A 60,948-nucleotide genomic window follows, 5' to 3' on the forward strand; every position below is an offset into this window, starting at 1 on the left:
AAAAAAGTGAAGAAAAATAAAAAATTAATTTTTTAAAAAAGGAGAGCGGTGCCTAGGGAAGGCAATCTAAGAGCTACAGAGAGGGGGTGGGGTTGTCTGGCCTCCAGGTCTCTGAAGCGATTGTGGCCCTTCTCCAGTCTGAACCTCAAGCCCTAAAGAAAATCCTTATTGCAGCTGCCTTGCCCTGCTGGGGGCATAGCCTTGCAACTCTACAGAGAAAAGAACAGTCCACCTGACTGGAGCCGTTGGGGAGGAGTCGCTCAGCAGGAAATGCCAGGCAGAATGGGAAACAATAGCAGGGTTTCTTTGGACCCTGTTTTCTTTGGCCTCTTAGCTGCCACCTGGCCTGAAGTCCCTCCTCCAGGGTCTTGCTTTTCTGCAGGCGCCTCCTTTCACCCTCTGCTGGACATGCGTCTCTTTTCTCTCTCCCGGCTGCACCTTAGGACATAACTGCCCTGGGAGGTTTTTAAGTGGATCATAGCATGAGATGACTTTCCTGAGCCTTGCCCTATGGCTGGCACAATGCAAAGTGCTCAAGCATGAATGGGGAGGGCAGAGGGGGCCCTGAGGTGGGTCCCTGCCCTGTCCCCAAGCCCTGGAAAGCTCTCTGTCCTTCCACACATACCAAACCTGGCGAGGGCTGAGAGCAGCAAAGGAGGTCTGGAAGCCCAGAGGGGAGAGATAAGAGACATGAGGGAGCAGGGAACTAGAAAAATGTGTCACCCAGTCCTAGAATGTGGAAGCACTTGATTGCGGTGGCAGTGGGGACCAGAAAGACAAACTGTATGAGAGTCGGAAAATGAGATAGAGACAGGCAGAAAGAGGGTGACGTAGAAAACAAAAAGGGATAGAAAAAAAGGAAATGGCAAAGAGACTGTGGGAGGTAGCAGAAATGGAGGGAGGGAGGGAGGGAGAGAGAGAGAGAGAGAGAGAGAGAGAGAGAGAGAGAGAGAGAGAGAGAGAGAGAGAGAAACCGAGACTGCCACGTTTGGAAGAAAGACCAACAGGGATTAGAAGCCGACTTGGAGAGAGACCAAAACTAAATGAGGGTTTAAATGGACCTAAAGAGTCTGGCTGAGGAGGAAGAGAGAAGGAAGCGGGGTACTAAAATGAGGGACTTCTGGGTCGGAAACAAGAGAGGCCAAGACCCTTCACTCTGACCCCAGTCTCAGGGCCTCTTCCCTAAGCCCAAATCGCTCACCACCCCAGGGCTCCCAAGGGCTGCCATGGAGAATGTCTCCTAGAGTCTGCTGCCTAGAGCCGACACTGCCACACGTGGCGTCGAGGATTGCCAAGCGCAGGGCAGGCTGGCACTGTGTTCCCTACCCAACGCCCCCGCTCCAGCCGGGCTGGACCGGGGAGAGGCCCACGATCGCCGGACCGCCCCCGCCACGGGCGGATAGGGAGCTAAGAGGCGCTGTCCTCAGAGAGTCGCATCACTCTGGCCCGGCCGTGGGTGAAGCCGGGTCAGGATGCCCTGGTCGTGCGAGGAAAAGGAGGAGCTGGACCAAAAGCCCAAGGAGAAGAAAAGGGAAAGATTGTCAGCCGTCCCGGGCCGCGGGTGAAGGCCGACGAGAGGGACTTCCAGAGCTCTGTGCGACGGGAGGCAGCAGCCCAGGGAGCCCGGGCACGTACGTCGGTCAGGAGGGCGCGGGAGCAGCGCGGAGCGCACGATGCGCGCGACCCAGGCCGCCGGGCCGGTCTACACCGCCGCGTGGGTCACGTGGCCCGGGCGGGTCCGCCGCTGTGCGGGCGGGGGGTCGGGGGCGCGCGGGGCGGGGGGCGGCGAGCGCGCGCCCGCCAGGCTCGCTCCCTGCGCGCTGCGCTGGCCCCTGGGCACGGGAGCCGCCCCCGGCCCCCCCGCGCTCTGCCCGCCGCGGGGCGCGCGCCCTCTATATAGCGCACCCCTGCCCGGCCCGCGCCAGGCCGCCTGCCACGGAGTGGGCGCCGCACCGCGCGCAGAGCCCCGAAGCCAGAGGCCCGCCGCTGCCAGCGCCGCCCCGACGGCCTCCCTGCGACGCTGCCGCTGCCACCGGGCACCCAAGGCCACCATGAAGAAGGAGGTGTGCTCAGTGGCCTTCTTCAAGGCCGTGTTTGCGGAGTTCCTGGCCACCCTCATCTTCGTCTTCTTTGGCCTGGGCTCGGCACTCAAGTGGCCCTCGGCGCTGCCCTCCATTCTGCAGATCTCCATCGCTTTTGGCCTGGCCATAGGTACCCTGGCTCAAGCTCTGGGACCTGTGAGCGGTGGCCACATCAATCCGGCCATTACTCTGGCCCTCTTAGTAGGCAACCAAATCTCGCTGCTTCGTGCTATCTTCTACGTGGCAGCCCAGCTGGTGGGCGCCATTGCTGGGGCAGGCATCCTCTACTGGTTGGCGCCAATCAATGCGCGGGGCAACCTGGCCGTCAATGCGGTGAGTGCCTAGCAGACGGTAGAGGCGTGGGCAGAGACCCTGGGGACATTAAGACCAGATCCTCCATGCTTCTCCATCTTGAGAATGGGTACAACCAAAAGGCTGGCACACAACAACTTTACCAGGAAAAATAGGTTTACCAACCAACCTCCTGGCCAAGCTGTGTCCCCTGTCCCAGCTTCTCCTCACACTCTACTTCATCTGCCCCTCCTCTTACGCTGCTCTGCCTGGCCTTGCTCCCCATGGCTGCCGAAACATCCCCTTGGCTTCTAGGTTCACCTGTGAGCTTTTTCTTGTCATCCCCTTGGCCGTTTACTTTTAATGGAACCTTCAAAGAGAAATGGATCGTAATCGTGGTCTGGGTAGCCCCGATCTTCATGGGCTTCCAATTTATTCATGGAGGTGGGCATAGCACAGCAAGTGTCATGGGTGTTACACTTAGAAGCTATGATGTGACACTTCCCAAATACTGGCTCCCCCTTTTGTAACCCCTGCTCCTGCCCCCTACTGTCTCCCCATTTTTGCAGCCCTAGATTCAGCCCCCTGTCCCATGTGAACTGGGTTCATTAATCAAACACAGAGGAGGATTTTCGCGGCCATTGTCAAGCCGTGAGTCAGCCACACTGGAGAGACGGGTTTGAGGTTGGCACCAGCAGCGGGTCAGGCACGGATAGGAGGCCAGGGGCAGTTTGCAGGAGGCAAACTGGGCAGCTGCCCACAGGAGGGAGGGTAAATGCCAGCTTGTGGGGGCTGGGGATTGGGCAGAGCCATTGACACGATGGTGCTCAGGAAAACTCGCTGACACCCTACCCTCTGGCTACAGGCCTGAGCTTCAAGCCTGTGCACATTGAAGTATAGTTTCTGTAACGAATGGCTTGTCTGGTTCATGCAGAGGGCTTGGCTTCCAAGAACTCAGGTTCTAGGTGTCCTTGAAGGCCAGAACCGTCACAGAACCTGAAGGCAGCAGGGACCTAATCCAGCTTTTCCTTGTAGCTCAGCAACAGCACAACGCCTGGCAAGGCCACAGTGGTGGAGCTGATCTTGACCTTCCAGCTGGCTCTCTGCATCTTCTCCTCCACTGACTCCCGCCGTACCAGCCCAGTGGGCTCCCCAGCTTTGTCCATCGGCCTGTCTGTCACACTGGGCCACCTGGTGGGGGTGAGTAGTGCTGACACAAGCTGGGATGTCATGGAGAGAGGCCACTCAAGATGAATATGGAGCCCTAGAACAGCGACTCCTCCAGAAAGATGAGACCCGGCAGAGGTTAAGGCCTGGTCTTGGGGCTTCTGGACTGTAGTCCTACTGTGCCTTAGGTTTGAACTCCCCCAAAAGCCTCTCTGGACTGAGAAACAGTGCGACTAAGTGGAAGGGATGGTGAGGTCAGAGAATTAGGCCCAAAAGAGGCTGAAAAGGGAAGAGGACATGGTCTGGAGGGCATGGTTTGATGGTCAGGTGGGCTGCGTGAACAGTGTCAGCAACCTAGGAACTGGAAAACCCGACTTTGAGATGTGGGTGGTCCCTACACTGTGACCTGAGAGAACCAGAATTCTGTGGGAGGGGAAGGGACGGTGCCCTCCTCACTGTGACCCCCATCTACCCAGATCTACTTCACCGGCTGTTCCATGAACCCAGCCCGTTCCTTCGGTCCAGCGGTGGTCATGGATCGGTTCAGCCCCTCCCACTGGGTGAGTGTGGGCCTCCCCTGGCTCCCTAACAGGCGCTGGAAACACAGGGAACGGAACTGAAAGTCCAGGAGTGATCGCACTTTCTGGATGTTATGGGCCCAGAACCTGGGGGCTGGAAGGAGACGGGAACACAGAATGGGCTGAAATGAAGCCCGACGGGTGGAGTGAACCAACACTTCTCTAGAAGTGGAATGGGCATCTGTGTGTGTATCTGTCCAAGTGGAGATGTTGGGGGCATGTTTTTCTGGGACTGTCCCTCTGAACAGTGTGTTGTATCCATATGTCAGCCAGGCTTAGAGTGCAGAAAAGGGTGGCAGAGCCTTGCTGGGTCTTCAGCAGGGGACTGCTGGCTCCGCTCTGCTCCTTGGAAGACATCGTGTTGGGAGCTCTGTTTGGCTGCTTGGAAGGTTGCCTTGCCTCTCTTTAGACTGGGATTAGGAAGCCTGTCTGTCCTGGGCTCTGCCTGCCTCCTTGGAGGGTCTGCGTGTCTGTGGTCCATGACTTTGTCATTAAGGACTGGAAACCTGGACGTCCATTTCCTTTCCGGGTCTGTGTGTCTGTGTCCTCATGAGGAAGGCCATGAGTTCGGGGCTCAGCTTCTGCTTTAACCCTGTCTTGCAGGTCTTCTGGGTGGGGCCGATTGTGGGGGCCGTCCTGGCTGCCATCCTCTACTTCTACCTGCTTTTCCCCTCCTCCCTGAGCCTCAGTGATCGTGTGGCCGTCGTCAAAGGCACATACGAGCCGGACGAGGACTGGGAAGACCATCGGGAAGAGCGGAAAAAGACCATAGAGCTGACGGCACACTGACCAGCACAGTCAGGGGCCAGTCCCTCATCCCTGAACTGCTGGCAAAGAAGAAGAAAACTAGACCTCCAAGCATCCTTCCCACCGCCCTCTTGGTGGGGAAGAGGCACTGGACCCACGCTGACGATAGAGATGGAAGCAGAAGCCCACAGCGGGACACTCGGGTGGGGCCAGGGGCTGGAGTCTGACAGGGACAGGGTCTCTTCAGAATGAATGCCACAGGGCAGACCTCAGAGACTGTGACTGCAGTACCGAGCTCACAGACTGCCCAGGACCACAACAGAAAGGGGTGGTAGCAGCCTGCTATGTCGCCCAGCCCAACCTCTCAAGTGCCAAAGCCAGCCCCCATGTGGGCAGAGGGGATATCCCCCAGAACCCCTCAGCAGAAGAACAGATGGTTCATTGAATGCCATCCTATTTATTTTTGGTCAAGGATGGGGGGGTGCTGGTTTTGGGGTTGGGCACTTCCCAGTAAAACCATCAATCTTCATGTCCCGCTGTCATCTCCCTCTAGAAACCTCTTGGGATGATGGCCAGTCATGTCTCCCTTTGTGATACCACACCCACACACATGTTCATCAGAGGGCGCAGAGACTGTCAGACAAGTCCTCCAGACGGAAAAGCTGAGGCTAGGGGAGGCGGGCAGGACCAGAGAGCTGGAGGGTGGCGAGACCACATGTAGAAACAGAAAAATACAGAAACAGCACAAGAGACCAGGGAGGGCCAAGAAGAGGGTCCATAGCCAAGTCACACGCCCGTTCTGCCTATCCCTTCGGCTATGTTAAGTCCCTGCCACTTGAGGAGGGCCTGGTGTGCCAGGTAGGGTGAGGAGGGAACCAACCCAGGCCCTTGAGATTCCAAAGGGGTGAGAGGCTCTCAGCACCAGCCTGGAGCTTCCTTCTCTGGGACTCCAGTGTTTCTGAAAGGCGGCGTCTTGGAGCCTGTGCTCAGAGGTTACCATCTCCCTCATAGGCACACAGCATCTCCCCACCCAGCTCCTCGGGGTTTCTGTCTTCTGCCTTTGGCAGGGTGGGGAGGGGATCCTGTCACCCCCTTACCCCTCCTGTCCTTGCCTGCTTGTCCAGTTGCTGTTGACACTAGGGAAACTCCTGAGCTTCCATTGTTAACCTGTAAAATGTATCCAAACGCTTCCCCACAGGGTTGTGAGGAGTACCAACGGCCTCTCAGTGAGGAGCGGGTAAAGACCCATGAGTAGTCAGCACCCAACCCAGCACCATGGTTAGAATCCAGGGTGGAAACTGGCCACCCACCTCCAAATCTTTTTTTATTTTGTTTTGTTTTTCAAGTTTGTTTTGAGTTCCAGGGCTGTTCTGGAACTGTCTCTGTAGACCAGGCTGCCTCGCCCACCAAGGGCTGAGATTAAAGGCATACACCACCACCACACGGCCCCACATTCAAATCTTGCTACCTCTGGGATGAGGAGCCCATGAATTGGGATCTAATTCCCTGCCCCCTGGGTTGCCATGAGGAGAAGTGAGATCCTGACTGGGAATTAGACCCTAGTAAGGATCGTACCTCTGAGAGAGTAGGGACGTCTGCTCTCCAGATCCTGCTTGAGTCTGCTGCTCCTCAGCTTCGCCTCAGCAGGGTCAGAGGCAGCAGGAATGGGAAGGAGAAGCTGCAGGCCCAGGCTGGGAGGCCAACCCACCCAGGCTACCCCCGAAATAGCCTAGGTCTGAAAGGCAGTGAAAACTGCTGGACCCAAACCTGCCTGCCCCACAGGTTTCCATGGAACACCAGTCAACTGAACACAGAACCTACCCCTACACACCACACACACACACACACACACACACACTCTGCATCTTGCCTTCTCTTTCCCACTTCCTGCAAGTGAGGGTGCTGACTGCAAGTGCCAGCTCTAACCAGCAGGGGGCAGACTCGCCCACCAAATCCACACACATCACTTCCTGGGATTGGACTCTGGATCCAGGCAGAGACGAGGCTGCTCAAGAGCACAAAGAGGGTGTCCCAGGCTTAGGTTTCTGAGGTAACCAGGGAGTAGCCCCTCGCCAGCCCAGTACCTCACTGCCCAGGAGGAGGAGCAGAGGGCAACAGAACACCAGTTCAGCTTTCAGACAACTCTGATTTGCACTTTCCTGTCTAACAGGCCCCAAGGGACCTGTGACAGGGTGAACAGGGGCCTACAAGAGACAGACCCTCAGCGTGGGTGGGGCATCGATGCAGAGGAGTTACTGCTCTGCCTGATCCAGTTAGAGCCGTGGGCAGGCAGGTTTGCCAGCAGGGGGCGCTGTGCATCTGTGTGTGATCGTCCATGAACTGACAAAGAGCCATGCACAAACACATACACTAATCCTATCCATCTCTGGGGCTCCTAGCTGTGGCACTGACCTGCAGCTGTGCTTGGGGAGGCTATATCTTCCCTGTGTGTTCCTCTTCTCTTAGCATGGGTATGCGAGACACAGTCATGGCGCCCCCATCCCCACCCTGGCCACTCGCGCGCTCACAGAGCCAGGCTCCATGTACTGTGTGCAGCCAGCGCACCTGTGGAAGATCCACCCAAGCACACACATGCCCTGTCAGCTCTCTGACAGACTTCTCTGCCTGAAGGTGGCATGGACGGAGAGCCCATACTCTCCAGCTGAAGGCTCTTCCTCTGCGTCTATTCCTCTCTCCGGAAGCTGCCGGTTCCCATCAAGAGTGGATGGACAAGGTGCTGTGATAGATGGAAGAAGATTCGAGCTAAAACTGGACGGTGGTGGGCAGGAGGTGGCAGTTTAGGTGGGTGGGCAGGAGGAAGAATTTGGGGGGAGGATCCGATTGCAGCTCCCCTCAGCTCAGCCCCCTCCTCCGTCAAGAGTGACCTGGCAGCCTGTCAGTCTGGTCAGAGCCAGCGAGGTGACACAGACTGGCTTGAGCCCCTTCCTTGTGATGATGCTTTAGTTCTCTCTTGCTGGCCTCGCCTCCCCCCACACATACACCACTTCCCCCGGCCTAAGCGGGCTTCCGTGGGAGCTTACATCTAGGAGGAGCAGCAGGCAGCCAGGTGTGGGGCTGGGACAAAAGACTTCTGAGCATGAGTGAGCTCAGATTGGCACTAGAGTCTGGGACTGTTTGGGCCCAGGATGGTGCTGGCTGGAGCAGGAAAACCAGGAACTGGGCAATGCCTGCCTGCCCGCAGGGGATGAAAGACCTTGTCCCAGGCTGAGTGGGAGCCAAGGAGGTCTGTCCTGTATGATCTTGGGAAAGAAGCTGTCAGGGCACTTAGTGTCTTTTACCTTCCGCCAGCAGAGCAGGGCTGCAGGTGGTACTTGGCCCTGACCTGCCACGGCAGTCGAAACCCTTCTGTGTCTGCTCTCCAGTGCCGTGCCCCAGAGGTGAGAGACTGGGAGCCAATCGTGTCTCTGACTGGAGGCAGTTTTCTGAGGTGTCTTCAGAAACCTCTCCCAACCCGTGGGGTCATAAGAACAATACCCACTTAAAAGCAAGGTTGTGCCATCACAGAAGCCAAGCAGCTGGTCAGGGCGCAGTTCACGTGGCAATATTCAACACACTTCTGTTTGTGTTACCAAAACTCTCCCCACAGCCACTACTGCTATGGGCACACATCCAGAACCAGGCTAGGTCAGATGTGGCAGTTGGTAAACGGCATCCTTCTACCAGGCACACAGCCCAGGAGAGGGCTGGGAAGCAGGCCTTTGGGGTACACTGAGGGCACCCCTCAGTCTCCCCCATTTGCTCAATCCTACATCTCTCTGTTGCTCACTTAGATTCTGCTAGGGACAAACACCAAGGAAGGCTTCTCAAGGAAACTGCACTTGAGAACCATCTTGAAGAAGAGACAGAAGAAATGCCTCACCAACGTGGAGGGCTCAGAAGGGACACTGTAAATGTTTGGCCCAGCTGTAGTGAAGAGGACAGGCGGGGGTGGGAACTGGGGCAGGAGGAAGCAATCTCTCCTTGCATGTTGGTCATTGAGGTAAAGGGGAGCCGTTGAAGGGTTGATGGGTGATGTGACCACTGTGGCATTTTGGAAGGATCTCTGGCATAAGAGAAAGGCCACCTCTTGTTTAGAGCCATGGGCAGCTGGGTAGGGTGTGGCCATGGTTGAGCCCCCAGCTGGTAGGAAGCGGGCAAGAAGGCTGGAGGCTTAGCTTTCTAGGTAGGATGGGAGGTACAGGTTGAGTTGACCCAAAATTACGGGAAGTCAGATGAAACAAGGAGTTTGTGCAGTGGGAGGAGGTTTGAAGGTGGGCAGGGGGATGGCTCAGTGAGGAGAGACACCTTACCGAACCTGATGACATGATTTCAATCCCTAGGACCCACCTGGGAGAAATGGCTCCAGAAAGTTGTTCTCTGAATACAATCTGTGCATATACTCATATACACACAATAAAATAAAAATAAAGAAAATAAATTTTAAGAATGGGAGAGCGCACCAATCCCAGCATTCAGGAGGCAGAGACAGTAGATCTCTGTGAGTTCGAGGTCAGCCTGGTCTACAGAGCAAGTTCCAGGACAGTCAAGGTTATGCAGAGAAATCCTGTCTTGAAAAAACAAACATAAAAGGGAAAGAGAATCTTCTGGGGCCAGTGAGACAGGATTAGCTGAGCAGAGCTTCCGCTTCCAATGAGGCCAGGGGCACATGGGTGCCTGGCCCCAGCAGGTTGGCCCGGGGTCAAGGGTGTCCAGCCTAAAGGAGACTGGAGCTGACTCCCAGCTGGCATCCCCTATCCCTCCTGATCAGGCATCGTGTCAACAAGAAGCTGGGGAGGGGGCTGGAGAGTCACAGAGGAGGCAGAGACCAGCCATAACGGCTGTGCCCGCACAGCGTCCAGTGCTGCCAGCTGGGCCTGGAAGCTCAGACCAGACAGAGAGGGGATGGAGGCAAGGACGGGGACTAGCAATGGGGCGCTGGCAAGAGCATGCTGCGCCCAGTGAGAAACCAAGGTTCCTCTGAGGAGAGGAAGGGAAAGCCAGGACAGCTGGAAGAACAGAGGAGGCAGGGAAGGGCTTGCCTGGGACTGAGATGGGGGAAGGCTTGGCAGAGCCTGTGGTCCTTTGAAGATGTCAGAGAATTCAGTCCTGTGAGCGGGCAGGAAGACAGCCATAGGAACAGCAGACCAGAATGAAGCCAATGTGACAGCCACCTGCTCATTACTGAGTATCTAGTATAGGCAGTCTCCATGCAAGACACTGTGTACAGCGATGAACTAAATGTGATTCCTTTCCTAAGGGCTTAGCACTTGCTGGGGAGACACATCAACTCTGCAGCAACAGTGTCCTGACTGTGTGGAACTGCCTAGGTGCTGGGACAACACCCAGAGATGTCCTTACCCGGGACAGAAGCAGGTGACACTGGAAGCTGGCCTCGGGGATGGGCTAGGAGTTACCCAGGCAAAGAGAGCGTTGAGGGCTCTCCGAGAAGAGGGAGAGTCTCAGCGACGAGCAGGATGCTCACCCCAGGATGCTGGCCAAAGAGGGTGGTGGAGGCCTAGCAGAGACTTCAGCAGAGCCCGCAGCCGGCTGATCACCGCCTTTGTGAAGCTCAGTTCTGACTGGAGTGTGGAGAGTTGACTAGTTAGTGTCACAGTGAGGACACCAGCTGGCTGAGGGCTGCAGGGCTGCAGGAGGAGGGCACAGCCCGGATGTAAGCAGGATTCGAAACCAGCAGGGCTCGATAGCTTTATGGGGAGAAGGGCCAAGGATACTTCTTAGGTACCACCAAAGTGAACTGGAGAAAAGAAGAGGGAGGAGGGGATAGATGCATTTGGAGACAGACTGGGGAGCTTGAGGAGAGCCAGAGCCGTCTGTGTGTGGCAGGTGCAGCCAGGGGCCAGGGCAGGGCAGGGTGAGGCAGGGTGAGAGTATTGCTTGGTCAGCTCCACAGAGGGAAGACCTTTGTTTAAGAAGGTGCTGGGGGTGGGGGCTGGAGAAATGGCTCGTCAGTTGAGAGCATTGACTGCTCTTCCGGAGGACCCGGGTTCAATTCCCAGCACCCACATGGCAGCTCACAACTGTCTGAAACTCCAGTTCCAAGGGATCTGACGCCTTCACACCAATGCACATAAAGATAAATAAATCATAAAAAAATTTAAAAAAAAGAAGCTGCTGGGGAGAGTTCGAGGCCAGCCTGGTCTACAAGAGCTAGTCCCAAAACAGGAACCAAAAGCTACGGAGAAACCCTGTCTTGAAAAAAAAAAAAAAGAAGAAGAAGCTGCTGGGGAACGAGGGGATACTGTCTAGGCATTGATGACACTTTAGGACCAGCACAGGCGCAAAAGTAGAAAACCATCTGACCTGATAAATCACAGGGTTCAAGGGCTAGAGAGGCAGACAGGCGGGTAAGAGAAGAGAGAGAGGCAGGAAGAGGGGGAAGGGCTGGAGGAAACTCCCCGGTGGACAGTAGAACTGGTCAGGGCCCCATGTGGCAGCTGGCACAGTTTGAGGACTATGTGGTGAATCCGAACTCCATGGCTCCCGCCGCACACCCAGGACCACATATCCTCAGCAAAATTGACTCTGTTCGCATCTGCAACATGGGAGTGAGGCTTTAGGTGGGAATGGTGGAAAGACCTTAATTTAATAGCTAGGTTTATGGGGCACAGGATACACCCCCACCTCTTCAGAGGAAGAGACTAGATGGTTGGACATGGGAAACCCTGAAGCAGGCCTTGAACTTCGGGTTCTCAGTGATCCTGCTGTCTCTGAGCTGCCGCTGGGGACCTGACATCCGTTCTGAATCTCCAGGTCTCAGGCTAGACTTCTCTTAGCAGCCAGTGTTTGGCTGTCCTGGAAGGTTCCAGCTCAATGCCCAGTAGCACCCCCTTATTGGCCTGCTCTCCCCATCAGGTGAGCCCAAGGTGGAGCTAGGCACGTGAGCACACCCCTCTGCACCTCCCACCCCAAGACACGCATAATGCCCTCAGCAGACTCCCCGTCAGCCTGAGCAGCTTGCTCCTGAGAACAGCAGTGTGCAGGCCACTACAGAAAGGGAGACCAGGGGACAAGAGACCTGACGAGACAGGGGAATCAGAGAGGAGCAGGAGCACAGGGTGACAGGACATGGAGCCAAGGCTGTGTTGTAGGGCTTTCTTACTGGCTGGCAGACTCTGGACAGCCATCAGCAAGGCTCTGTTTGCTGAGTTCCTGGCCACGGGGCTGTATGTCTTCTTTGGTGTGGGCTCTGTCCTGCCCTGGCCTGTGGCCCTTCCCTCTGTGCTGCAAATCGCCATCACCTTCAACCTGGCCACGGCCACAGCGGTGCAGATCTCCTGGAAGACCAGCGGGGCCCATGCCAACCCTGCTGTAACGCTGGCCTACCTCGTAGGGTCCCATATCTCCTTGCCTCGGGCTATGGCCTATATTGCCGCCCAGCTGGCAGGGGCCACCGTTGGAGCCGCTCTTCTTTATGGGGTAACTCCAGGAGGTGTCCGAGAGACCCTTGGAGTCAACGTGGTAGGTGCAAAGAATGACGCAGGTGATAGGGCACGGGAGAGAGAGACAGGTGGTAAGGGTGGGAGTTCAGACAGGAGCAAAGCGGGGCGGAGGGGTCGGATAAGGTAGCCATGCACTAATCAGCTGCTCCGAGCAGGTCTCTGGGTTCTAGAGGAATGGACTTGGGCATTCACCTAGGCAGGGCAGGAATGGAACAGGGAGGAGAGGGAGTCAGAAGGACCAGGCATCTAAAGGCCGGCACGGGGTGGGGCTGGGACTGAGGGAGAGAGGGGACCCTGCCCACACTGTTTAACTGGCAATGCTCTGCTGTGTCCTCCCTCTGCCATCTCCCAGGTCCCTGCTTCCCTCCCGCAATCGCTTCCACTACTGCCCACAGGCCTCCTCCATCTGTCCTCAACTTTCTTGTTCCTTACTTCCCTGTCCCCCTGAACCACAGGCCTCCCTCAATGGCAGAGTGGGAGAGGCGCCTTCCACAGGCATCAGGCATCCAGATGTAATAGGAGTTGGCCGCTCAGACCTTAGGTTCTGGGGCTGAGAGAAGACTAGACCTAGGGAGTCTCACTGTCCCGCGGGCGGAGCCCACATCCACTCTGGCACACTCCTTTCCTCTCTGCCCAGGTCCACAATAGCACGTCAACCGGCCAGGCGGTGGCTGTGGAGTTGATCCTGACGCTGCAGCTGGTGCTCTGTGTCTTTGCATCCATGGACAGTCGGCAGACCTTGGGCTCCCCAGCTGCCATGATTGGGATCTCTGTGGCCCTGGGCCACCTCATTGGGGTAAGGAGCAAAAAAGGAACACCCTGCGTGTGCACATACTGGAGTCCTCCCTGGAGAAACTCCAGGACTCCAAAGGCCAGGAAGTATCTTTCCCTGAGCTCCTCATGTCTTGTGGCCTGAGGTAGTGAGTGCCCTGTAACATAGGGCTAGCCGAGGTGGGGGGTGGGGGGAAATGTCCTCCCCTAGGCTGCCTCAGACCTCCTCATACTTTGATCCTGAATGTCTTCCCTAGATCTACTTCACCGGCTGTTCCATGAACCCAGCTCGCTCCTTTGGTCCTGCTGTCATTGTCGGGAAGTTCGCGGTCCACTGGGTGAGCCCTCCACTGTTAGGCGTGGGGTATAGAGGATACAGCTAGTAGGCATTACCATTAGGAAATCCACACGGAGAAAAATCAGCCGCTCTCGTCACCAGGGCATTAAGACTATCCAGGAGTACAGATTTTCCTGCATTTAAAAAGCATAGGTGAGCATCCCAGCTCTTTCAGCTCCAATATCCTGCAGTATCCAGGGACTGGCAAGAAGTGGGCCAGGGCAGGAGCTGCAGCCTTGGCCCAGGCTTTATGTTCTGCTTCCTTCTTCACTTTCTCCAGCTGGACCAATTTTCAAACTTGAATAAAGAAAAGACAAACAGAAATAGACCACACAGAAGCAGAGATAGAAACAGCAATAGTCAGGGCTAAAACAGGAGAGGTGAGAGGGAAGAGGAGCGGTGGGAGAGGATTGGAGCCCCAGCTTTAGCTTTGGCTGCACCCTCCAGGGGAGGAAGGAAGCCCTGGGCGCATAGTTCTCAAGTCATCCTGCGTTACTGATGGCTCCCACCTACTTCTGTCTCCTCAGATCTTCTGGGTAGGACCCCTCACAGGGGCTGTCCTGGCTTCGCTGATCTACAACTTCATCCTGTTCCCTGACACCAAGACTGTGGCCCAGCGACTGGCCATCCTCGTGGGCACCACCAAGGTGGAGGAAGTGGTAGATGCGGAGCCCCAGAAGAAAGAATCCCAAACGAACTCAGAGGACACAGAAGTGAGCGTGTGACACTGCCCAGCCCCTGGCCCCTCGGGCTTCCAGGGCGGCATGCAGGTGGGCGGCTTGCCTTGTATGACCTGGCTTAAGGTGTCCCTGGTGTTGGGGGGATCGGGAGACTGGTCACTTATTCTAAGTAGGTACCAATCCTATCCCTGGCAAAACGGTTGCTTCTTTTTCTTCCCTGCCTTTCTCCCAGGCTGACCTTATATTCAGTCTTCCCCTTTGGCCTATGAAATAGTTGGGACTTGGGCACACCACCATGACTGGCTTCTGCATTAATAGACAGAAAAAAATACAGAAATAAATCCATCCAGTTAATTTAATTCTCCAAGATCTTCCTTGCATTTCCTTCTTCTTTCTTTTGGTGTTTATAATTTTACATACAAAGTAATGTGTTTGATTGTGTCCTTTTCATCCATACTTTGCTTTTGTTGACCCTCTTCCCGGACACCCCCTCTTGGACACTTCCTGCTGGTCCCCTCCTCCCGCTAGGTCCTCCACTTCCCCCCTAGTCCCCAGTCCCCCCACACCTGTAACGCCTTCTCCCTCCTGTGATCCTGGTTCTGGTTCCATTAGGACAAGCGCGAAGGGAGGCAGCAGGACCCCATGGCATCCTGGGCCTCTGGATCCCTATCTTGGAGAAAGGGGAATTGGGACCCATATAGTCTTTCTGCTTGGATTCTGATGAGGGAGCTTTAGGAAGCCCCACATTTTTCCACTGAGGAAAGCCTGACCTTCTCACAGGGTTTCTTTGCTCTCAGAGTGGTTTGGGGATCCATTGGAGTGGGATTTCCTGAGGACAGAAACCGCTTTCCTAAAAGGACTTCATTCCTGCTTTCCAAATGCTCGGGAAGGTCCGCACCCCGCACTGTGGAACCAGCTGAGACACAGGAACCTTATCCTAGGTTAGCAAGGAACAGCATTCCCCTGGGGCCCCTCAGTGTAGACACAGGAAAACCTCTACTCCTGTACTAAAGTCTACATCCCGGGCCAGAAGCCTCTCCAGTCTGATTCTCAGCATCATAGGACCCAAAGAAGCTCTTAAATAAGTCCTCTTAAATGAGACCACAGAATGACCCAGAAAATCGAGATTAGAGGTTTAGCGCCTCAGAAAGATCCTGGGAGTTGAATTGATTTTGGTAGATGTTGAAGGCTGCTCTGCATCTTCTCTGCCTCTAATAAGAGCTTGGTCGTGTGGTGGTGGGGATCCTGTCTGAATTTTAGCTTATACACTGTAAAATGGGCACACTCCTCCTGCAGAGAGCGCTGTGGCAACAGCGAGTTAGAAGATGCTTTGGGGAGTTAAATGCTCGTAGAACAACTCCAATAAATGATGATTATTGTTGCAGTTACTGTAATTATTGGGTTTGAATACAATTGCTGTTGGTAATGGGAAGGAAGAGGGAAGGGGGGATGATGGAGAGGGAGGGAGAGAAAGCAGCTTCTGCTCTCCTTCACTGGGTTGCTTCCCAGGTCCCTGCCCGCCTTCTCTCTGAGGTCTTCTGACCTGGGAGCTTTGTGGGGGCGGGGCTAGGAAGGGACCCTGGCATGAAGAGATAAGCCAATTCAAGTCAGTTCTCATCTCTATGGCACCCATCACCATGGTACCCTAAGATGCAGCAGCCAAATCCATTATAAAAAAAAAAAAGGAAGAAAAAAAAGAAAAGAAAGCGAGATAATTGATAAGCACTTGTCTTCAGCTGAGCTGCAGGAGGGAGGGGCTGCCGAAACATTGCAAGGGCAATGGGTGGACCTGGAACGACTGCAGCCGTGGCCCGTGACCCAGCACCTGCATCCATGGTCTTCTGCATTCTGCGGTAGCGTTGGTACCTAGAACTATCCACCTCTCCAAGCTGATCCTCCTCAGCCATCTCCCTAATCTCGAAGCCCCAGGGTGTCTTATGCCCTTTTATAAATAGGGACAGGTGTGTGTGTGTGTGTGTGTGTGTGTGTGTGTGTGTGTGGTTGTGTCTGTGTTCATCTGTGTACAAGCATGTGAACAGAGGACATGACTGACTTGCCAAAGGTCACTTGACTTTATTGCAAAGATCCCTAAGGTCTCCAGCTCTCAGCTTAGAATTTTTTAAAATAGAGCTCTCTGGGGTCTCAGAGGAGCTGCAGCCACTGGAGGGAAAGAGGCAGGGGCTCAGAGAGGGTTGTGGCAGGGAACTCCTGCAGTAGGCTTTTAAGCCTCTTGACAAATTATCTCTGTGCCCCAGAGCCAAGCACACACTGGGTGCTCAATAAAAGTTTGATGAATGAATGACGGAGGCCGGGCGGCTGGGGAGGGAGAGGAGGCAGTAATTGATCAAGAAGAGGAAAATTCAAAATGTGGAGCTCCAAATGGGCCAAAATGACAGCAGCTGAGAAGCCTGTGCTTCCACGCAGGGGCTGGGAAGAGGGTGAAAGTCAGAGTTAGCGTCTCCACCTACCACTCTGGAGCGGCGGTGGCATCCCAGAATTTAGGTGTGGGAGGCACAGAGGTCCTGGAGCTCACAGATATGCACTGGGGGAACCAGGAGTGTTAAACACACAGGCTTGTTCCTTCAAAGGGAGGGATGCAGAACCTGTTATCTGCCCAGAAAGCTGGGCATGGAAGTGGTTAATAACCTGATGACCGTTGCACTGTCTGTGTAGCCTGCGAGACCACACCAGATCCGCTCCCCACCCCCAAGACCCTTATTGTGAATTTGTCACTCTATAGAACCCATCTTTATGGAAAGTGTCACATGTACTTTACAAAGAATTTCAATGTAGTCATGTCTTAAGCTTTATTGTGCATGCAAGATTGAGCTAATTATCACCAGGAAAAATTTCACCAAATTGTGCTGTGCTTAAAATATGCCAAAAATAAACTACTTGGCATCAGACTCCCAAAGTTTGAACCAACACTGGCTACTTTGTCTGTTTACCCGAACTGCCTTCTCGCCTCCCTCAGATCGTTCCTCTGCTGGCCGTGGTGGTTGAAGAGATTACCGAATTTAGGAACCCAAAAGAGCAAGGGTTCCCTGCTGGAAGCTGGGAACCGTTTTCACTGATAATCCTTTAGCAGCCCTCTGTAGAGAAGGACTAGAGATGGCCTTCCCGAGAAAGGAGGAGTCAGTAATTAGGTTAAAGTCGAAGATCTTGAAGGTCGGAGGGAATAAGTAAGCAAAGGTTAGCCTTTCCTCCAGAGGCTTTTCTAGGACACCAGGCCATCTGTTTAGACGAGGGACGAGGGACGAGTGCCTTGGGCACTCCAGATCTCAGCGGTTCCAGTTGGAGACGCAGGCATCACCGACACAGTCCCTGGGGCTGGTTGGGGACAAGGGGTCTGGGGAGGACAACGACCCACCAGGCAGGCCCTCGTTTGTCAGGGGAAGTTTTTAATTAATGGTGTGTAATCTGATCTGGCCCTTCTTCCCGCTGAGTACCGCTTTCAATCAGGGGAGCCATCTGCAGTGCAATTCATAACTCTCTCCAAAGGGAGGGGGACTCAGGATGGGTGCCTTGGTGATTAATACAATTAGCCTTTTATGTTGATGATTGTCTTAGCAGGGGCAGATGATCTGAGCCCAGAGCCTAGGCAGTTGTTTCCGATTGGCTGGCAGGAAGCCCCCTGCCTCCCCCACCCCCACCCCCACTCCCACCGCCACCCCCACCACAACTGTTGGTCTTTAGCTTGCCACCTCCAGGTATAAAGAGGACAGGCTTCATCTGACACCATACTGTGCAACCAGAAAAGCCCAGAGGGGGCCAGGCTGGGGACACTTTTGGTTCCCAGGTCTAAGGAAAGATGGGGACCAAACCAGAGACCCGCATTCCAAAAGAGCCACTTTGCTTCAGGGATTCTTGTGTGCCGAGGCTGAAAACAAGACAGGGCTAGAAGGTAGTTCAGCTGGCCCAATGCTGGCCTGGCATGCACAAGGCCCTGGGTTTGACCTCCTGCACCAGATAAACGCGGCGTGGTGGCAGACATCTTATCCTAGCACTCAGGAGGTGGGGACAGGAAGGTTAGAAGGTTTGAGACAGGGTCTTACTCTGTAACCCGAGGGACCTCAAACTTGAAACGAAGGCACTGCCTTAACCTCCCAAGGGAATGTAAGCTCTCAGGCTCTGGCATGTGGACTCATTTCCTCATCTGGACAACTCAGCAGTAGAGAGGCCGCGAGGATGGCTATCTGAGACCTGTTCTTACCACATCTAACAGTCAGATGCCATTTCACCCACGTGAGCAAGGCTGCTTCCTGTGTGGTTCCCAGCAAAGCCAGGGCTGTGACGAAAGAAGGTCTTGCCTCCTTTCCATACCCTGGGCTTAGCCGAGCCGTGGAGGGGCATGTGCGTGTGTTTCTGGAAGTGAAGTAGACTCCAAAGGAAAGGTAAAAAGTCACAACAAGAAGAGAAATAAAATGATAATGGACTCAGAGCAGAAAAGTGGACATTGGGGTGATCATAGCTGGGAAGGCGGGCTCGGGGGAGCTTTGAGACAGAAGGGTGCTGGGTGGGATTGTGGTTAAATGAAAAGGTGAGGATTTGGAACTTCCTGCAGCAGAAACAACAGGAGTCAGATGTCGTGGTGCATACCTGTAGTCCCCGTACTCCAGAGACTGAGGCAGGAGGATATTCATGAGCTCCAGGCCTGCCGGAGCTATTCTAACCATGTCTCAGCTACACACACACTCTCATAAAAGAGAGCAGGACACATTGCTCCTGGGCTTGGTGACCTGGAGGAACGGGAGGTAAAATGGGAAGTACTGAACACACAGGGGAGGAGGGCTGGTTATACCATGGGTGCCAAGTCAGCCCAGCCCCCACATATGCCTGCCCTCCAGCGTGCTTAGAGGGGACATCTAGACTTGGGGGCTCTGAAAGCATAGGAGCATTTCCCACCAAAGACTCCAGACCTCTGCACCTACAGGCTTTCCTGAGCTGGCTTACAATCCTAGTTCCTTACAGCCTGTGGGAACCTGAGCCAGTCTCCAGGATAGCCTGCAGTTGGCTGTAGATACACCCAACCTCTGGACCCACATCAACTACAGTTAACGTCAGCTTGGGGCCTCAGAAGAAACTCAAGCTCCTCACTCCAGGGGGCTCTGCCCTGCATCCCCCGGGACAACTAAACACAGCCCTTTTGGATGTGGCTGCTTCTTCCTTCACAGACAGCCCCTCACCCCAGCTAATTCCCACTCCTTACAATGGTCTTGGTCTCCTGGGTTTATAACTCTGCTAGGTGGGAAGTCTGGAGAGATCTGAAGAGTAATTCATAAAACCATTTCCACAAAGCCCTTTCTAGTTCATGTTCTCACAGGACCCCCTCCCAGGAGCCAAGGGCAGGACTGTTGGCGTTAGCGAACAACTGAACAACTCAGGTCAGCTGACTCAACACTGGCTAATGGTGAAGGGAAGGACTATCTCTCCATGATGGCTGGAGGAAGACCCCACAGGCGACAGTATAAGCCATAAGAACTCCTAGCCACTCTAGAGGCTGAGGCAGGAGAATCTGAGTCTGGAGCTGGAGATCTGCCTGGACAACAGAGACTCTCTGTCTCCAACAGAGAGCAACAAAAGCCCACATACACCCAAAGTGATGGGCAACCCTCAGCAGGTCTAATTCATCCATTGTCCTGCTGTATGACCTGACTGTTTTCAGGAGTTATAAGAAGGGACCTTCTGGGCGTCAAGAAGCCCAGCCTCTTCCTGCTGAAGGGTCAGTTGGTAGTTCATCATCTAGGACACTGCCCCTTGCTTCACTTCCTTTTGGTGGTGACTTTAAGAGTGCTGTCTGGGGGTGTTTTCTGTTTAGGAATGCAATCTTTGTTCACAGTATGTGAATGTTTCTTCTTGGTCTTTTCATTGCACTTACACTGGGCTTTTTCCAACATTTTCAATACAACAAACTGTACAGAATTGGATAGTTAGGAATAAAGGAGCAGTGATGAGAGGAGAAACAGAGAGAGCACCAGTTCCAGATCCGAGGTTTGAAGTACAGCACGGAGCAATATCCTTGCCATCAAATGACTACAAGTTGACCAATGTGCTTGCCAGTGACCTTGAACTCCTGATGGGAGACGGAAAAGGCGTAGGGCTGGGCTGCAGCGGTGTCAGAGAAGGCAGGGAGGAAGTTAAGGGCTAATCAAGGCAAGCATCTAGCCACGCTGTGGCCACTCTGGGCAGCTGTGGCAGGGGGTCGGCTTTGCCAGGATCTGCAATCACTTCTCAGGGAGAGCCACACAAGGCACAGTCACGTTCAGCAAAGCTGAGGAGGCCAGGCACTGTTAGTGAAGGGTTTACAGGAGTCTGATGGCACTAATTACTAGACTGCAGTGGACAGAAAAAAAAAAAGACAGAAATGAACAATGGGATCTCAGAGCTCTGATTAGGGCAGATGAAGATGTGGTGACTCTCAGGGAGGGAGAAGTTCAGAGTCACGCAGGGACCCTGACTCCCACCCCAACCTGCAGATGGGCCAGAACTCCGACCAGGGCAATGAGAGCCACAGGCTGAATGTTTCTCCAGCTGGAAACTGAGCCAGCCTCCCAATTTCTCCCCGAGGTGACTGCAGAGACCATCAGCTTCTGGCTCTCCTCCTCTGCTCCCAGACACTCCACCCCAATGCCCTGGCCCTCAACACCTTTCTTCAAGATTATCTGAGTAACTGTCACAGGAAGGCCTTTTAAAACAAAATTACATTTTTAGTCTACTAATTTCAGGACAAGTTTCCCCGGCTTTAGTGTCTTGTCCCATGCTGGAGGCTTCATCCCCCCCCCCCCATTGGTTTCCCAAGTCACAACTTTCCCTTGGTCTTTCTTTCTTGGTCTCATTTAGTGGCAGCATGTAACTATGTGGCCCAGGCAGTTCTCAAACCTGTAAAAATCCTCCTGCCTCAGCCTCTAAAGTGATGACATTACAGACATCGAGTCATCACAGTCTGCTTGGTTCCTTCCTTGGGTATCTGGACTCGGTGAGCAAACTAAACAAGGATCTTAAGAGACACTCATGCCCTGCTCATTTTACGACTATAATCTGTTAACGTCACCGACCTCCGTCCAACAGTGTTTCTCCCTACTTGAGTCTTTGCTCTGCGGATAATGTCTGGGATACATTTTTGGCCCTGAGTTACAGTTGCCTGTCTACTGTTGTGTGGAGAATCTTAGTGTCTCCACTTTCCCTGGAGCAGCTGTGCTCAGACAAGGGATGCCCTGGGGTTTGCTTGTTAGTTGGTGCTAAGGATTGAGCCCCAAGGTTCAATCTCCACGTCTCCACCCTTAGCGTTCACTAGCTTAGTGTGTCTTGGTCACACTTCTGTGAAGGGACAGACAACTTATAAAAGAAAACATTTTATTTGTGGGTTCATGGTTGGGAGCACGGCAGCAGGCAGACAGTCACAGTGCTGGAATGGGAGCTGAGAGCTGCCATGATGAGACATGAACAGGAGGCAGAGGGAGACGGAGCTACTGGGATGGCACAGGCTTCTAAAGTCTTCTAAAGCACACGCCCCTCCCCCCCTCGCAGCACATCTCCTCCAACAAGGCCATGGTCACCAAACAGTCCCACCACCTGGGACCAAGCATTCAAACACACAACCCTATGTGGGGCATCTCATTCAAACCACCACATATTGGAACTGTTTTAACATGTAGCAGGTCACCAACTAACAAAACAGCTTATACTTCTAATCAAACTAACATGGGATATAGGAATATATGTCATTATTTTATGAGCCAACAAGAAAACACAAAGTATTCATTGTAAAAGTCTATTGATTGGGGGCTGGAGAGATGGCTCAGCAGTTAAAAGCACTGACTGCTCTTCCAAAGGTCCTGAGTTCAATTCCCAGCACCCACATGGTAATTCCAATCATTTGTAATGAGATTTGGTGCCCTCTTCTGGCCTGCAGGCAGATATTTAGGCAAAACACTGAATACATAATAAATAAATCTTTAAAAAAAAGTCCATTGATCATAAGATGCCTCGAGTCTCCCAAGGTATTAACAGTTTATTTTTTTTTAAAGATTTATTTTATTATGTATACAGTATTCCCAGTATTCTGTCTGCATGTATGCCTAGAGCCAGAAGACAGCACCTGATCTCACTACAGATGGTTTTGAGCCACTATGTGGTTGTCGGGAATTGAACTCAGGACCTTTAGAAGAGCAGGCAGTGCTCTTAACCACTGAGCCATCTCTCCAGCCCCCTTAACAGTTTATTTATTTATTTTTTTTTTGGTTTTTCGAGACAGGGTTTCTCTGGTTTTGGAGCCTGTCCTGGAACTAGCTCTTGTAGACCAGGCTGGTCTCGAACTCACAGAGATCCGCCTGCCTCTGCCTCCCGAGTGCTGGGATTAAAGGCGTGCGCCACCACCGCCCGGCCAACAGTTTATTTTTGAAGCACATTTTATAATCAATGAAATGATCATTTCTCCTTCAAATCTTGGTTCTTTAAATCAGGATTTAATAGGAACAAAAGGCCAAGTGGGAAGCATCCTGACAGGCCTCAAGTCTTCCTCTGAGTGGGATGGCCACCTCCCACTTCCCATCTATTGCTATGCTAGTGTGGTGGTTTGAAAGAAAATGGCTCCCAAAAGGAATGGCACTATTAGGAGGAAATGTGTCACTATGGGAGTAGGCTTTGAGGTCTTCTATGTTCAAGCTACCCCCAGGGAGACAGATTACTTCCTGTTGCCTGCAAGATGTAGAAATCTGTTATTTCTCCAGTACTACATCTACCCGCATGCCACCATTTCTACCATGATAATGGGCTGAACCTATGAAACTGTAATGTGTTCCTTTATAGGAGTTGCCATGGTCATAGCAATAGAAACCCTAACTAAACGGACAGTTTTCAAGTTATCCAGGCCCTGCCTTGGAATCCTTTTTATAGAGGCAAGACAAACCAATGCAAGCCAGACCCATAATTCTTTTTTATAGCAGAATATTTCCACTTTATTGTCTGACATCCAAAGTGGAAGGGGGCATACAAGTAAACAGACAAGGATAGAGAGGGGCGCCTTTCACACCTGGACCTCTGAGCAGACAGCCACGCCATTGCCTCTGCAGTTGACAGGACCTGAAGTCTGGGGTGGGCAAAGACAGAGGACAGCAAGAGAGGGAAGCTCCAGCCATGTCCTCCTCGTCCTCTCTTCAACCCGATGGCCCATGGCAGTGGAGCTGTAGATCTGTTCAAGGCTGGGTTCGAACAAGCTTAGTGGTAGCCCATCAGCCACCCACCCTCCTAACTCCTGTCTTGCTCTGTAGGCAGCTGTGTGCAGTTTTGGGGATGAGGGAAGAGAGATCTTGATCCCTAGGTCTGGGGAGGAGGGTGAGGACAGAAAAGCAAGGTTTGAGGGACCCCCATCTTACATGGGGGGCTCACTGCAGAGCAGTCTCCAGGTCCTTTCCTCTAGTGCTCCACACCTCAGCTAGAGACACGGCGCTCTGCAGCTGGTGAGCTGTAGGATGCCCTCTCTCATCACCGCAGCCGCTCCTTGTCTGAAATGTGAAGATGGTGAATGCTCCCAAGCTTGGCTTCTTGCCAACAGGCTCGATTTGCCATCCCTGTTCAAATCAGACACCAGTGGGCCTTGCACACGTGACATGCTCTTGAGCATGCTGGCTTCCCTGTAGTCACTGTCCGTGCCATGTCACACTTCTGTCAGTGCTAGAGCTCACTGGAGTTCTCCGTAGCCAACACGCGGCCCAAAGCACAGCAGGCAATGTCCAGCTGGCAGGATTTGCGCCAGCTCCACCATCTCAATTGTCCCGTTCAAGTTCTAGACACAGCTGCGTGACCTCCCTCATCTCCCCCAGTTTTCACTCTTTGGTACGTGCCAGGGCCTCTTCCTGCCTCCTTGGTCTTCTAGCTTCCTACCTTTATCCTCCACAGAGCCATTTGTGCCTGGGCCAGAGTGCTTTAGGTTTTCTGGGAGCTGGGATGTGGTGCAGGTACAGGGACTGCAGCTGCTGTGGCCAGAGATCTCAGGAGGTTCACTACTGCATGGCACGGCTCAGCTCTGGCACTTCCAGGACCGCGATTTTGAGACGATAATAGCCAAGCACTCTGACACCATTATCCAGCCACTTCCCACCCCACCAGGTTATCTTCCCCAGAGCCTCCAAGCAGTATTATGAGAAGATGTAGAGATTAGTTATTTCCTCTAACCCAGCTAAGACAGCTCCCTTAAGCTGCCTGACCGCGGGAGGTTCCGTTAAAGCAGAGCAGCTGGAGAGGACTTAGCCCTTTAATGCCAGCAGCTGTATCTCCAGTGTGGCTGCTTTGCTGAGGGGCTGGATGCCATCCAGCAGCATCAGGCATTTAGCCCTAGTCAGTGCACATTAGCCCAGGAGGGAGAGCAGCCAGCTCCCTGGGAGGAAAGGAGGTACTCCCTTTAAGCATCTTCACCCCCAGGCTTTGCATTCCAAAGGGAGAGAGAAATCCCAGCCCCTTTGCATCTCCTAGCATATTGTCTCACAGGCAGAGTGCGTCCTCTGTGTAGGAACGACCCACCTGAGGACAAAGCCACTTGTTAGTTTTGACAACAGGAAGACCTTGGACCATTAAGCACACTGACTGCTTATGCTTGAAGCTCATTTCCCCATCTCTAAGGTCTAATGAATTCTTCTGATGCCAGGCATTCACACATGTGGACACAACAGACTGAGGACTTTGTGGAAAGCACCAGGCCCCAGGGTTGATGAGGGGGAAAGCTGAGCAACCCTCAGAAAGCCCTGGCACAGCACAGGCTGCTGGAGAGAGCACTCCAAGATGTCTTACTCAAAGCCAGATGGTAAACATGAGTCGGAGTACGAGCTAATGCCACTCAGAGGGAATGCCAAAGAGCTAATCCGCTGGCTGACAGCGTGGCTCACACTTGTCTGGCTTTGGCTTTCAGCTTCATAGCACAGAGGCCACGCACGGGTGGCCTGAGAACAGACAAGCACCAGGACCAACCTCACGTGCGCATACCTGTTCATTCTCCTAGACAGAAAACAGCCCAGGACTACCAAGTTCAAGTCCTCCACTCTGCCGAGCAATACCCCAACCAGTAGGAAATCTGTCCCCATCCTCTGTCCCTACAGTATGAGCTGCCCTTGCTCCTTCCGAGTCACCTCTTGAGAATGCTGAACTATATCCACATACAGTTAGCAGTGTCTTGACTCTAGCTAGATTGGGTGCGACTTACAAAGCATCTCTTTAGGGGGCTGGAGAGATGGCTCAGTGGTTAAGAGCATTGCCTGCTCTTCCAAAGGTCCTGAGTTCAATTCCCAGCAACCACATGGTGGCTCACAACCATCTGTAATGAGGTCTGGTGCCCTCTTCTGGCCTTCAGGCACAACGCAGAAAGAATATTGTATACATGATGAATAAATAAATATTTAAAAAAAAAAAAAAAAAAGCATCTCTTTGGCTCAGGAATGAGACCTAGTTCTTACAATCCTAAGAAAGGAAAATTCTGAAATATAAATGATCGCTGGCCACTTCTCACTACAGCTTTTTGTCTATTTAATGTGCATGGGTGCTTTATTTGCAAGTATGTCTGTGTACTACATGTTCCTGTTGTCCTCGGAGACCCCAGAAACTGAAGTTACAGTTTTAAGCCATTGTGTAGATCCTTGGAATGGATCCTCTGGAAGAGCAGCCAGTTTTGTTTTTTTGTAGTTTGTTTTGGGCAGTTCTGAGGTCTGAACCACTGAGGTCTCACACATGCTAGTCAAGCACTCTTTCACTGAGTTATATACCCCAGTCCTGTTCCTTAATTTTAAATTTTGAGACATGGTCTCACTAAGTTACCTGGGCTGGCTGACCCAGAACTCACAATCTCAGTCAAGCCGTGAAATAGCCAAGTTTCCTACATTGCTAGAATCCTAAACTTATGCCACCAAGCCCTTTGCTCATTTACTATTTGACCATTTGACGATACAAATAATACTGGACCTAAGTAAAGGCAACTTACACTATCAGGTATTAAATACCATTAGCAGGACTCTGTTAATAAGAAGTTTGCAATGGCATCCACAATTGCTGACATGAGACTAAGAGATGGAATTCCCAGGTAAACTATAGTTTGTAGGCATTTGGGCCAAATCATCTCACTGAACTTACCAACTGAAACACACAGCACCCATACCTTCTGCCCTCACACAGCATGCTGAGGTCAAGTCACAGGACACAAACGGGGTAAATCACTATTCTAAGTTTCCTAGAGTCTTGGAGAGAGGGCTCAGCAGTTAAAAGTGCTTGCTGCTATTGCAGAGAACAAGGTTTCATTCCCAGTTCCCACAATCATCTGCAGCCCCATTTGCAGGGGATCTGATGTCCTCTCCTGGCCTCAGCTGGCAGCTGCATGCACTTAGTGCATATACATGCATACAGGTCAACATTCAAAACACAATGCAAATAAACTTAAAGAAAGTACTTCTTAAGTCCTAGAGATCTTAAGGAGACTCTGTCCTTAATTTCAGCAGGAAGATGAGCAGGAATAACCAGCAAGTGCCTCACCCGAAGCCTACATGTCCACTTGTGTCTGAGTCAGGATGGCCAACTGTGTGGGGGAGAGCAGTGCAGGAGAAAAACAAAATAAGGGCTAAGGATTTGGTTCAGTTGACAGAGTGACTGCCTAGCATGTACACACAGGAAACCCCAGGCTTGAGCCCTCATGCCATATAAACTGGTGTGGTGGTACACAGCTGTAATCCCAGCCTTCTGGATACAGAGGCAGGATGATTCCAAGTTCAAGGTCATCCTCAGCTACAGTGCAAGTTTTGAGACCAGCATGAGGTACGCGAGCTACTAACTCACAATCAAAAATAAACAAAACCCAAACAAACAAGTCCCCACTTCCAACCATGAGTCCCCAAAGTGGCCTTCTTTCCCATCCTACATGACCAGAGGGCAAAGCTCTTACACACTACAAGGTTATTACTGGTGACGTTGGCTGTCTTCTACCCGACTTCTTGAATAGAAACCATCAACAAATACAGCTCTGAGAATCAAGGTCTAATGAGTTACATAAGCCAGGGAGCTCCTGGCCTGGCGCCTTCCATTGTTTACAAAACATACCAGTTACAGGAAGCATATTTAAAAACTTTACCAAGTTCTTAGGTTAAGTGGTCATTCTCCAAACTCTGTGTACACTAAAAGCATAATGCTAATAGGCCCAGCTCCACAGGCTTAAGTTTTCTCTGAATCCTAACAATGGCTAAAGCTGAGTCATCACCAAGACCATATTAAAGTTCATTGGTTGAGAACCTACTGTGTGAGTTGAGCTGTGATCACATTCACTTCTCAAACCTGGACTTCCACAATAGCTCTTTCCCATTCGTGTTGTCAGCCCTAGAAAAAATAATGCACCATTAAGAACACCACTGTTTTCCAAACAGAACAATACACCCCAAACAGACACTGTATGTGTAGAATAATGTATGCAGCCACACATATGCATGGGTACAACAGCCCACAGGGGGCACATCGTATATGTAGAATGTATGAGGCTATGCACATATGCATGGGTACAAGAGCCCACACGGGGCACATTGTATATGTAGAATGTATGAGGCTATGCACATATGCATGGGTACAAGAGCCCACACGGGGCACATCGTATATGTAGAATAATGTATGCAGCTACATACATATGCATGGGTACAACAGCCCACACGGGGTACATTGTATATGTAGAATGTATGAGGCTATGCACATATGCATGGGTACAAGAGCCCACACGGGGCACATTGTATATGTAGAATAATGTATGCAGCTACATACATATGCATGGGTACAACAGCCCACACGGGGTACATTGTATATGTAGAATGTATGAGGCTATGCACATATGCATGGGTACAAGAGCTACTCACATTTGTGGCTTCACTTTGTGCAGTTTCAATTCCCTAGTCATCCATGACCCAAAAATATCAAATGGAAGATGCCACAAATAAACAACTTAGAACAGGTTTTAAGCTGTGTCTATTGTGAGTAAGCATGACGGCTTCTTCATGCCAATGCTGCTGTCCTCCCTGGAACATGAACTGCTCTCTGCTCACCTAGACACGTCATATACACTCTCTGCCTGTTAACCACTCAGTGATCAGACGGATCCGTCATGGTATCACAGCGCTTGTGTTCAACTCTTTACTGAATAATGACCTCAAGACACAAGAGTACAGTTCTAACACAACAAAGAGAAGCCATAAAGTGCTTCCTTTAATAGCACAAGACTGCAGCACACGTCTATAATGCCAGCACTTGAGAGCAAGATCTCTGAGTTCCAAGCCAGCTAGAACTACATAGAGACCCTGCCTCCCCATCCCCCACCCAAAAAAAGGAGATAGAGGAGGAGAAAGAAAAAGAGCAAGTCGTTATGCTCCTGCCTGTCATTTGGGGCTGCCTAATAATTTTGGCATGAAGAAATGAAGAACCCTTTCTTTGCATTGGCACATTTTTAGTTTGCTGCCAAAAATGACTTTCTTCTCCAGCAAATCAGCTACTCATCCTAATGGTAATAAAACCCAGTGCTTTCTGTTCATAGAGATGGCAAATTCACCCTTTCCTTTTTTTTAGGCAGGCTTACTATGCAACTCTGGCTGGCCTGGAAATCAGAGACCTACCTGCCTCTGCCTCTTGTCTACCGTAATTAAATATGTAAGTCACACCCAACACAAATTCAACCTTACTGCTTGTTGAGACAGTCTCTCTACAGATCAGGTTGGCCTACCTGCCTCTGCTCCCGAGTGCTGGGATTAAAGGTGTGTGCCACCACCGAGCCCAGATACAAATTCATTCTAAGAAGACATGCTTAAACACCCAGCCATGAACACAAATTGTTGTTGTCAGTCAAACCAGGAGTTGTGCATAAAGTGAGCTTTAAGATTTAAAGGTTCCGTTAGCCGTGGTATGGTGGCGTGTCTATGGAGAAGCGGGGATGCTAGGGCAGCCTGGTCTACACAGAGAGCCCAAGAGATACAGAGTGCGACATTGCCTCCAAAATAACCACAAACAACAATTCACAGTTTTAGCATCAAAGTTGAAGTAACTCTAGGCCAGCCTGGGCCACAGTGAGACCTGGTCTAAAACAAGACGGACAAAGAGGCAGCATGAGAAAGGGTTAGACACAAAAGGGTCCGGCCACGTCAAAGCACTGGATCCTTTAATTAAAAAGGCCCTTACTAGTTGACCTGTTAGACGTGAGGCAGTGCTGAAGCTGAAAGTGGGTGCACTCCCTTTGCTAGAAATCAAAATTATTTTCATGGCCAAGGTCCTCTGGCTTAGCTCAAAACCTGAGCAACTGGCTGCCAACAATTGACACACAAAACCATTTTCTTTTTCATTAACAGGCCATCAATTCCTGTATAGGGTGGTCTTGCCTTCACTACACAATCCATTGCTTCTTCTACATTAGTGACTTCAAGTGTGCCTTGGAGGGATGCTACAGAAGAACAAACGTGCAAAGACAGAAGAAAAAAGGTACCATCTAGGACAAAGTTTTTTTTAAAAAAAAAAAAAAAGCCTAGCAGGCACATGTGAGGAGGGAGTCTGGGAGATGGGACCCATCTTCTGTCAATTTGCTGAGGCAGATGGGCCCTGCTGTGAGAGCTGCCCCCTCCTGGGAAAAAAGCCAGTAGGTTGCCTCCTCTCTCCACTGTTACATATTAAGCCTGGACTGTTTGCGTTCAATCTTGGATACATTCTGTTCAGAGCTTCAGAGTTCTAGGAGCAGGTGCCCTCAGTTAATCAGCCCAGCTCACTCCAGAGTCACTTCCAGCAGGGAAGCAGGCTCCAGGCAGCCAGCCAGCCACAATTTTTTTCTCTAAATCTGCACCATTCTGATCCCTAAAGACTAGTTTTAAAAGTTTATTTATTTATTTTTTTGTCTAAAATGCTTTCTTCAAACAAGAAGATAACAAATCTAGGACTTCAGTTTAGAAAAACAGACTTAATAAAAAAAAAGAGAAACAAAAACCTACAGACAGACATAAGGTTCAGGTGGGAAATAGAGATGAACAAACTCAAAACGCTTTAAGGGAAGATGTTTTCTGAAAGGTGCTGAAGGTTACTTTACCATCCTGCACAAGAAAACCAACATCACATTCATTTCGCAAAACTATTTATTTTTTTCACATCATATTCCAAATACATGTCTTACAGATAAGAGTTAGTATTGAGTCAGAAAACATCCTAGAGAAGGAAGCCATTTAGACACTGGAAAAATGCTAATCAAAAAGCCAACATTCACATACATGTGTCTGCTTCCCGGGAGAAGCGCACCACCCAAAGTGCAAAGACAGAAGCAACTAGCTTTTTTGTCATATGAAAATGTTGACAGTCTTCTGAATTGTTAGCTTACTACACACCGACTTTTAAAACAAAACAAGAGGGTCGGTCACCAGAATGCATTTAGCTTTAGATCAATCTGGCTCTGACCCCAAGCAACTCCAAAAGTCCAGTGAGAAGCTGACTTAGAGACTACAGATGCAGGACTGCAGATTACACTGCGCACTGTCTACGACGCAGACATAAGAACCCAAACGGAGTGAGCACACTCAAGTCAGTGCCTATCAACCCCATTGAGGGCCCCATGCCACTGCTCAGTTCCTAAAGGAGCACAGGGACTGGGCTCTGAGAGGGGGCCTTCCTGCAGCTTCGGTCCAGCTCTTTGTCCTGTTCTGCAACTTGTCCTGAGACAACTCAGTTTTACCCACGAGGTAGGATTTCTGTCATTGTCTAAGTGACACTAAAGGAAAGTCATTTTATGAGCAGTATTTTGGCTTTAAGCCAAAGGGTTACTCCCCACCCCCACCAGAGTCAAAAGCAATACCCATTACCCTTCCAGCCCGGTAAAGATCTCCTATTTGAAAGCTCCCAACAACTAGTACAGGTGCTGCTGAGTCACCAGAGGAACAGGAGCTATATAATAAGAAACTCATGCACATTAAACTTTATTTAAAGCCTAAAAAAGGCTAAAATACTAATAAAAAGGAGGCTGCGGAATAAACACGTGTGTCCTGTGGTCAGTAAATGCTGGGACACCAGGCAGAAATGGCTTTACTTGAGGTACGGAGCAGGGAAAAATTTGCCTTGTTGACCTAAGTTGGTGGCAGACTTGCTTTTGTTCCCAAATCTAAAAACAAAACAAAACAACAAATTAGAGAGAATGAACCAGAAGTATTCTACAGGGCCAGTGAGATGGTGCCATGAGGAAAGACGTTCTATGTAAACATGGAGACTTCAGCTCGATCCCTGCAGCCCAGATAAAGGCGAAAGGGAAGAACCAGCTCCACAGAGTTGCCCTCCACATGGGTGCCATGGTACAATACCCACACATATATCACGCACACAAATACACATTTCTAAAAAAAAAGTATTCTATAAAAAATATTGAATAATTATGTTACAGAAAACTTCTAAGAGCTATTTAAAGGTGCTATTGATCACCCAATATGATGGCTTACAGTGGAGAGCTTCATTCAGCCTCTACAGGAAGTTTCCTTTAACATCTGGTTACTTCTAGTTCAATTATTCTTCTTGTCTGTCTGTCTGTCTGTCTCTATTTTAGATAAGGCCTTACTATATCCATCCATCCATCCATCCATTTTAAATAAGGCCTTACTATATAGCCCTGGCTGGCCTTGGACTCATGGCAAATCTCCTGTGTCAGTCTCCTGAATTCTAGGGCTGCTGAGACTGCCTGCTCAATTCCTAGGAATCACACAGTAGGAGAGAGCTGACTCCTACAGAGTATGCTGCTGTAGCTCATACATGAGGGTACATGTATACAAACACACACACACACTTCTGCATACCTGGGAGTGCTCTTGGAGAGGTTGTACAATCTCTGTGACAGCGAACTTGATAAAGGAGTCTTGACAAGTTGAAATTCAGGAGTGGTCACAGGCCCCAGTAAGCTCACTTCAAGTAAAATTCAGATACGTTTTTAAGAGAAAGGGGGAAAACAAAGTACCTGCCAAGATGGATGTTTACACTGACTACCTTCTGAAGGTTGGAGACTGGACATCTAGCAGTTTCACAGGCCCCTTTAGCCCTTGTTTTGTAACTCATTCCTGAATCTTTTGAACTATGCAAATAACTACTCAATGAATAGCTGACATTCACTTCCTGATTCAGACCATTCTCAAGTATCAAACTTCATACATCTAACATCTGAACACTTGAAATTTACACATGTAAGAAGAAACAAAACACTTTTCTTAAAAAGAATCTTTTAATATGTCTATGTGATAGGAATAAAATGATTCTACTCACATAAATGGCATAAGAATTTAATGGGAAGTCAGGGAGATGGCTCAGGGGCAAAGGCACTTGCCGCCAATCCTGATGACCTGGCCTTGATCCCTAGACTCGCATGGTGAGAGGAGAGAACCAGTTCCCTCAAGTTGTCCTCTGATCCCCACAAAACATACCATGGCATATACTCCCACAAACATAAAAATAAATAAAATGTAATGACAATTTTCAAAAAATAAAATTGAGGGCTGGAGAGATGGCTCAGCGGTTAAGAGCATCGCCTGCTCTTCCAAAGGTCCTGAGTTCAATTCCCAGCAACCACATGGTGGCTCACAACCATCTGTAATGAGGTCTGGTGCCCTCTTCTGGCCTACACACATACACACAGACAGAATATTGTATACATAATAAATAAATATTTAAAAAAAATAAAATTGATCAGTAAAACATTCCAACAAACCTAAAACGGGAAATAACCCTTAGGGTATATTCATGGTACTGGGTGTAGTACTGATTTTAGCTGTGAAAAACTGTTGGAATTTTCAAGATAAATATAATGGTGGTGGGTGGCTGATTAGAGGAATTGGGAAAGGGGTCTCATGTAACCCAGAATGGCCCCTAACTCAAAATGTAGCAGAGAATGACTTTGTATCCTCCTGCCTTTACTTTCCAAGTGTTGGGACCTTGAAGGTGCTCATTACTTCACCCAGTCCCGTATATTCCAAAAAGCTGGAGCAAACTCAGGGAAATGGGCATATGGCCAAGGCCCTGAAAAAGCAAGCACAGTGTAGAACTGACCTTTAATGTCTGGTGTCCGTGGTGTTGAGTTTCCATTGCCACGCTGGATGTCAATGTTCTCTTGTTCCACCATCATGAACTGATTCCAGTACTCCAGGGGCAGAGAAAGCAGGCGCTCCACCACCTAACGGGCAGCAAAGGCAAGGCTTACTTCATGTATTCCTTCTTGTTATGTTTCACTCTGCAGGACAGACTGACCTAGAACTTGAAATGTAGACCAGGCTGGCCTCCAGCTTGTGACAATCCTCCTGGCAGACTGCCAGTGCATGTGCCCAGCATGCAAGGCTTATCTTTTTGCCATCATGCCACGCTAGCGCATTACAAAAGCATGGATTTTATGTACCTCTGTATATGCTTGTGTGTGTGTGTGTGCACATGCACTTGCACCCCTACCTTGAGCTGACGTTTGATGTCCTGGAACATTGTCACTGGGTCTGGATTAGGCACAGTATGGGCAACTATTGTAGGGCCAAAGACTTTAGCTAGATTGGCAATATCCATCTTAGTATCTGGACTCTGAGCCACTCTAAACAAACAAGCAAAGTTAAAAACATATTATTCCCTTAAATATAACCAACTTATAACTTTTGTATAAGAACATTCAGTCCACACTTCCCAGGGCCCACATCATCTTCTCTGAACTCCCAAGACAAGTTCCTACTGTGCTGACCTCTGCAGGTGGATCATGAGGAAGGCTAATGTGTCCCTGTTGGCCTGGGGCAGCTCACTGACAGCCTGGTACATGGCGGCTGTGCTGTTGTCTTCATCTGTTATCTCTGTAATGAAAAGAAAGCACTAAGAAGACCAGACTCTTCCCCTTGACAGCAGCTTCCAAGTTATCGACCACAAAGGTTCATCTATACACCGAGTTTCTGAAACTTCTGAGAGGTTCATGACAGCATCAGACTCCAGTTTCATTAACAAGCAGGACACTGGCCAGCAGTTCAATATGAGAAGCCAGAACTTCCTAAAAAAAATCAGCACTGCTGTAAGAGAAAGCAGCTGGCAACTTATTTGCTGGGAAGACATGCAACCGCAGTGCTAACCATCAATAAGGAATTCATTCACTCGACATTTAAGGGCCTACTATATACCAGATGCTATTTTATTTTATTTTTGGTTTTTCAAGACAGGGTTTCTCTGTAGCTTTGGAGCCTGTCTTGGAACTCGCTCTGTAGACCAGGCTGGCCTCGAACTCACAGAGATCCACCTGCCTCTGCCTCCCGAGTGCTGGGATTAAAGGCGTGCCATGGTGAGCGCATGCCACCAGTACCCGGCTACCAGGTGCTATTTTAAATGTGAGGCTAAAGCAAATCAAAAAGGGGCCTTGTTTCATGGAATAAACAGTGTACTGGAAGAGTTGGTCAAAAAAGAAAGAAACAAGCAACAGACCATGTGTCGGGCAGTGATAAGTGAGATAAAGAAAAGAAGGCAAGCAGGATGCTGGAAGGCAGGGTTTGTTTAGTTTTTGTAACTCACCATGCAGCCAAAACTGGTCTCAATCCTGCCCCCCTCCCACATGCTGGGATTACTACGTCATCAAACCTGGCTTAGGAAAGGTGTTTGTGAGGAAACTGGGAGAGGGAGGGCGGAATTAAGGTTACAGAGACACCTAAGGAGAAACTGCTGGGGCTAAAACTATAACAAACGTGAAGGACTTGAGGTAGGAATATGCTAAGAAACCCAGGACTCCAGGGCTCAAGAAGAGGAAGGAAAGTATAATGGAAAATGATACTGGAGGCATAACCAGGAGGCAAGTCATAGAGGGTCTTCTTAACCATGTTAAGGATGAGTTCAGTCTAAAACTGATAGGAAAGCTGGGCATGGTGATACACGCCTTTAATCCCAGCACTCAGGAGGCAGAGGCAGGTGTTCTGAGTTTAAGGCCAGCCTGATCTACAGAGTGAGTTCCAGGACAGCCAGGACTACACAGAGAAATCCTGTCTCAAAAAACCAAAGTAATAAGATAAAATAAAATGAAAATAACAGATAGACGAGAAAGAAACAACAATTAACTGAGAGTATAAAGGACCACGCCAGCTCCTGTATAAAGATTACCTGGTAGAGGGCACAGACAGACAGGACAATCTGTTAGCATGTTCTTAGCATATTCCAGGGACAGTTAAGTCCCATGACTTGTGATAAATATCAAATTTAAGGTGTATTTACAGGCTACCAATAAGATTTGTGGTGGAAAAGGAATTAGATGGTTCTGAGCTCAAAAGGACAACCTAAAACTTGACTGAAAAACAAGGAGCAAAAAGAAAACACCTATTAAGTCCTATTTAGTTTAATTCTTCTCCTTAGTTTTATGTGCATGGGTGTTTTGCCTACATGTAAGCCTGAGCACTACAATGCACGTCATACCCAAAGAGGCCAAAAGAGGGTGTCAGATTCCCCTGGACTGGAGTTACAGGTGATATCAACGTGGATGCTGAGAATCAAACCCAGGTTCTCTACAAGAGCAGCCAGTGCTTAGCCACTGAGTCAGCTCTTATACAGTCATTCACCCACCAACTACATGAGCACCGACTACATCCCAGGCACTGTAAACTGTGTGAACAAAGCTCGGCTCTGGAATCACAGTCGGGAGTGAAGATACGCCCTCACCTGCTGCCTCCATAAAGGCTCTGCTTAGCCAAGAGGTCAGAAGGGGCTCTTTGAGGTTTCGGAGGAAGTCTTTCAGGAGGCTACAGATGGCATGGATATCATCCACTTTGCTGAGCAGGGGTACAGTTTTCACTTTGAGGAATTTCTCTTTCAGCTCTTTTACTGTCCGGTCACAACCCGAGATCCTGTATAAGCCTGCCTATTATAAAAGACAACAGTTAGGAACTCCCAAACTACTAACACAAATAGCAAGCTTACCTGTTAGGAGTCCACTCTTACCTCAGTCAGGCCTCGCTGCTCAATCTCATTCACACAGCTGACAATAATCGCAGGGATCATTGGAGAAGTCTGGGACACGAAATCTGCCAACATTCCCTGGAAAAAACGATCTTTATTATTTACACCACGGAGACAAAGAGAGGAAGACCATCTGCAAAGAGTTGCTATTAAACACAAGGAAATTATATCAGTTTTTGAATTCCTATTCTCAAAGTACACTTTAAAATAGTCTTGGGAGCTGTCTTAATCAGGATTTCTATTGCTATTAAGAGACACCACAACTACAGCAACTCTTTTATGTGGGGAGGGGGGTGTTTTGAGACAGGGTTTCTCTGTAGCTTAGGAGCCTGTCCTAGAACATGCTCTTGTATATTAGGCTGCCTCAAATTTACAGATATCTCCCTGCCTCTGCCCCCCGAGTGCTGGGACTAAAGGCCACCACTGCCTGGCTGACCACAGCAGCTCTTATAAAAGGAAAACATTTAATTGATGTGGTATCTTACAGGTTCAGAGGTCTAGTCCATTATCATCATTGTGGAAGCATTGCAGTGTGCAGGCGAACATGATGCTGGCTACATCATGATATACAGGCCACAGGAAATGGTCTGTCTCACTGGGCATGACTTGAGCATATATGAGACCTCAAAGTCTGCCTCCAGTGACAGACTTCCTCCAACAAAACCGCATCTACTCCAACAAGGCCACAGCTCCAAAGAGTGTCACTCCCTTTGGGGGGGTATTTTCTTTTAAACCACCACAGGGGCTAAGAGATGGCTCAGCAGCTAAGAGCAACTGGAAGCAACTGTCTTCCAGAGGACCTGAGCTTACTTCCCAGCACCCCTATACCAGGTGGCACACAACCACCTATAACTCTAGCTCCAGGAGAATCTGACATCTCTGGCCTCCAGGGTACCTGAACTCAGGTGCACATACTCCACCCCACACATAGTTTAAATAATAATAAAATTTTAAAATACTCTCATAGGGATTGTGTGGCTCAGTTAGCAGAGTGCATGCCTAGCTTCGCTGCTTATTGTCTCTTGTCTTTGAGTGAAAGAAGAGGAAGTTCTTAGAGTTGGTGGCATTATTACTTGCCCATGAAAAAGTGTGATTTATATAAATCAATAGCACCATGAAGGTAGTAAAATTAACCAAGACTCTTTGTTTTTGTTTTGAGACAGGATCTCTTGTAGCCGAGGATGGCTTCAAACTTGCTATATACCTTGAAACTCTGGTCCTCCTACTATCTCTAGAGTGCTGGGATAACAGGCACGAGCCACCATGTCCAGTGTATGAATTGGTAGGGACCAAACATGGGTCCTCAGCAAGAGCAGCAAATGCTCTTAACCATACTTTAATCTTTTACATAAGTGCAATCGTGACTTTGAATGAAGCACACCCCCCAAAAATGCGTACTCTAGCTTTTCTTCTTAAACAGAGCACAGTCAGGAATGTGCTCCTTAACTCGGGGTGCTTTTGGAATGAGCTGACCCCAACGTAAATATGTTTAGACTCCATAAGTAAAATCACCATTTTCCTTTGTTCGGGGAAAACTTGATCCCAATATTTGCCTTACCTACTACATACAGGTAACAAGTCTTTTCCCACTTGCATCTTGGCTTTGCACTCAAAGAAATGCAAACCCATTGCATCCAATTATACATCAACATCTAAAGCCAGATATAGAAGGGTCAGCGGTTACTTTATGTGATGATGAAATTTGACTATGTTCTCAAAAACTACTATATGAGAATTATTCGCAGGGAAAAACACAGCCTGGGAAACTTCTAAAGATGAGAAGATGATGGGTTTGCGTTCAGAATGAGTACAGACAAGACTTCCAGAGTTAACACGGACAATACACAAACTGTACCTTACCAGGAACAGGTTTGACATCGGGCCAGTCTCAAATATTCTTTCTAGTGCTATGGTATTTCATAGTGGGACTGGAGATGTCTGAAGTTTAGAGTCCTCTTGCAGAGGATCCAAGTTCAATTCCCAGTACCCATGTCACATGGCTCATGACTGCCTACAACTCCAGCTAGAGAGGCTTCAGTACTCGAAGACACATACACACATATACATAATAATAAAATAGATCTTTAAAGTAATTTTGCAGTGTATATGTTCTTAATACTAAAATGTTACAGTTTAAAACATATAAACCAGGTGGTGATGGTGCACGCCTTTAATACCAGCACTCAGGAGGCATCAGGTGGATCTCTGTGAGTTCCAGGTCAGCCTCATCTATAAAAAGAGTTCCAGGAAGGCCAGGGATGTTACAAAGAGAAACCCTGTCTTAAAAAAACAAAACAAAAACAATAACAAAAAAAAAAACCATGCCTTATGGGCTGGAGAGATGGCTGAGGGGTTAAGAGCACTGACTGTTCTTCCAGAGGACCCAGGTTCAATTTCCAGCAACCACATGGTGGCTCACAACCACCTGTAATGAGATCTGGTGCCCTCTTTTGACTTGCAGGCATACATGCAGACAAAACACTGTATACACAATAAATAAATAAATCTTAAAAAAAAGAAGTCACACATGCACTGCTTATCACCTATGCTAACAATAGGTGTCATGATGCTAAAACTCTGCAAGGACACTTGCACCAAAACTGTGGTTTAGAGGCTGGGGAGATGGCTCAGTGGTTAAGAGCACCGGTTGTTCTTCCAGAGGTCCTGAGTTCAATTCCCAGCAACCATATGGTGGCTCACAACCATCTGTAATGAGATCTGGCGCCCTCTTCTGGCGTGTGGGCGTATGTGCAGACAGAATGTTGTATACATAATAAATAAATAAATGTCACTGGGTACGTGTGAAATCTTCTTAGGGGAGGAAAGGAAGGAGCAGGGAGGAGGGGGAAAAAGGGAGAAGAGAAGGAGGGAGGAGGAGGAGGGAGGAAAAAGAAGGGAGGAAAAGGTTATTAAACAAGAGAAATCCAAACAAGATTCTGCCATGGGTCAATATTTTATTACTTATATTCATTTTTCATGGAGGGAAATTTTATTTGATATCAATAATTTTAAAATAAAAACTGACTATGCCTTTGAAAGACTAAAGAAGAAACAAATGACAGCTGGCTCAATGAGTCTTACCTCTCCAATCTTAACTGGAGTTCCCACCAGGGGAGAAATGCAGGGAAGGGGACATCGGTCCCGACATTCTGGGTGAGAGACCAAACGACAGTCTCGACACTTCAGAGACAGCTTGCCAAATTTGATCCTCTTTCCACACGGAACACAAGATTCGGGCTTAATAACCTGAAGATAGAACAGGGCAGACACAATAGAATGATATGAATTAACAAAGTTATTGTCAACCACAGGTGTTAAATACACAGTATGTACAAAACAACGTTTTAGGCCATTACACATTTTAATGTAATTCTCACAAAAATTCTCAAAAGTAGGTCATGTTTGCTTCATTTTAAGAATAGCAATGGTCTGCTGGTCATGGCGGCACATGCCTTTAATTCCAGTTCCTAGGGGACAAAGGCAGGCAGATCAGGGCTACAAAAATGAAACCATTGCAAAGACAAAGTTTTAAAAAGGTAATAGTCACCGACTAACACTATCCCCTCAGTTACGGTGGGTCCTTGTGAGCCCCTCCTCCATCCATGCTGCTGGAGAGGGGAAGAGTCAATTTTCTCTGGAGGCCACTGGGAAGTTGCTCACCTCACACCCATGCACACACTGGAAGCACTAATTAGACTCCATAAAAAGAGGACATGAAGTTGAGAGTGGGACTGTTGAGGGTAGTCCAGGGTTTAGGGGAGTGGTAGAGGGGCTGAATATGATCAAAACACATTGTATTCATGTCTAAAATTCTCCAATAAAGAATGTCACACTGTTAAAAGCAGCTAGTAACAAGTGTTGACAAAACATAAACCGAAACTCTTACATAACACTGATAGGAATATCAAATATACATAAGGGAAAAGTCTGGAGGCCCTTCAGAAAGTTAAGCATAGTTACTGTATGACCCACTAATTCCACTTCTAAGTATGCATATGCAAGAAAAATGAAAATGGTCGGGCTGGAGAGATGGCTCAGCAGCTAAGAGCACTGGCTGCTCTTCCAGAGGTCCTGAGTTCAATTCCCAGCAACCAGGTGGTGGCTCACAACCACCTATAAAGAGATCTAGTGTGCCCTCTTCTGGCCTACAGGCAGGATACTGTATAAATTAATTAATTAATTAAAAAAAGAAAGAATAAGAAAAATGAAAATGGTCTACATAAAATGTGTGTACATAGCCTTCTTTCTAGTAGCTGAAAATGGAAAACCCTAAATGTCTATCCACTAATAAACAGATAAATATGTGGCATATGCTTTCGATACAGTGAAACATCATTCATCAAATAAAAAGAAATGAAACACACAGGCTACAGCAATGATGAGCAAATGAAAGAAGCTAGACCCAAAAGTGCACAGACCATATGGCCTCAAGTACATGAGACGTCTTAAAACAGGCAAATCCATAGACACGAGTGGTGTGGATAATGGTAGCCTCTGACTACTGGATACTGATGTAGCACAGAATGGTGGGGGAAATTCTATTAGGTATAGATTTGGGTGGTGAAAATGTTCTAAAATTGACAATGGCGACAAACACCCAATTCTATGAATATACTAAATGTCAGTGGACTTAAACAGATGAATGAAGCCAGGCAATGGTGGCTCACACCTGTAACTCCAGCATGAAAGTTGCCAGTGGGGCTGGAGAGACAATTAGTGATTAAGAGCATTCATCATTCTTGTAGAGGACACAAGCTGGATCCCCAACACCCACACTGGGTAGCTCACAATCACCTGTAACTCCAGCTCCAAATGAGCTGATCCCCACATTAAGATCACCAATATCATGCAGGATAACTTTATGGACATAAAATAATATGTAATGTCTTGATTAGGATGTGAGTCACATGAGCTATGGGTTTAGCAAATTCGAAGAAAAGTAGCCTTAAAAATCTGTACATTAGTCAGGTGCTGGTGGCGCAGACCTTTAATCCCAGTATCTCAGCAGAGGCAGGGGCAGCTCTCTGAGTTTGAGGCCAGCCTGATCTCTAGAGCTAGTTTCAGGACGGCCAGGGCTACACAGAGAAACCCTGTCTTGAAAACAAAGACAAAGATAAACAGGAGTGGTGGTGAGGTGCTGTAAGCCAGCACTTGGGCGGTTAAAGCAGGAGGCACAACAGAGCTAGAGGCCAACCTGGGTGGGCTACAAGAATGAGCCCATTTTCAAAAACAAATTAACTGCCTCAAAGAAAATTAAGTCATCCCAGATTTACCGTCTTTGAGACAAAGTCATGTAGGCGTGTGCCTCCAGTATTCTGAGGTGTGCCTGAATTGTCTGTCTCAGTTCTTGGCTCCAGGGGCCTGCTGTTCAGAGCAGAGTCACTGTTCACAGGTTGCAAAGGACCTAGAAAACAATCAAATTTAAACTTTTGTCCTAAAATTTTTCATCCTGTATTTTAATCCCACTTTTGTTTTAATTTTCATATTTTTCCTTTTTAATTTTGCTATTAATATAACTAGTAATAAATAGTGAACACAGTTTCCCAAAAAGCTCCAATTTTCTACTAGTGGTACACCAGACTGACTAGCCAGAAGTAAAGGACAGCACACACCAGGGCAGCAGCAAGCGGGTAGCCTTGTCTCAAGAGGCTTTTAAGAAACCCATTCTCAATTTCAACCAGTATATTTATTTATATTTAGTTTTGGTAGCCAAGGCTGGCCTCAAACTTATGCTTGATCTTCCTACCTCAGAACTTCATGGTTTACTTTTAGACATGAGACACAGCTGGTTTTTCTTCCTTCCTTTCCTTCTTTATAACTTCTTTTGAGATTTTATTATGTGTATAAGTGCTTGCCTCAGTTGATCTATGCACATGTGTGTAGTGCCCAAGGAGGCCAGAGAGGGATGTCAGACTCCCTAGGTCTGGAGTTACAGATGGCTATAAGCCACTATTCGGGTGCTAGCATCCTTCAGTGCTAAGTCATCTCACCAGCCGTTTTCTGTTTTGTGGTCTCACCACGTATCCACAAACTGATCCTGAACTCACCATGAAGCCTAGACTGCCCTCCAATTCCAATCTATCTATCTCTGCTTCCAAGTGATTAGACAGATTATAGCTGCGTGCCTCCACAGCCAGCACTAGTCACAAATCCATCAGACCTGATTTCCCCCGACTCCTGGTCCAAGATGGCAATGTCTCAATCGTAGACACAGCTTCTATGGGTCCACCATCACCTGGAACAGTCACTGTAGTTTTTGCAACTATTGATTCATTTGCCTGAAACAGAAGCCATAATGAAAGATAAACTAACTTTGTTTCTATATAGGCATTTTCCAGTAGCTAAAAATCCCCAAATCCCGAGTTAGGACTTATTCCAGTCCTAAGCCCTTAAGTCAAAATCTTAAACACTGCAGGGGGACAGCAAAATATAATCAAACCTATAGCTGAAAGTTCTCATCTTTTTCTTGTTTGAGACGTGATCTCTCTATGTAGTCCTGGCTGTCTCTGCCTCCAGAGTGCTAAGATTAAAGGCCTGGAACTTGCTTTGTAGACCAGGCTGGCCTCGAACTCACAGAGATCCACCTGCTTCTGCCTCCCGAGTGCTGGGACTAAAGGTGTGAGCCATCACCACCTGGCTGACACTGGTTGCTCCTAATCAAAGACCATTGACATGGACAAGAGAGGATCTTACTACATAGAAAAACACTCAACTTCTCTCAAAATAACATTGCATTAATACTGGCTGTCGTTTTACCTTGCAAAGCCACTAATCCCTGGTACATTTAGGGTCACAGTTCTCTGGCTCTGACTCCTCTTACCTGGTCTACTGTAGAGCCAATGGAACAGGTTTTCTTTACAGGCCCAGGAGGGCCATCAATGAACTGCCGACTGTTGGAGCGCTAGAAGAGGGAGTAAAGACCAAAACTTTAATTTCAAGTAGAACTGAAGCCCAGAAAACACAACAGTCCTATCAGCAACTACATGCAAGTCCTAAAAACCAGGGCTACAACAAATAGCAATGCGCATTATCATGCCTGTTTGTTAAACAAACACAAAAATGCTCTCAGTGCTATAGAAAAGAGACAAGCTTTGGCGACAACATCAGAAAGAGAGGAACTATAATCCTATCTAAGGACACGAAGTCTTTGGAAACACATCAAATACCCTAAGCATGTCAGCCCAGATAAGATTTCCATATCCCATTATATACACATTGCATCTGAAGCTTATAATAGAGCATAAAAGTCCTGCATAAAAATTCACATGACAACTCAAAAATAATCCAAACATATTCTCTTCTACTATATGGAGATCTAGCCCAGACTCGTGAAATAAAGTAGACTCTTGCCCTGTGTCACTACTTTAAGCAGTATCACTATGGCCCCTGCAGGACTGATGAGATGGCTCAGTGGGTAAAGTTGCTTACTGTGCAAGCCTGATGATCTCAGTTCAATTCTTAGAACCTACAGTGGCTTGGAAAGAACCAATACATATACACTGAGATATGCATGTGCCTGTGCTTTCTCTCCCCCTCTCCACACACACACACACACACACACACGCAATAATAGCAATAAATAAAAAATTTTAATTAGGGACTGGAGAGATGGCTCAGTGGTTAAGAGCACTGACTGTTCTTCCAGAGGACCAGGGTTCAATTCCCAGTACCCACATGGCAGCTCACAGCTGTCTGTAACTCCAGTTCCAGGGGACCCAACACCTTCACACAGACATACATGCAGGCAAGACATCAATGTACATAAAATAAATTTTTAAAAAAAGGAAAAAAATTTAAATAAAAGAAGTATTGCCCCAGTAGCATTAATCCTTTTGTGTTTTGTGATTGTTTTGAAACAGGATTTCTCTATGTAACCCTAGCTGTCCTGAAACTCTGTAGACCAGGCTGGGCTCTAATTCAGAAATCCACCTGTCCCTACCTCCCAAGTGCTGGGATTAAAAGCATGCCCCACCACAGCTGACCTACATTTTGTGCTTTTTGGTTAACAATGTCTAAAGATGTGCCAGAAATATAGTTTTATATCTAAATTTCCCAAAAGAAAAACTATTACTCTTAGGTTTTTGTTTGGTTGGTTTTTCTTCTAATATTTATTTTTATATTATGAGTAGCCTATGCATATATGTGAATACTACATGTAAGACTGATGCCCAAGGAGGCTCTAAGAAGGCACTGGATCCCCTGAAACTGGAGTGGCACACATTTAGGAATCACCACCTGGAAACACCATCCAGATCCTCTACAAAAGCAGCTAAGTGCTCTTCACTGCAAGCCATCTCTCCAGCCCTGCTTTTGTTTTGTTTGTTTTAAATAGGATATCACAATATAGTTTAACCTGGTCTCAAACTTGATAAATAGCCCAGAATGGCCTCAAATTCATGACCTTTCTGACTCAATCTCCTTAGTGTTATTATCACAACTGTGGGGCATAATGCCAGGGGGAAAAATTGTTTTTGAAGACAGTGTTTCTCTGTGTAACCCTCGCTGTCCTGGACTCAGAGATCCGCTTGCCTCTGCCTCCCAAGTGCTGGAATTAAATACATGCACTACCACACCTGGCAAAAACTCTTATTTTATAAACTGTAAAACATCTGAGCCTAATGGCATAAATTTATAATCCCAACAACCACTTAGAAGGCGGAGGCAGGAGTATTTAAGGCTTTACTACACAGTAAGTCAAGGACATCCTGAGAACTTAGTGAATGTGTTACAAGAGTGACAGCGGCTATAGAGAGAGCACTTGCCTAGTGTGCATGGGAGCATGGGTTCAAGCCCCACCCAGGAAGGCAAGGAAAACACAGACATACCCTCTTTTCTCGTCTCTTCATTTTGAAATTCTTCACCAAAGAAGAATCCCAGTCCTGTTGGAAATTAGACCATGTTATTCTTTCTTTGCTTAGGTCGCTCATAAATCCCACACAAATAAATTTACATCAATAAGTCAGACTACCTAACTTAAAACCCCAGGAGAGGGAAATTTGGACGGTCTTTGAAGTTTGCTCCAAAGCTCCAGTTAGCAGGCTTCCTTCAAATATTGAAGCCACAGTAACAGAATCAGGAACCAATGCCACAGAGACAGGAAAAGGTCAGAGAACCAACCCCTGTCGTGATATTTCAGGCACCTGGTCCTTTATTCCTGATTATTCTTCTAATTAGTTTTAGAACCTAGAGAATACAAGACACTGTACTGACCACGTCAGATGTGACTCTTGCCCTATGTGACTGCTACTGTCTAACTGGATATTCCATCCAACAGGCCCTAAGAAGCTAGTTTATGTTTTTAACCCTCAATATAAATACGATTTACCTTTGAAGTCTGCTTTTTACTATAGACTAGTTTCACTTCATTACTGTGACCACGGCAATCATTTTGGTGTCTACCTGTACTTCCCTTATCCTGGTTACCCCTAAACACACAGTATCTAAGCAGCACATACAATGAACAGCAGCACAACATGAATTCAATTTCCCCAGTTATGATCAAATAATTCAGCCACTGGTTGATCAGCTCGAATTATAACAGCTATCACAGTAGAGGTTTTCCTCAAAACTCACCTGATGTGCTTGATTATATACCCCAGACCTACTCTATATAATTGTTTATTTCAAAAGGTGGCTTCCCAATATTTATATCCTTAAAATGGACATTTGCTTCTCTGGTTAAACACTGACTATGAGTTTTTACACTTGCTACTTGCTTTGCCATCAAAACGCAAACACTAACAACTTCCTGTGCTTTGGTTTGTTTCCTAGGCTCCAGCCTCCCACGGAAATGATGAACTGCCAGTGGACTACCAGTCTCCTGAACATTAGAGACCAAATGTCAGTAGGTTTTTGAAACATTACCATTTATTCAGAAATTTCACCAGTTCTGCTACTGACAAAAGCAAAGTAACAAGTTTAGACAGCAACCATTGCTTAATCAAAGAATAATATGATGCCAAGAAATTTAAATTCTATCCTTCTGGCTCTAGCCCAAGGACTTTAGTTTCCTTCTAATACATGAAGGATGGCTAAGCTTCCCTCAAAAAAACAAACTATGCTGGTAATAAAGTACAAATCCATTCACTTCAGGAGCAGCAAATAAACCTTACCTGCATCTACATAGCCAGCTCCAGGGCAGCTACAACTACATAGTGAGATCCAATCACAAAAATTAAAACACCTTGCCTGGTCAATCTTGCTAACTTTTACCTCTAGCTAGGGTTTTAACAAGTTAAGACACAATCTGCCTCCCAGAGACCCTTCAGATAAATTCAACTTCACAGCAAATCCTGAATTTCACATTCTTCCAGAAAATGAATATTTAAGCCAGTGTCTTATAGCTTGTGTGAGTTTATAATTTAAATTGCCAGTTCGAAATCTGTAACAAATCATCAATGAAAGAATCATAAAGGACAGCAAGGATAGGAGCAGGGATGCTCCTACAGACAGGGCAGGTTAACAAAAGCAGAAACTCTAGAGATCAAATGTTTATTACCAGTGATTCATCAGTCTTGTCAAAGCTGATATCTGATAAAATGGAACCAGATTCATCAATGGTTGATAGTCTGGATTAAAAACAATAACACAGTGTTAGACAGAGACACCATAAAACATAAAAGCCACCAGTACCCTGAAAAGTCCCACTGGTCAGGTAACATGAGCGAGTTTACAGACAAGCACAAGCTGAAGCCATAGCTGCAGTGAGCTGCTCGGCACCATTTCCATGGAGCACTGTGAGTGCAGCAGCAAGTGAGTGTCATATGGGGTTTTTCTTGCTGAGTGTATACTACAAGGAAGCAGACTGAGGTTCAATTTGATTCCAATTGAGTCTGAGATTTCCTACAAGTGAAGATTACACAGTACTGGGCTTTTGGTTTGATATTTTTTCGGCGACAAGGCTGTCCTGTGAACTTCCCGTAACTGGAGATGACCTTGAACATCTGACTCTCCTGCCCCTACTTCCCAAACACTGGGATTACAGATGTGCACATCCATGTCCAGTTTACAAAGCACTGAGAAGTGAACCATCCTACACAAGTACTCTACTATCTGAGCTACATTCCCAGCCCCCAGCACTGACTTTTTAAGACATTAAGTCTAAGCTGAATACAGTGGTCCATGAAATAACTGTAGCACTTGAGAGGCACAAGCTAAAGAATTCAAGGCCAGCCTGGGATATGTAAGACTCTGCCTCAAAAAACAGGGGCCGGGGGTGAGAGATAGCTCAGCGATTAAGACCTCACACTACCAACATCAGGCGGCTTACAATCTTTTACAGCTCTCATTCCAGGGGACCAACTATTATTATAACTATTCTTTTCTGGTTTTCATGTGCACCCTGCACACATGCTTACCTCATACTCACGCATAATTTTTTAAAACTTTAAAAAAAATAAAGTTACCATTATCTTCTTAACTATAAAGATTCCATGTGAGCTGGGCATAGGAGCATCATAGCTTTAACCCAGCATTCAGGAGGAAGAGAAAGGTAGATCTCTATGAATTCAATGGCAGCTCAGTATAAACAATAAATGAAGGCTAGCCAGGGCTATACCCTAAGACCCTATCTTACCAAACAAGATTCCTCATGGACCAACAGCCAACAAAACAAATAACCCTGAGAGTCTAAGTCTTTTCCTACTTATTGTACTGGGAGTATTACACGCAAAGCCTGGCTGAAACTATTTCAGTGACACCATGGCTCCCAGCAGCTCTCTGGGGAATAAACACTGTGAGCACTGCTGAACTCCCACTTTCACCTCAGCATTCTCCGCAATGTACAGGACTAGTTATTGATGTGCAATTTAACACCAACATCAAAACTGCACCCTTGGTGAAACAACATCCTAAGGAAAGTTTAAAAAAATAATGAAAGCAAATGGGGGCGGCTATGTGCCCCGCCACCGCCCTACTCCTGAGGCTCTTCTGCTTTGTTCAGCACACATCCCAGAAGGTCAGATGACAGGACTTCTGACAGCTGTGCCGCTTGTGATCAGATGACAACAGATGCAGCTCCCCACCTATTGTTCCCAGAGTTGCCACTGGGTGCTTGGCCTCGGTTGAGAAAAGCTAGAGCTGATTTTTGTTCCTCACTTAGCTGAATGCTGCCAGATGTGTCACACATGAGTATATCTCGAATCAGCTGAATCTGTTGTTCCTACAGACCAAAGCAGAGTAAAACATCATAACTAGTCAGGGAAGAAAGCTTCACTTAAATTTATAGGACAGACAGACGGCATTAAAATACAACATTATGCAAATGGGCCTTCAGGAAGGCATGACAACAATAGAATATTAATTTACATCAGCCCAGGCTGTGGCTGGTTTCTGATGAGTAAAATCAGCTCCATATAGAATAGGGGGCCTCTGTTATAAGATTTTTAGATCAAACTGCTAACCAAAAGGACAGTGATATAGAATAAGAGTTCCAAAATAGATTTCTCATAGCAAAAATACTTCAAGTGTTGTTTTTATCAGTACAATTATTGGCCTCTCTTATAGATCAAAGCAGTCACATGTTTTTCTAAATAATGGAACTAAATACATTAAAATAGATACAAAGCTGCAATGCAGGCAATTTAGGCTCACTGAGGCATCTAACAGAGCTAAGATGGCTTAGTCCCCTCAGCTAAAGCTCTCCTTTGCACCAGACCCCTCCTGCCACATCAAAAGAATAATGTTGTATGCCAGTCACATTGTTCAACTCACTAACTACGTCTAGCCCTTTATCCTGAGTTAGAGAGCAATGATAAAGCATTAGAGTTGCCTTGCCTGTATCGATGACAGCAGGCCAGTGCCACCAATTCATAAAAGGAGAACAACATTCTAGGCATTTATAATAAGCAATATAGGATGGGCATGGTGGCACACAACTCTAAGCCCAGTATTCAGAGCAGAGCCAGGAGGATCATCCTTGAGCTTCAGCCCATCAGGAGTTGTACAGTAGAACCCTGTCTCAAAAGATGCCCACTCACCTCTGCAGAATAGCAAATAAATTGTGATTGATAAGGATTCTAGAATTTCATATTATTCTTCCTCATTTTAATTCTTAAAAAAAAAAATCTTTGGAGTGCTGGAGCCCAGGACCTTGTGCATGTCAGGCAAGCATTTTACCAACTGTACTACATTCTTGGCCATTTTGTTATACCTCTCATTTGAAATATGTCTAGTGAAAAAAACAGTTTCAAATCTAAAGGAGAAAATAAGTATTAATTTCAAGCTGAAAAAACAGAGGTCACAGCTGCAGTTTCATCTCTAATCACAAGCAATATGTCAAACAATTCAGTTGTTTATGTGGAGGGGAACTGGGTATATTTGATAAAGAGAAATATTATCAAATGATGTCTCCCAAGCCCATCATCAGCCTAACAGTCCAGGCGTACACACCAGCTTTGCACACTCAGCCTCAGCTCGCTGTCTCCGTTTGATCTCTACATCTACTTGATTACGCGCATGCTTCAGCTTAACGTCCAGAGCGCTCCGCCCGGTCTCTGCTTTCAATAACAAATCTTTGAATTTCTCCAGCTCCTGGTTGGTTCTTTGACATTTCTTCCGGAAATCTTCGAAGTCCTTCACAACCTGGATGAATTCAACTGAGGACAGGTAAAAACTTCAATAATCCAAGCAGCAAAACTACAACTGCTCAAACAAACAGGCCTATAGTTAGTTAGCTTCATCCCAAATATAAAGTCTTGCTAGACTATAGTCAAACATATCTGAACATGACCAGGCACAAACCTGTTCTGTCACTTTGGATAAGACCTGAGAGGGAAGCAATGCCTGATCCAATAGGCTGCACAGTCCTGGCTTACCCAGGGCATCTGCTATGGAGTATAACTCATTAGTCACCTGGCTCTGGATGCCACAAACACTGAAAGCGCATGAACAGAAAGCAATCAAAGAGGGATACCTTTGGGGCAGCCGTCACACACCAGGACAGTCACATAAAACAAAAACAGCCTCCTTTACAGTCACACATTGCTGAACCAGAGTTACACAGCAAATTCAAGTACAACTGCTACAATACGCTCTAGTAGATGTAGATTAATATTACAGATATCTAAGGCCTGTAATTCCATTCAGTAATAATTATACAAATATTGATCAGAAAGTAAAGAGCCAATTGCTTTTGCTGTTTAACAATGCCTTGAGGGGAAGTAAATACTCTAGTGTAAAAGCAGAAATGATCACACAAGCTCTTGAAGCAGAAAGGGGACTCTGCTCAAACATCTGCAATGACAGAATCACTCCCCAGCAGCATTCATTTTATCCCCTGCTGCTGGTGAAGACCACTCTACAATACGCACAAGTGCCTTCAATTCCCGAGCTAACTTCAACCTATATATAAGCATCATTCTCCACCAGCAACATACTGGAAGATGCCAAGCTGTGGCTACTGCTGGTCAAACCCTGTTTACAGATAAAACTAAGCCACTTTCACATAAAGTCAGCAGATTTTTAGGTAGAGAGGGCATTTTTTCCTATACAAATTTAAACCATGTACAGAAATGTACAACATACAAGCAATTTTTTTTAAAATATTTATTTATTATGTATACAATATTCTGTCTGTATGCGTGAAGGCCAGAAGAGGGCGCCAGACCTCTTTACAGATGGTTGTGAGCCACCATGTGGTTGCTGGGAATTGAACTCAGGACCTTTGGAAGAGCAGGCAATGCTCTTAACCGCTGAGCCATCTCTCCAGCCCCCATACAAGCAATTTTAAATCTGAATGAACTTCCAACTTGGTATACCAATTCATTCTAAAGAACCCAGTCAGCTGGGTGTGGTGGCATGCATCTTAATCCCAACACTTGGGAGCCAGGGGTCAGTGGATCTTTGAGTTCAAGACCAGCCTGGTCTACAGAGAGAGTTCCAGGACAGTCAGGGAGATGAGGGGAAAGAAAGAAATTGAGTCATAAGGGAACTTATGTTAGTAGCAGACCAATTTTAGAAAGTAGGGCAGTATGAAAGTTATCTTAGAGCTGGGCAGTGGTGGCACACACCTTTAATCCCAGAACTCAGGAGGCAGAGTCAGGCAGATCTCTGTAAATTCAAAGCCAGCCTGGTCTACACAGTAAGTTCCAACACCAGCAGAACTTGGGAGGCTGAGGCAGGAAGAACAAAATTTTAGGCAGGTCTGGGCTAGTGAACTGGAGGCGAGCTTGTCTGGAAGCATGAAGAGCAGATCTGCATGAGGTAGCTTTGTGCCTGTAGTCAGGAATCTGAGGTAAGAGGATTGCTGCAACTTCAGTTGTCTGGGCTACAGTATGAGACCTACCCTCTTAAAAAGGGAAAACAAAAAACCAACACACTCATGGAATCAATAAGAAATTGATAATTAATACCAACTATTCTATGGAAAGAGACCCTTGGTAAGCAAGAAAGTGAGCAAACTAGCTAGTTGGGTAAAGTTCACTTAAAAACCACGATGGAGGGGCTGGAGAGATGGCTCAGAGGATAAGAGCACTGACTGCTCTTCCGGAGGTCCTGAGTTCAATACCCAGCAACCACATGGTGGTTCACAGCCATCTGTAATGAGATCAGGCGCCCTCTTCTGGCCTGCAGGCACACATAGAAGCAATGTTGTATATATAATAAATAAATAAATCTTTAAAAAAGAAAACAACCACGATGGATGGCTCAGTGGTAAAGAAGGCCTGCGCTCATTCAGCACCACGTCAGACAGCTCTCAGCCACCAGTAACTGCAGCTCCAGAAGTCCCTGTGCCCTCTTCTGGCATCCATAGGTACCCACATACACAGGATTTTTAAGAGTAATATAGCTGGACGGTAGTGGTGCACACCTTTAACCCTAGCACTTAGAAGGCAGAGGCAGGTGAATCTCAGTGAGTTTGAGCCTGGTCTACAGAGTTAGTTCCAGGATAGTTAGGACTGTTACACAGAGAAACCCTGTCTCAAAAAACTAAAAAAATAAAAATGAGTTACATAGAATAAATTTTAATGGTCCTTTGAAACGAGTGCTCAGCACCCTTTGGCCAGCACTGTCTTCTTAGGGAAACTGAAAAAACACCAACTTTCAGATCTCAGACATTTCAGTCAGCATCATACAAACCAAATGCTGAAATCTGATTGGTTTCCTTCTTATCTCACCCGTCCTCCCTCCCCATCCTCCAGAGACCAGATCAGAATGACTTACTGCTTTCATTTCCTTCATTGATAATCTCCAACCGGCGCACAAGCTGCTCAAACAGAGTCCACAAATTCACCATTGTAGTATCCATCTTCTGCCAAGAAATCAAATGTACATTAAGGAAGCTGCCTTCTCCCCCTTACAGAAAATTTAGTAACAATCTACCAATACCTGGACTCTCCTATTGGTAGCCACCATTTCAAGACTTTTTGTTTATTTGTTTTGTTGTTTTTCAAGGTAGGGTTTTTTTGTTTTGGTTTGTTTTGGTTTTTTCGAGACAGGGTTTCTCTGTGGTTTTGGAGCCTGTCCTAGAACTAGCTCTTGTAGACCAGGCTGGTCTCGAACTCACAGAGATCCGCCTGCCTCTGCCTCCCAAGTGCTGGGATTAAAGGTGTGCGCCACCACCGCCCGGCTCAAGATAGGGTTTTTTGTGTAACAGCCTTAACTGTCATGGAACTAGCTCTTGTAGACCAGGCTGGTCTCGAACTCATACAGATCCACCTATCTCTGCTTTCCAAGTGCTGGGATTAAAGGTGCGTACCACCACCACCCGGCTCCCATTTAAAGAATCTTAAACCAACAATTTTGTGACCCTAATCTATATTTTAAAAAAGTTAGTGTTTTTGTTTTGTTTCATTTTTTGCCTCTCCCCCACCCCTGCTGTTTATTTTCTGAGACAAGGTCTTACTAGTTAGTTACCCAAGCTGGCCTTGAACTCACAATCTTCCTGTCTCACCATTCCACGTGCTGGGATTACAAGCATGTGCCAGACCAAAGCTGCAATGTTTAATGCTTACTTATGAACTAGAAAACCATTGGACCACTGACAACATACACCTTTGTTTACTTCTATGCCAATGCCCACTCCTTATAATGATTCTGGTGCTAATTGTTTTCAGTAGGAAGGAGCATGTCAGTGGACTATAAATACCACAAACCAATGTGGTTCTTTAAATCTAATTTAACATTTTTTTGCTACTTTATAATCTTTCAGACTTTGAAAACCTATAATGTAACTTGAACTGTTTATTTTGACCTCACTTTTAGCTAATATCCTGTCACAACTGTCTCTTAAAAGGCAGGAATGGTCAGCACATTTCCCACCAACGGCACAGGTGACATCACACAGTGATTAAGTGGGAAACTGCCAGCTCAGCAGCATAAGAATTATTTCTGTAGTGTGCGGTTCTCTGCTGGAATGCATGCAGGGACTGTGTCGAGTAAATTTATACTGAGTGCAGGCGAAGGACTATGTTATCCCACCCTGCGCCAGAGACAATGCAGCACCTTCCCAGGGACAAGGGCAAAGCAAAAGCCATTTGTTGTGTGCTCTGTATAGACAATCTCAGGCTTTGTGCTTCCTCCCAGAGACCTGCTAATATAGCATTAAAAACTCAGGCCAGCCTTCTAGGCAGCTCTCTGTTCCCCAAATAGACTTCAACAAGGAATGGATTAGGAAAATAAGTTCTTCTTTAGTCATCAGGAAAGCCGTTTACTAAATGTGACAAAAATTATCAAGGGAAGAAAAGAGTCACTTTCACCTGAAAATGAAATATTCTTAAAAACACATCAGAAGACCCTCACATTCCTCTCACCCCTGATGCTCTGTCCAGGTAGTTACTCTATCCATCTAAATAAAAACTTCAGAACTCTAGTTTGAGTTTTTAGTGATTTTGCAAATATTTGTAAGATTGTACTGCAAGCTATGACAGTAAAAAAATTAAAAAAGAACAAGCAAAACCTCACAGAAAAGGAATATATGAGCATAAAAATATTTTCTATTAAACAGTATAGAAATACTCATTTGTAGTCATGAAACAACTGCTATAAAAAAAAAATCTATCAGTTCCAAGTGTGTCTGCAGTGTAACCTGAAGACGGCTGGAACATGCTCTTCAAATGGCAACAATGTATCTGGTTCCAAGCAACTGACTGTGGCAAGCTGCTAAGCAACCAGACTAACTGACTTATTATAAACATCTTCCCCAAGAGGAGAACAAAGTTAGAGTGGCATTACGGCCAGCAGGAAGGATGTGGAAGTCCTGGAGAGGTCCACACACAGTGCAGCAGAACAGAAGCAGGGAAGAACATTCGGGATCGATTCAAATGATGATCTCTGGCTCCCAGTAAAAACAGCGGCCACTAGTCAGCAACTGTAACACTGAATATTGAGCTCTCCTATCTCAGCATCATAAGTATATCCTGCAACTCAGAACATAAAAACTTCTAAAGGGTTCAGGAAAATAGATTCTGCAGCAATTATGATACTGAAAACGGTGGTGGGGGGGGGGGGGCAGTCTTGTTTTTGAGACCTGGACTGGAAACCCAGAGATCTGCCTCTGAAATTAAAGGTGTGCACCACCACACCAGGCAAAAACTTCATTTTAAGCAGGCGTGGTGCTTTGTGTAGCAAGCTCAGCACTAGAGATAAAAGCACTAGAGTTCCAGGCCACGGGGCAATACGGCAGGGCTTTGTCTCAAAGCACAACCACCAAAAATGTTATCTTCAATGACAATATGACCTGACCTGACTCCCTCTATGATTTGTTTGTGTCCCTCCAAAATGGATGTTGAAACTGAATTCCCTCTGCAGCAGGACTAGAATGTTAAGGTACTAGTGTCCTCATGCAAGAGGGCCTGAAGGAAGTAGGTGGCCTGTTGCTCTTCTGCCACAAGGTCACAAAAAGGCATCATCAAGGATAGAAAGGGCCGGGCGGTGGTGGCGCACGCCTTTAATCCCAGCACTCGGTTGGCAGAGGCAGGAGGTGGATCTCTGTGAGTTCCAGACCAGCCTGGTCTATATGACTGGCTCCAGGACAGGCTCTAAAGTCACAGAGAAACCCTGTCTCGAAAAACCAAAAAAAAAAAGGAAAGAAAGGAAATCCTTAGCAAGCAATCCCACGGCACTTTCATCTTGGACTTTCTAAACCCTGAGAAATAAACGATTATTCAGGCATAAAGAGATAACTCCATCCATAAAGTGCTTGCTACACCCACATGAGAACCTGAGTCTGGTCCCCGCACCATGTAAAAACCTATGTGCAGGCCACCAAGGTGGTTCAGAGGACAAGGACCCTACTGTGTAAGCTTAACAACCCCAGTTCAATCCCACAGACAAATATGATGAAGTTAAACACACACATGCTGTGGTACATGTGCACCACACACACACAAGATATAAAAAGAGAAATTCTAAGATGACCAGGTGATGTGCACTTAGAATCTTAGCCCTGGGGAAGCAAAAGTACTCAGAGCTCACCCCCAGGTCTCAGTGAGACCCTGTCCAAAAACCAAGACACTGGGCCAGGCGTACCTTTCATTCTATTAGTCTCAGCGCTAGGGAGGGAGAGGCAGAGGCAGGCAGATCTCCGAGTTAAGGCTAACTTGGGATACATTAAAATCCTATCTCAAGCAAACAAAGCAAAACATCCAAGGACAGCTCCTAGGGAACACCACTAAAGGTTGATGTGGTCCCTGTGTGCACACACAAAATAAATATAGATTACCCAATCCAGTTTAAGGTACTTTGTTACAGCAGCAGGATTAAAAAAAGAATCGTCACGTTTACTAGAGTTTCTTTAGTTCATGATTACTCTGGTTCCTGTGTACTCCAAAGAGTATGGTTAGAAGCTAGTTGGCTGTGGTTGTGGTGTTTTGTTTTGAGGGAAGGGCTATTTGCGACTGCCCAAGCTGGCTTTGAACCCACAGCAATCACATGACAGTCCACCCAAGTGGTGATATTATAGGATAAGCCACTCTGCCTAGCTGAAGGAAGAGACAGTCTCCTGAGAACAAGACCGATTCCACAAACCAGGCTCTACAAGACACTGTAGCTGGTGTGCATGCAAAGTCTCAGCTGTTCTCAAGGCACACTAGGAGACAGTGATTTAAAATCCCAATGCAACCCCGGGCGGTGGTGGCACACACCTTGAATCCCAGCACTCGGGAGGCAGAGGCAGGCAGATCTCTGTGAATTCGAGGCCAGCCTGGTCTACAGAATGAGTTCCAAGACAGCCATGGCTACACAGCACTGTCTCCAAAATACAAACAAATACAGCTTATGGAAATACGAAGTGCACTCTGTGTTGTTTGGGGTCTGACGGCTGTTAATTAGGTTCTGAAAGAGTGATTCCCCTTAAGTCGTCTAGACTGTCTCCACATGAGGCACCACGAGATTCAGAAACATAGACTATTTTTTAAAATAGTGCTACATGATATTTAATATATGCCTTTGCTGTGAATTAAGTACTAAACTTGACGTTTCACATTCTTCCTCCTATGAATCTAATTAACTAAGCTGCCATTTTATAGACAATTTAGACTCAGAACCATGAAGTGACTAAATACTGAGTGCACAATGAAAAGCAGGTGTTGAGTCCAAAGTCTATTTTCTTTCCACCCTAACACACTGAAGTGTCAGAAAAGTATCGACCATATATGCCAAAGATCTTCTCAGACACCTGCGAATCCTGACAGTCACACAAAGCAGACTCATGTGTCTATGTGTGTAAACACAGACATCATCTAGAATACAGGCCGATAAAGACGACAAACTTCTGACAGGGTCAAACAAGCTGTTCTCAATGAGGCTCTTAGTTCTGAAGAAAGTTCATTCTTCCCCCCTATAATACAGGTTTGCTTAAGAGAAATAAAATCTGGTTCTAGCAAAATATACTCCTCTTTATATGCTGGGAGTCTTATATCCTAACATCCTGCAGAAGTGACTCTCAGGAATTATTTCTAGGTGACGAAACTATCCCTCTGTATCACTACTAGCTCTCAATACCTCAGTCAATTGTAACTTGGAGAGGTAAGGCCTCCTTGTCCTTCTCAGTGTCGACTGAGAATGATTTTAATTTTCCTGCTGGGCCACACTTCCATCCTCCTGTTTATGTCCTCCCCTTTATTATTTAGCTTCAGGGCTAGGAGACGCACTAATGTGAAGGGACACAACAGTCGTGTAGCAGAGCGCGGCTCTCAGCTGTAAAGCAGCTGTCACTTCCCAGGCAGAGGTTACTGCCTTTGAGAATGCGGCAACAGCCCGTGTGTGGAGCGAGGAAATCAGTTTATGTAGCACTTTAAACAAAAAGGTGCCCGGAATCTCAGCTGTTATTGATGGGGAGCCCCGAGGTGGAGAGTCACTGAGTTAGAATCCCGGTCTGCGCATATCCCTAAGGGAGCAATTTGGCAACACCAGGAGAAAAGAGTCTCAGCTTGCCGTTATTGCTTTGAGGCCCCAATTTAATTTCAATCACCCAGCAAAGAGACAGACAGTCCTTCAGAACAACAGACCATTACGGGTTTTTCTGCAGGGTATCCTAGAAAAAGCATCTATACCCATCCTACAAACATTATTAAGAAAACTATATATCAAGTATTTTAGATGCATCAAGAGAATTATATAGTATAAAACAAAGCAATGGCAGATTGCTTGGGTTTTTCTTTTCTTTTCAAAAGTGTTTTGTTGTTGCTGTTTTTCGAGAAAGGGTTTCTCTGTAGCTTTTGGAGCCTGTCCTGGAACTAGCTCTGTAGACCAGGCTGGTCTCGAACTCACAGAGATCCGCCTGTCTCTGCCTCCCAAGTGCTGGGATTAAAGGCGTGCGCCACCACCCACCCGGATGGAGTGCTAGGATTAAAGGCGTGCACCTCTACCGCCCAGTTTCAACAAAGTGTTTTAATCAAAAACATTATTATACGTACACATTGCTGTTCTAAACATTCCCAAGAAATTAACAATGTAGGGTTCCTGCTGCCAAAGAAAGGCACTCCCAAAGACAAGCTCAACACAAGGATGCGTTCATTCAACAGCACTTGAGAACAATTCATTTCCCTAAATGCCCAGCTTCTGCTCCATAGCAAAGGCTCCATCCAACTGGCAGAAGAGCTTCTACCATGAGACCAGCTGTTCCTGTAAGCAAATCAACTATAGAAAAAGTAAACAGAATGCCTTGAGCTCAACATGAGTGAAGACTAACTGAGGGAAAGGAAAACTAAATTGTGATGTTTTAAGTTCAGCACACAGGCATTCTGTGTCCTGTTAGATCTTCTGGGTCTTCACGCCTAGAGTCTCACTAATCCCCAAAGCCTTTTCCTAAGGATCTCAATCAACTCCGTCATCTGCGAGGGGAATGACACCTTTTAAACAGTGAAACAAGACCCTCGCCATCCAATCTAAACCCTTTGTCCACCATGCACTATCAGAGCTACACTGCAAGGCACACACAATTTCACGTCTTGATTACCAGCACTTTGTTTCAATTAAGCACTAGAGTCGGTGGGCGCAGGGGTGGTGGCGCACACCTACAATCCCAGCAGAGTCAGTTCAAGGTCAGCCTGGTTCCAGAATAACCAAGTCTATACCAAGAAATCCTGTCTCAAAACAAAACAACAAAATAAATAAATAAAATGAGTTGATGGGCTACTATCTTTTTTCATTCCCTTTGGATTTAGATAATTATAAATAGCTTTTCAATTATCCTCTGCCTGCAGTCTCTAGCATGGCACTGTCCTGTCGTCATACCCCCCACCTCTGCCCCCCTCCCCACATACACCCAGGAATCTGCACTTACTTCTCAGTGAAGTCTCTGCTAACTACCCTATTTAAAGTTGGGCTGCAGAGATGGCTCAGTGGTTAAGAGCACTGCCTGCTCTTCCAGAGGTCCTGAGTTCAATTCCCAGCAACCACATGGTGGCTCACAACCATCTGTAATGAGGTCTAGTGCCCTCTTCTGGCCTGCAGGCATACACACAGACAGAACATTGTATATATAATAAATAAATAAATATTTAAAATTGCAACTTTTCGGAAATGGCAGCTTTATTTTGCTGCAAAGATTTGTCCCCATCTACTATATTTGCTTACTTTACTGTCTGTTTGCTGCAGAGCCACTGGTGTCTAGAACACTGCCAGATGCTTGACAGTCACTGAATGAGTGAACCTCCTCATGACCAGTATTCAGGTCTTTAAGGAGAGAGTCTTTGCAACAGCCTTTAATTAATGGATCATAGTATAAAAGCCTTAAATGGCTCTTGATAAATATTGCCAAAATGTTTTCCCAAAGGAAAGAAAAGCCAATGTTAAGGATTCTATAAGGCCGACTAGAACTCCTGTATTTGTGGAGAATTAGACAGACCGTCTCAGATCCGGAGCCAAATCATCTCAGGTGATCTTTAGCTCCACTAATTCACCAGTCACCTTCTTGTGACATCAGATGAAATTTCGGTATGAGTGACAAGTCTACTACCTTTGAACCGGACCTGGTGGTGGTGGCCTATGTCTTTAATCCCAGCACTCAGGAAGCAGAGGCAGGCAGATCTGAGTTCAAAGCCAGCCTGGCCTATAAACAGTTTCAGGGCAACCTGGGCTACACAGAAGAAAAAAAAAAGTCTACCACCTTTCACCAACCCGAAAGCTGAGATCATCATCACTCAGCAGACTGAAACCTAATACTGCAGATTCCCTTTCTGTACAGCAACCCACAGCTTGACGCGCACACCAGCTTCATCAAACACTTTTTTTTTTGTTCAAGACTTAAGTAGAAGACGATCTTACTTGAACTTAAGGAAGTGGGTCAGTTAGCTGACACCATGCCTGCCTAGTATGCACGAGCCCCTGGCGTCTGTCCTCAGCACAGCAAATGATGGACCACACTAGAGACCTCCCAATTATCCTGTAATGCCCGTTAGTTATCCCAGCACTCCAGAGGTAGAAGGATCAGAAGTGCGAAGGTATCCTTGGCCACAAAAGGCCAGCCTGGGCTACAGAGGACACCGTCACACATACTCACACGGAGTACAGTTAACTTAGGTGTGACAGAACTTTAGAAGATAAATGGTGACTCCACTAACGCTCCTACACACGACTGGGATGCTACCGGATAACAGCCGTAACTTTTCTCTCGGTGGAGCTGTGACTAAGCTGTTATCCGGCAGCGTCAGAAACGTGCTTCAGGGCGGTAGGTCAGTGAGAGCGGGGCAATGAATTCTTATTAAAGGGGGACCTAAAGATAACCGGAGACCGTCAAGGTTCAGAATTTGCAACGTTCCAATTCTTCACAACTAGGGGTGCTCTAATTAATCTCGTGGGAGACAACTCTGGGCCGCCTAGACCTCTCAAACACCAGTGCTTTCCCCCTCGGAAAAACCTATTCCTCCGAAGGGGTCACAGGGAGCTCCGTCCCAGCCACTCCCAGGCCAGGCTAGAAGCGAAGACCACCTCAGGGGAACCACACCCACACCCCTCCGGCCACGCCTCAATAGGACGCCCCTGACTTGGCCCAAAACGCAACGCCCAGAGCAGCCCCCCCTCCCGGCCGCCCGCTCGTGGCCTCGGACCGGCTTACCGAGGCTCCCGGTCCCGCGCACCCGCAAGCCCGACCGGCCCGAGGCACTCACTCTCCGGCCGCCGCGCCCCAGGAGGGCTGCCGTCCGCTCGCGGCACGCCTCACTAACGGCAGTGTGGAACCGCGCCGCCAGATCCGGTTCAAAATCGCGGACCAGCCAATCAGAGGACATCGTCCTCACGACAACGCATGCGTCAGGGCTAGGGGGCGGGAGCAAAAAAAATTGGAGATGAGCATGCGCATTACGTTAGGGAGTCGCCGAAAAGGGCCATTTTGGCTAAGGGCACAGTTAGGGTGGGGGCATTGTGGGGTGTTTTGCGGGGGTAGAGGGTGTTTTGTGGTCCGTGTAGGTTCCCCGCCCCCGACTCCGGCTCCCTTTCCTG

The 60,948-nt window shown here is 47.5% G+C and overlaps 3 protein-coding genes across 4 annotated transcripts; 2 read left to right on the plus strand and 1 right to left on the minus strand.

Moving 5' to 3' along the window:
• The first annotated feature begins 1,903 nt into the window (after positions 1-1,903).
• Positions 1,904-5,393, plus strand: Aqp5 (aquaporin 5). The gene is made up of 4 exons (XM_075960635.1): positions 1,904-2,414; positions 3,408-3,572; positions 4,016-4,099; positions 4,721-5,393. Exons 1-4 carry the CDS (start codon positions 2,052-2,054, stop codon positions 4,904-4,906), a joined length of 798 nt encoding a protein of 265 aa, XP_075816750.1. The 5' UTR covers positions 1,904-2,051; the 3' UTR covers positions 4,907-5,393.
• A 6,557-nt stretch (positions 5,394-11,950) lies between these two features.
• On the plus strand, positions 11,951-14,157 carry Aqp6 (aquaporin 6). The gene is made up of 4 exons (XM_075963561.1): positions 11,951-12,343; positions 12,962-13,120; positions 13,353-13,433; positions 13,960-14,157. The coding sequence occupies exons 1-4, from the start codon at positions 11,951-11,953 to the stop codon at positions 14,155-14,157; spliced, it is 831 nt and encodes a 276-aa protein (XP_075819676.1).
• A 16,052-nt stretch (positions 14,158-30,209) lies between these two features.
• Positions 30,210-60,713, minus strand: Racgap1 (Rac GTPase activating protein 1). 2 transcript variants are annotated; one of them, XM_075960636.1, is made up of 17 exons: positions 60,566-60,713; positions 52,231-52,318; positions 49,459-49,664; positions 48,093-48,229; positions 46,568-46,637; positions 44,895-44,948; positions 42,890-42,970; positions 42,230-42,347; positions 41,343-41,473; positions 39,151-39,315; positions 36,052-36,147; positions 35,773-35,971; positions 33,833-33,938; positions 33,556-33,688; positions 33,163-33,286; positions 31,923-32,028; positions 30,210-31,240 (listed from the first exon to the last, which is right to left on the minus strand). In XM_075960636.1, exons 2-17 carry the CDS (start codon positions 52,313-52,315, stop codon positions 31,165-31,167), a joined length of 1,887 nt encoding a protein of 628 aa, XP_075816751.1. In that variant the 5' UTR covers positions 52,316-52,318; positions 60,566-60,713; the 3' UTR covers positions 30,210-31,164. The 2 variants fall into 2 exon arrangements, with proteins under 2 accessions (XP_075816751.1, XP_075816752.1); XM_075960637.1 differs by having other exon boundaries at positions 60,618-60,677.
• Positions 60,714-60,948: the final 235 nt, after the last annotated feature.

Source organism: Microtus pennsylvanicus, chromosome 2 (genome assembly GCF_037038515.1).
Source record: "Microtus pennsylvanicus isolate mMicPen1 chromosome 2, mMicPen1.hap1, whole genome shotgun sequence".
Classification (NCBI taxonomy): Eukaryota; Metazoa; Chordata; class Mammalia; order Rodentia; family Cricetidae; genus Microtus; species Microtus pennsylvanicus.

What these genes read in the sequence shown, in the direction of transcription:
- Aqp5 (XM_075960635.1), top strand. Translation starts at nt 2,052, where the DNA reads ATGAAGAAGGAGGTGTGCTCAGTGGCCTTCTTCAAGGCCGTGTTTGCG. An exon ending in GCAACCTGGCCGTCAATGCG is followed by an intron (nt 2,415 to 3,407) that starts GTGAGTGCCTAG and finishes TTTTCCTTGTAG; the next exon opens with CTCAGCAACAGCACAACGCC. An exon ending in GGTTCAGCCCCTCCCACTGG is followed by an intron (nt 4,100 to 4,720) that starts GTGAGTGTGGGC and finishes CCTGTCTTGCAG; the next exon opens with GTCTTCTGGGTGGGGCCGAT.
- Aqp6 (XM_075963561.1), top strand. Translation starts at nt 11,951, where the DNA reads ATGGAGCCAAGGCTGTGTTGTAGGGCTTTCTTACTGGCTGGCAGACTC. An exon ending in CCCTGGGCCACCTCATTGGG is followed by an intron (nt 13,121 to 13,352) that starts GTAAGGAGCAAA and finishes TGTCTTCCCTAG; the next exon opens with ATCTACTTCACCGGCTGTTC. An exon ending in GGAAGTTCGCGGTCCACTGG is followed by an intron (nt 13,434 to 13,959) that starts GTGAGCCCTCCA and finishes CTGTCTCCTCAG; the next exon opens with ATCTTCTGGGTAGGACCCCT.
- Racgap1 (XM_075960636.1), bottom strand. Translation starts at nt 52,315, where the DNA reads ATGGATACTACAATGGTGAATTTGTGGACTCTGTTTGAGCAGCTTGTG. An exon ending in TTGGCTCTACAGTAGACCAG is followed by an intron (nt 42,348 to 42,889) that starts GTAAGAGGAGTC and finishes CTTCTGTTTCAG; the next exon opens with GCAAATGAATCAATAGTTGC. An exon ending in ATGACTTTGTCTCAAAGACG is followed by an intron (nt 39,316 to 41,342) that starts GTAAATCTGGGA and finishes TTCTATCTTCAG; the next exon opens with GTTATTAAGCCCGAATCTTG.